At 36.5% G+C, this 72,089-nt stretch overlaps 1 protein-coding gene and 1 pseudogene across 1 annotated transcript; both read left to right on the top strand.

Annotated features, from left to right (window-relative positions):
- Window positions 1–47,953: 47,953 nt before the first annotated feature.
- On the top strand, window positions 47,954–48,916 carry LOC119505204 (olfactory receptor 2A12-like). The gene has a single exon (XM_037797851.1). The coding sequence runs from the start codon at window positions 47,954–47,956 to the stop codon at window positions 48,914–48,916; it is 963 nt and encodes a 320-aa protein (XP_037653779.1).
- A 4,382-nt stretch (window positions 48,917–53,298) lies between these two features.
- LOC119505782 lies at window positions 53,299–53,713 on the top strand (annotated as a pseudogene).
- The last annotated feature ends 18,376 nt before the right edge of the window (window positions 53,714–72,089 follow it).

Below are 72,089 nucleotides of genomic sequence, written 5' to 3'. Positions count from 1 at the left end.
AAAACAATGGCTAACCGTATATATGATGAGCTTCTAATATACAGAATATATAAATTTTCAATAAATTATGTAGGATTTTGAATTTGCATTTGGGTGGTGGGCAGGTATGACACAAATGGGAAACAGAAGCAATAAATCCTAAAACAGGATAATTTATTACCTACAGGTACTAGAAGGGATAGGGGTGCTAATGAATGACAGGAAGCAAGTGTGGCTTAGGGGCTTAACCAGCAGCTGGGGAGCATACAAATAGGCAGAGAAGGAGTCATGGGCTTGTGCCATTATTGTGGTTCAAGGGGGTGGTCAGTAAGTTTTGAAAGGTAGTCAAAAATTGGTTTGATGAAAGCAAATGCCAATAAAATAGAAAAGGGAATACAGGGTAAGAGGGGCATGGTTGTAGTTAGCTCATCATTTGGGGCAGCTGTGGATCTTGAGTGAGGTATGTTGGTGGTTTTGGGCATGTAGTAGTAATGGTTTGGGAGAGGTGACTGATATACACTGAGGCCTGGGCATCCAAGAAAGTAAACAACTAGAGCCAATGCCCAGAAGCCTTGATAAGTGGATGCCATTGCAGCCAAAATATAATGGAAGCTCAGGACAATAAAAATAAAAGAATAAAAAACTGCTACAACTCAAAGAGAAAAAACAAATAACCCAATTTTTAAAATGGGCAAATGACTTGAATTCCTTCCAAGAAGGCATAGAAATAACCAATAAGCTCATGAAGATTTTAAACAACATTGGTCATCAGGAATTAAGATAACATTATGAGACACAATTTCACTCTTCCTAGGTGGGCTATAATAAAACAAAAACAACAAAAAAGGTAAGAGATGTTGGCAAGGATGTGGGGATGTAAGAACATATTGTTAGAGGGGTTGTGAAGTGGTACACATACAGTGGAAAATATTTGCCAGTTCTTAGAAACTTGGACATAGAATCATCATATGACCTGAAAATCCCGTAACTTGATTATACCCACAATAATGAAAGCAGGAACACAAAAAGATACTAGTACATCAAAGTGCAAAGTAGTATTAGCCACAATTGCTAAAAGTGAAAGCAATCTAAATGACCTTCTATAGATGAATGAAGAAATAAAATGTGATACATACACACAATGGAAAAATATCCAACCATAAAAAGTATGAAATTCTGATACATGCTACATCATGAATGAATATTGAAGACGTGGAATGAATTAAGCCAGAAACATAAAGACCTCAGTTATATGATAAACAGAATAAGCAAATTTGTAGAGAAAGACAGCAGATTACAACTAGTGGCCAGGAAATGAGAGGAATGGAGAAATATTGCTTATTGAGCGCTGAGTTTCTGCTTGAGAGAATAAAAAATGTTGTTTAATGGATATTGGTGATGGTAATATAAGATTGTGAAAGCAATTGATACTGTTTAACTGTACAATTGAAAATGGCTGAAATGATAAATTTTGAATTGTACATAAGTTACTCCAATAAAGTTTTATAAGTCAAATCTGGTGATATATTAAGAAATTAGTGCATCATTACCAAGTGGAGTGTATGACAAAAATACAAAGTTGGTCTAATATCTAAAAATTAAAAAATAAATTACCATATACATGCAATAAAGGGGAAACCTGATGTGAACAACACAGTATATTAAGAAAAAGTGGTTGGGGTAAATCAAGTCTTTCAATATTTAAGAAAGATAAAAACTCAGCAAATTAATAAAGGAAGAAATTTTATCAATTTGGTAAGGTCTTGAACAAAAACAAAAATAAACTACTTAACTTCAAGACTAATAGTGAAAAACTGAATGATTCTTCTTATGATTAGACACAGGCAAGGATGTCCAATCTGAGCATTTACTGGATGTAAATATCTGAAGTATAATAAAGTAAGGAAAAGAAAACAGAAAAAAACCTCACAAGAGAGAGCATATTGATTGTTTAAAAAGATGGAAAATCTCCTCAATTGCAAATGACATACTTGTGTTCATACACAACTGTAACAATCAGGGAAAAATTAGGAACATATATGGAAGACCTTTGCACTCCAAATTACAGAATACTCCCTGGGACACTTCTTATCAAAATTTTTTATGCCTTGTGACATTTGATGTTCACTGGTCATCAGATTATATTGATTGATTGATTCTGAAGGTTGATTTTTCTCTCTTGTCTAGGATTTAAGTGTTGTATGGTGTGGTCTCTGAATACATCTCAGTAGAACTGCATTAAAAATAGATCATAAAAATGATAGCAATAAATAGTACACACTTACATTATAGTAAGAATAAAATGAGATCCTGTTTGTATCCTTCACATGAGGAAGTGAATTTGTATATATGATAAAAAAATTAAATTTATCTAGAAATGGGGTATATCAGAAATGTAAATAAAATATAGAAATAGAAATAAAATGATTTAAATTTAAAAATTGCACGTTTGGATAGAAACTTGTGAAAAGTTTCATAAGAATGGCCAGTAAACACATGAAAATGTGCTTACTGTCATTATTCATTAGATAAATGTAAAGAGAGACACAATGAGCTATGCTATGCACCCATTAGAAGAGTGAAAAATTAGTGATTGACAATATGTATTAGGGGGTATATAGAGAGTGGTATACTTATCACTACTGACAGGAATATAAAATGATTCAATAATTTTTGAATAATTTTAACATTTTATTATAATGTTAAATGTGCATTCACCATATAACCCATCAATTTCACTTCTAGGTATTTACATAAGGAAAAAAACACAAGTAAATACAAAGATTTGTACATTGACATTCATAGCAGTTTAACTTTTATTACCCTCAAAATATAAACAAATATATATATACACACACAGGTGAATGGATTTTTTTTGTTTACTTATTTAGTGGAATACAATTCAGCAAAAAAGGAAACAGATTTATAACATATATATCATGAATGAATCTATAACACATGATAGGAAAATGAAGCTCAACTCAAAGAATTTATGCCTGCTCTCTCTCTCTCTCTCTCTCTCTCTCTCTATATATATATATATATATATACACACACATATATATGTGTGTGTGTGTATATATATATATACACATATACATATACATATACATATACATATATGTGTGTGTGTGTGTGTGTGAAAACTAAAGCTAATCTATAATTAGGAAATGGGATTAGTAACTTCCTGGTTTTCCTGGAGTAACTGAATTGATTCCATGCTACACTAGAAACATTTTGAGGGTAGATAAGAGAGTTATAATTTTTATTATGGTAGTAGATGTATGTGTATACATTTGTCAAAGTCATTGAACTATATAGACACCTACACTGAAAAAATTAGAAGAATTCAAGAAACCAAGCACAAGAGGTTGAATCTATCATCAAAAAACTCCAAAGAAGGAAAAGTTCAAGCCCAGATTGCTTCACGTACAAATTCTAACAATATTCCAGGAAGAATTTATCCCAATCCTGTTCAAACTTTTCAAAAAAACTGAAAAGGAGGAAAAGCTACCTAAATAATTTTATGAAGCCAACATCACCCTAATACCAAAGCCAGACAATGATACTAAAAGAAAGGAAAATTACAGACCAATCTCTCTAATGAATATCAGTGCAGAAATACTGAATAAAATATTTGCAAATTGAATCCAGAAGCAAATAGAAAGAATTATACACCATGGCCAACTGGGTTTTATTCCAGTTATGAAAGGGTGCTTCAACACAAGAAACTCAATTAATGCAATACACCATATCAACAAATTGAAGGAGAAAAATTCATGATTACCTTTATTGATGCAGAAAAGACATTTGACAAAGTTCAGCATACTTTCTTGGTGAAAACTTGTCAAAAGCTAGAAACAGAATAAAACTTCCTAAATATGATAATGTATATGAAAAATCCACACCTAGTATCATAAACAATGGTGAAAGACTGAAAGCATTACCTCTAAGATCTTGAAGAATACAAGGATGCTTTCTGTTACCATTGTTTTTTAACATTGTGGTGGAAGTGCTAGATAATGCAATTAAGCATGAAAAAATATAAAAGTCATCCAAATTGGAAAGGAAGAAGTAAAACACTCACTGTTTGCAGATGACATGATCCTATATGTAGAAATTCCAAAAAATATATGACAAAGTGCCCAGAGCTAAAAAACAATTTCAGCAAAGTGGAGGATACAAGAGCAATACAAAAAATCAGCAGTTTCTGCACAGTACTAATAAGAAATCTGAGGAGGAAATCTAGAAAAAAATTGCATTTACAGTAGCTACCAAAAGAACAAAATATCTAGGAAAAAATTAACCAAGGAGAAAAAGGATCTATACACAGAAAACTACAAATACTGCTATATCAGGAAAGACAAAAATAAATGGAAGGATATACCATGTTCATGAATTGGAAGACTAAATATAGTTATGATGTCAATTCTACTCAAAAGGATGAAAAGATTCATTGCTATACCAAACAAAATACCAACAATTTACTTTTCAGAAACAGAAAAACCAATAATCAAATTTATTTTGAAGGGTAAGTTGTCCTGAATAGGTAAAAACTCCTTGAGAATGAAAAATGAATTTGGAGGTTTCACACAACCTGACTTAAGGCATAATGTGATTCTGTGGTGGTGAAAACAGCATGGTACTGGCATAAAGATAGATATATCAACCAATGGAATCAAATTGAGAGTGCAGAAATAGACCCTAAAATCTACAGAATATTGAATTTTTACAAGGTGGCAAAGTCAACTCCACTGGAACTGAACAGCCTCATAAAAAAAATCCTCAACAAAATACTTGCAATGAATCCAGCAGCACATTAAAATAATTATGCACTAATTAGAAGTAAAAAGATTGATATAATCATCAAAAATCTCCAAAGAAAGAAAACTTCAGGACCAGGTGGCTTCACATGTGAACCCTACCAAGCCTTCAAGAAATAATTAGTACCAACCCTGCTCAAACTTTTTAAAAAATTGGAGAAAAGGGAAAGTTACCTACCTCATTCTGTGACACCATCACCCTAATACCAAAGCCAAACAAAGACATTACAAGAAAAGAAAATTAGAAACCGGTTTTATAAAGAGTATAGATGAAAAATTCCTCATGAACTCTTGCAAATTGAATCCAGCAGCGCATTAAAAGAATTATAGCAAATTGTTGGAAGATGGAAGATTAGGAGAGGCAGAGCAAAATTCTCCTCCATGCAAAAGTCTAAATAAAAGGCAGAAAATGCTCCAGAACAGATGTTCCAGTGTTACCCCAGCCTGGCAGGGACTTCTATACTACATAGTGGTGACTTAGCTGCATAGGCAGAGAGACTGCATTTGAAAGGATTGGGTGAGTGTGTTTAGACCAAAACACCACTGGGGACAGGTGGCTGCCATTGGTGGATGAGCATGGGAGGGAGCAGAGTTTCACAATAAATATGCTCTTCTCAGCAGTTGGCTGGGGAGGTAACCATTAACTGGCCATTGTTGTGTGCTCCTGTGCTGGGGACTGGTAGCTGGAGCTGGTTGATGAGTGTGGAAGGGTACAACTTTCTATGCCCTGGGCACCCATCTCAGCAGATGGTTGGAGAGATAACCCTTCACAGACCTGCTGCCAAGAGCTCCTATAAGGGACCTCAGAATTCAGCAGAGTTGTGGAGACCACGTTCACTCTTTTCCCATGGAAACCCATGGTGATCATAGCCAAGACACAAGGGTGCAGCAAGGAAGTGCCAGAATCCCCTCCCCAATCTGAAAGACATGTGGACACACAGCAGAGAGGGACCGCAGTGAGTTTGAGCTGAATGGTGAGATGCACATCTCTACAGCCTCAGAGTGGTCCACTCACAGACCAGGGAAGTGCCAAGACCACTGTGCCCTGCAGTGGACTCCCTGGAAACTGAACAGGGCCCACCCACCTCCCTCAGAACTGACATCCCCAAGTGCACATGGAGAACTGGTGTGCTGACTGGATATCCATCCATGTCAGACCAAGAGGTGAAGTTGGAAAAGAGCTGACTTGAGAGTAAGAGGTAGCTCAGAGCCATATGCTTGTAAGACAGGGAAAGGGTAATCCACCAAGCTGTAGCTCTGCCAAATTATAGATAAGTGTTCAAGTAATCCAGAATATCCCAAAATTAACTTATTAAGATAAGCAAATATTGTTAGGCCAACAGCAGAAAATAAAAAAGCAGATGAAGAGTCAATAAGATATGGACAACACAAACAACAAAATTAAGAAGACAGTGGAGACCCAGAACTTGGAGTAAGTAATCAAAGATGTACACACAATTATCCAAGAAAACTTCATTGATTTGGCTAAGGATATAAAGGACATCAAGGCTCTAGAAGAGCAAAAAGAAGAATTTGAAAGAGCAAATATAAATGGCAGATCCTGTGGAAAGAAAAGAAAATTTTGATCAGATTAAAAATACACTAGAGACACACAACAGATATGAAGACACAGAAGAAGGAGTAAGTGAACTAGAAGATAGTGTAATTCAATGTGAATGCACAAAAGAGCAAATGATGAAAAAATCTAAAAATTTGAAATGGATCTCTGAAATCATGGGCAAAATGAAGCACACAAATATAAGAATCATTGGTCTCCCAGAAGCTGAAGAGAAGAATAAAGGTCTAGGAAGAGTATTTAGTATTTGAAGACTTAATTGGGGAAAATTTTCCAAACCTTCTAAATGACATAAAATTGCTAATCAAAGATGCCCAATGAATTCCAGTTGGAATAAATAGAAATAAAACCACTCCAAGACATACACTAATCAGATTATCAAATGCTGAAGAGAAGGAGAAACCACTGAAGGTGGCAAGAGAAAAGCCATTCAACATGTACAAGGGAAACAATATAACACTAAGTACTAATGACTCAGCAGGCAACATGGTGGCAAGTAGAAAGTTGTATGACATATTCAGGATTCTGAAAAAGAAAAATTCCAACCAAGAATCATTTATCCAGCAATGGTCTCCCTCAAAATTGAGAGAGAGTTTAAAATTTCAAAGACCAAAAATACTGAGAGAATTTGTTGATAAGAGACCTTCCTTGCAAGAAATACTAAAGGGAGCTCTACTGGATGAAAAGAAAGAAAGGTGTGAATAAGTTCACAGAACTGAAGAGTTTTAGTAAGGCTACCTTAAAGGAAATAAAGAGAGAGAGAGGAAAATACATCTGACAAATAAAAACTAGAAGATAAGATGACTGATTCAAGAACTGCCTTTACAATAATAATATTGAATGATAATGGATTAAACTCCCCAAGTGAAAGATATAGATTGACAGTATGGATTAAAAATCATGAACCAAAAATCCAATGTTAACAAGAGACTCATCTTCGACCCAGTGACACAAAGAAATAGAAAGTGGAAGGATGGAAAAAATCTTCCACACAATCAACAGCCAAAAGAAAGCAGGGGTGGTAATAATAATATCAGACAAAATAGACTTTAAATGCAAAGAAGCCATCAGAGATAAAGAAGTACACAATATAATAATAAAGGGGAAAATTCACTAAGAAATAATAATCAAAAAGATTTATGTACCAATCAAGGTGCTACAAAGTACATGAGACAAATATGGTGCCCACTTAGATAGACTGACTAAATAAAGAAGATAGAAGACCCAAGTAAACAAAATCATAAATGAAGGTGGGGCATTACTGTGGAACTGAAAGAAATTAAAAAGAAGTCATGAGATAACATGAACAATTGTACACCAAAAAACCCAGAAAATATAGAGGAAATGGATGATTTCCTGGAAACAATGAATACCTAGAATGACCTGAGAAGAAGTAGAAGACATCAACAAACCAATCACAAGTAAAAGACACAATCAGTCATCAAAAATCTTCCTACAAATGAAAGCCCAGGACCAAAAATTTACACAGAGGAATTTTAGAAAATATTCCAAATAGAACTAACACCATTCCTGATTGATCACTTTCAAAAAATTGAAGAAAATGGAATACTACCTAACTCATTTTATGAAGCTGTTCCATTTTGCCAATGCTGCCTATTATGCAAAATATCAGAAATGGATTGGATTCTAAAAAGGGGGTTTATTGGGTTACAAAGTTACAGTATTAAGGCCATAAAAGCATCCAAGCTATTGTGTCAACAAGTATACCTTCACTGAAGGAAGGCCATTGTCATCTGGAAAACCTCTGTTTACTGGGAAGTTACTTGGCTGGTGTCTCCTCATCTCACGTTGTGTTCCAAAATGCTCTTGGGGTGTTTTTCTTCTCTTAGCTGCAGCTCACATTCAAAATGTCACTCAGAGCTGCTCCAGCATCTTGGATGTGTGACTCTTTTTAAAGTACTCCAGTGATCCAATTAAGACCTACCTGAATGGGTGGGGCAACACCTCCATGGAAAGCATCCAATGAAATGTCTTGCCAACAACTGATTGAATCACATCTCCATGGAAACACTGAATCAATTGGTTCAAACCTAATCAAAACTAACATGTCTGCCCCCACAAGTTTGCATTAAAGAAAATGGCTTTTTCTTGGAGACATAATGCATATAAACTGACACATTCCACCACCTGTACCCCTCAAAAACATATTTTTCCCAATACAAAATACATACATCCCATAACAATATCACAGAAACTTAAATCATTTCAGTAACAATAGTTAAGTACAAGATCACATCAAAATCAGTCACAGCCATGGTCTCTCCTAAGGCATAATTCCCCTCTGGCTATGGATCTGTGAAACTTAGAACCAGTTATCTACTTCCAATATACAAAGGAGGGAGAGTCATAGGATAAACATTCCCATTGCCATAAGGAGAAACTGAAAGGAAAACAGGGTTCAAGGGATCAATACAGTTCCTAAAACCTGTAGGGCAATCTCCATTAGATTTCAAAGTCTGAGAGTCATTTTTAGAACAATATTTTATCCTTGGGGATTGAGAGAGTGGGATTTCATCCCTTTCCAAGGGCCTTCATAGCAGACCATTTATCTTCAAATGCTGGGGTGAGTGCTCCAACATACCAACACATTGGGGAGACCACCTTCTTCTCAACCCCAGCCTCCTTAAGCATTGGGGTGCCACCTGGACTCTACCTCTCTGGGGCTAAGGCTCTCCCATCTCTGAAAAATGGGGTGGGGGCTAGGCTCTCCCCAGTCCCTGTGGAATGTGCTCCAATCTCTCTGAGGCCTGGGATGGCAGCACTCTTCCTGATCAGGGAGCCAGAAGGCCCACCCTCTGCCTTCAGGGAAAACTCACCCTTTCCACATGCATAGGGTGCTTGTTCTCCCTGCCTGAGACCTCTTGACTCAACACATCAATCTTGATAGCTCTGCCTTAGAAGAAATTTTTCCTTCAATTTTTCCTTTTCCATCTCCTCCAGTCCAGACTGGCAGTGGCTCTGTTTATCCAGATTTTGCTAGAATCTCATTGGCTTAGCATGAAGATTACAGGGTAAACCCCTTCAGAAAATAGGACTTTCCACAAATCCTTTCTGGATAACTCCATCTCCAATCCTGGCTTGTACTGAACTGACAGTTGGGCCCCATGTTTGGTTAAATCCTCACATGGGGCTACAGCTTCTATGGCCTCACCTTTTGGAAACCAGAATTTTCCAATCAGTTTCTGTTTTCTTTGTAACCAAGAGTTCATTTCTCATGTTATCTCTGCCAACTCACATTTTACTATAAGTTGCAAGGAGAAGCCAGTTGGCACTTTCAATATTTAGTGTCAAAATTTCTTCAGCTATGTACCCCACTCATCATTTTCAAATTCTGCCTCTCATCCAGCACCAGGACTCAATTTTTCCAAATTCTCTGCCACTTTAAAACAAGGAGCACCTTTACTTCAAGTTGGCAATGACACATTCATCATTTCTGCTCAAGGTCTCATCAGAAATATCTTTAGAGTCTATATTTCTACAAACAGTCTCTTCAAAGCAATCTAGGACTTTTCTATCAAACTCCTCGTAATTCTTCCAGAATCTTCCCCTTATCAATTTAAAAAGGTATTCCAATATGTTTGGTATTTGCAAACTCAGCAGCACCTCACTTGTCTGGTACCAAAATCAATTCCAGTTTGCTAATGCTGCCTGTTATACAAAATACCAAAAATGGACTGGCTTTTATAAAGGGAATTTTTTGTTACAAAATTACACTCTCAAGGCCATAAAAGTGCCCAACCTATGGCATTAATGAGTATACCTTCACTGAAGAAAGGCCAACGGCTTCTGGAAGACCTCTGCTAACTGGGAAGTATGTGGCTGGAACCTTCTGATCCCAGGTTGTGTTCCAAAATGGTGTTCTACAAAATGCTGCTTTTGTGGTGTTTTGTTCTCTCTTAGCTGCAGCTCCTATTCAAAATATCACTCTCAGTTGCTCTCCAAAACATTACCCACAGCTGCTCCAGCATCTGGGCTCTGTGGCTCTTTTTAAAGTACTCCAGTGATCCAATTAAGACCCTCCCTGAATGGGTGGGACAACATTTCTGTGGAAAGTAGCCAATGAAACTTCTCACCCAAAATTGATTAAGTCACATCTGCATGGAAATGTTGAATCAATATGTTCAAACCTAATCAACACTAATATATCTACACCCACAAGATTGCATTAAAGAATATGGCTTTTTCTTGAGGACATAATACATACATATTGGCACAGAAGCTCACATCACTCAAAGACCAAAACCAGATAAAGATGCTAGAATAAAGGAAAATTACAGGCCAATATCCCTAACGAATATAGATGCAAAAATTCTCAACAAAATACTTGCCAAATGAATCCAAAGGTGCATTAAAAGAATAATGTCATGTCCAAGTTGGGGTTCATTCCAGACATGCAAGGTGGTTTAGCATAGAAACATTAATCAATATAATGCAAACATCAAGGATTTGAAAGGGAAAAATCAAATGATAATCTCAATAGATGCAGAAAAAATTATTTGACAAAATTCAGCATTTTTTTTTTTATAAAATTACTTCAAAAGGTAGGCATTGAAGGAAACTTCTTCAATATGATAAAGGACATATATGAAGATTCCACAGACAGCATAGTACTCAATGTTGAGAGACTGAAAGCCTTCCCCCTAAGATCAGGAATGACACGATGATGTCTGATGTCACCACTATTATTCAACATTTGTTAGAAGTTCTTGCCAGAGCAGTCTGGCAAGAAAAACAAATAAATGGCATCCAAATTGGAAAGAAAGAAGTAAAGATATCATTATTTGCAGATGATATGATCTAACATTTGGGAAATCCTGATTAATCAATGAGAAAGCTACTTGAGTTAATAAATTCAGCAAAGTGACAGGATACAAGATGAATGTGAAAAAGTCAGTAATGTTTCTATACCCAAGTAATGACCTAACTGAAGAGGCCGTCAAGAAAAGTCCACTCCCAATAGCAAATAAAAAAATCAATAACCTATGAAAAAACTTAATCAAGGGCATAAAAGACCTCTCAACACAAAATTAGATAGCTTTACTAAAAGACATCAAGAAAGGACCTAAAAGGGTGGAAAGATTCTGTGTTCATGGATAGGAAGGCTAAACATCATTAATATGCTATTTCTACCCAAACTGATCTACAGATTAAATGCAATTCCAATTAAAATTTGAATAACCTACTTTGTAGACTTGGAAAAGCTAGTTATCAAATTCATTTGGAAGGAAAATTGACCTAGAATTGCTAAAAACACTCTAGAATATAAGAACAAAGTGGAAAGACTTACAATTCCTGATTTTAAATTCTAGTATAAAGCCACACCATTCAAAACAGCATGGTACTGGCACAAAGATAGATGTATTGATCAATGGAATCAAATTGAGAGTTCCTATCCACAGATCTATGGTCAACTGATTATTGATAATGTCACCAAGCCCACTGAACTGTGACTGAAATGTCACGTAAACAAATGGGACTGAAAGAGCTGGCTATCCATATCCAATATACTGAAAGAGGATTCTTATCTCACACACTATACAAAAATTAACTCAAAGTTTATCAAATACCTCAATATAAGAGATGTTAATACAAAACTCTTATTAGATAATGTAGAGATACATGTTCAAGACCTAGTGTTAGTAGCTAGCTTCTTAGACCTTACAACCAAAACACAAGCTACAGAAGAAAAAAGCAGGTAAATGGGAACTCCTCAAAATCAAAAGCTTCTGCACTGCGAAAGAGTTTGTCCAAAAGGTAAACAGGAAGCCAACACAATGAAAGAAACTATTTGGAAACCATATACCTGATAGGGAACTGATATCTTGAATATATATAAGAAATCCTACAACTCAGTGACAATAGACATGCAACCCAATTTTAAAATTGGCATAAGATATGAAAAGACTTTTCTCCAAAGAGGAAATACAGATGGCTAAAAAGCACATGAAAGTATGTTCATCTTCACTTGCTATAAGGAAATGCAAATCAAAGCAATATCATCTCACAGTAAGAATGACTGCCATTAAACAGATAGGAAACTACAAATGCTTGTAAATCAAAGTGGAAAAATTGGAACTCTTATTCACTGCTGGTGGGAATGTATAATGGTACAGCTGATGTGGAAGACAGGTTGGTGGTCCTCAGAAAACTAGATATTGAGTTAATTTACAATCCAGCAATTTCATTTCTTGGTGTATACCTAGAAGATCTGAAAGCAGAGACATAAACAGACATTTGCCCACTAATATTCACAGTGGCATTGTTCACAATTGCCAAGAGATGGAAACAATACAAGTGTCCTTCAACAGACAAGTGGATAAACAAAATGTGGTATATACATACGGTGGAATACTATGCAAAAGTAAGAAAAGAGATCCCATAACATATGACAACATGGATAACCTTGAAGACAATGCTGAGTGAAATAAATCAGATACAAAAGGAGAGATATTGTATGTTACCACAAACATGAACTCTCTGAACCATGTAAAATCGCTGTCTTGTAATGTAGAATATAGGGGACATAGAGATAGACAGAAGCTATTCATGGGGGAATGATAACTTGATATTTACAGACTAGATAATTAGAGTGAACTTAAAGGTAAGGGAATGGACAGGGTGGATGATGGTTTTTTAATGGGATTATAAGTGTCAGTGCTACATTGAAGGCAGACATCATTGAAAGTGTTTGTTTAAAAGCCTGTTACAACAGAAATATTACAAATAAAAATAAGTGCATGATATACTTCTAAGGTATGTGTGCCGGTTTGAATGTATTGTGTCCCCCAAATGCCATTAGCATTGTGGTCTTGTGGGACAGATGTTTTGGTGCTGGTTAGATTTGCTTGGAATGTGCCCCACCCAGCTGTGGGTGGTGACTTGGGTGGGATACTCCTATGGAGGTGTGACCCCACCCATTCAGGGTGGGCCTTGATCAGTGGAGCCATATAAAACATGCTGACTCAAAGAGACGGGACGCAGTGCAGCTGTGAGTGATGTTATTTGAAGAGGAGCAAGCTTGCTAGAGAGGAATGTCCTGGGAGAAGCCATTTTGAAACCAGAACTTTGGAGCAGACGCCAGCCATGTGCCTTCCCAGCTAACAGAGGTTTTCCGGACGCTATTTGCCATCCTCCAGTGAAGGTACCCAATTATTGATGTGTTACCTTGGACACTTTATGGCCTTAAGACTGTAACTGTATAGCCAAATAAACCCCCTTTTTATAAAAGCCAATCCATCTCTGGTGTTTTGCATTCTGCAGCATTAGCAAACTAGGACAGATTTTGGTACCAGAGAAGTGGGGTGCTTTGCTGCTGAGTTTGCAAATACCAAACATGTTGGAATGGCTTTTTAAATGGATAATGGGGAGTTTCTGGAAGAATTGGGAGGAGCTTGATAGAAAAGGCCAAAACTGCTTTAAAGAGACTGTTTGTGGAAATATGGACTCTAAAGATACTTCTGATGAGGTCTTGAACAGAAATGATGAATGTGTTGTTGCAAACTGGAAGAAAGGCGAACCTTGTTTTAAAGTGGCAGAGAATTTGGCAAAATTGAGTCCTGGTGTCAGAAGGAAGGAAGAATTTAAAAGCGACAACCTGGAATACTTAGCTGAGGAGATCTCCAGACTACGTGTGGAGGACGTAACCTGGCTTCTCCTTGCAGCTTATAGTAAAATGCGAGCGGAAAGAGATAAACTTAGAACTGAACTCTTGGGTTCAAAGAGACCAGAAGCTGAAAATTATGAGCCTCCAGGGGGTGGAATCCCAGAAGCTACAACCCAACATGAGGATGTAACCAAACATGGAACCCAGCCGCCATTTCAGTACAAGCCAAGATTGGAAAAGGAGTTAAGCAGAAAGGATTTGTGGAAAGTCCTATTGTCTGATGGCTTTGACCCCTGCGTGCTTCATGCAAAGCCAACAGAATTTTTGCAAGATCTTTATAGACAGAGCCATTGCCAGTCTGGACTGGAGGAGACAGACAAGGAACAAACTGAAGGAAAAATTTCTTCAAAGACAGAGCCATGGAGGTTGAGGTCTGGAGTCAGGAGGTCTCGGGCTGGGAGAGCGGAGCAGCCCACATGCATGGAAAGGTTGAGTTTGCCCTGGAGGTCGAGGGCGGGCTTTCCGCCTTGATGCTCTGGAAGAGTTTTGCCACCTCAGGTCCCAAAGAGGTTGGAGCACATTCCCAGGGAATTGGGGAGAGCCTGGCTGCCACCACACTGTTCTGAATGGGTTGAGCGTGTACCCCGGAGATGGAAGGGAATCCGGGAGCTGCCCCGATCTTTGAGGAGGGTGGGGCCGAGAAGGTGGTCTCCCCAATGTGTGGGTATGTTGGAGCACTCACCTAAGCATTTGGAGAGGAAAGGGCTGCCAAAAAGGCCCTTAGGAAGGGTTAGGCTTCCACTCTCTCAAGCCCCAAGGATGCGACATTGTTCTGTTAATGACTCTCAGACTTTGAAATCTAATGGAGTTTGTCCTGCAGGTTTTAGGAACTGTTTTGGTCCTGTTAAACCTGTTTTCCTTACTGTTTCTCCTTATGGCAATGGAAATGTTTATCCTATCAACGTCCCTCCTTTGTATATTGGAAACATATAACTTGTTCTAAGTCCGTAGATCCAAGCTAAAGGAAAAGTATGCCTTAGGACTGACCATGCCTATATTTGATTTTGATGGGATTTTGTACTTGACTATTGTTACGGAGATGATGTAAGTTTCTGTGATATTGTGATGAAATGAATGTATTTTGTATTTGGAAAGATAATGTCATTTTGGGGTCCAGGGGGTGGAATGTGCCGGTTTGAATGTATTGTGTCCCCCAAATGCCATTAGCATTGTGGTCTTGTGGGACAGATGTTTTGGTGCTGGTTAGATTTGCTTGGAATGTGCCCCACCCAGCTGTGGGTGGTGACTTGGGTGGGATATTCCTATGGAGGTGTGACCCCACCCATTCAGGGTGGGCCTTGATCAGTGGAGCCATATAAAACATGCTGACTCAAAGAGACGGGACGCAGTGCAGCTGTGAGTGATGTTATTTGAAGAGGAGCAAGCTTGCTAGAGAGGAATGTCCTGGGAGAAGCCATTTTGAAACCAGAACTTTGGAGCAGACGCCAGCCATGTGCCTTCCCAGCTAACAGAGGTTTTCCGGATGCTATTTGCCATCCTCCAGTGAAGGTACCCAATTATTGATGTGTTACCTTGGACACTTTATGGCCTTAAGACTATAACTGTATAGCCAAATAAACCCCCTTTTTATAAAAGCCAATCCATCTCTGGTGTTTTGCATTCTGCAGCATTAGCAAACTAGAACAGTATGACACTGGTACAAGGAGTTTACAACAAAGTGTTATATAGTAAAACTACCTAGTACATATTATAGACTATATTTAAAAGGAATACCTTGCTGGCACTACATTAACAGTAGGGATGAATAATTAGTGGCTGATAAGAACTCTGGGATATTTTGTGTTATGATAATTATTTAAAATTGAGAGTGGTGATTGTGCAACTAAATGAAGATAATGTGACACACTGATTGTTTATCTTTGATGGAATATATGCTATGTGAAATTAGGAACCTTGTACTTAATAAGTCAAGACCTTGACCTGGAACCTTCAACTTGTGAAACTTAGAGCTGCAAAGGGGATGCTAAACCTTCCTATAATTATGCCTGAGGCACCTCTAGAAAACCTCTTTTGTTGCTAAAATGTGGCCTTTCTCTCTCTAATCCCAGCACAGCAAATAAATTCATTAAATCCACCCCCCATACTCATCATGATGGCCATGGAAGTGAATGTCCCCAGTGATGTGAGCTACAACTCCCAGGATGAGCCTGGTCCTGGCACTGATGATTGGAAATGCCTTCTTGGAGAAAAAGGTGAAAGGAAAGGTAACAAAATAAGGAAACAGTGGCTAAGAAATTTCAAATATAGTTGAGAAGCTCTCCTGGAGTTTACTCTTATGCAAACTTGAGATGATATCCCAAATGGCCACCGTATGTCAAACCCTAACCAAAATACCTAGGTCCCAATCTTAAGTTCTATAAAAGTTTTACTTATTAAGTTTATCTCTCAGAAACTTAAATCCACCAGAGTGTTCCTATGCCAAAGAAGTCCAAACATCCAGAGAAAACAGCCTCTTTAAGAAAAAATAATCAGAAGCAGCTGCCTTCCCCATTATGTCAACACCCCATTTCAAGATGAACAAGTTAGGATGATCACTGCATAGTCACCCCTGAAGATCAAGAAAGTGATTAAATGAGAGGGAATGGTAGCACCAAACAAGATAGGATTTAACAAAGTTACACAAATTCTCTCTCTCTCTCATATATATATATAAAGAATATTAGAATACCTAGAATGAAATAACTGAAATGGAAGAATTTTAACCAATATTCTTTGAAATTTACTCTTTAGCTATTTGTTAAACTGTACTTTGAAAGTAATCACCTTTTGGCATATATCTAATATTTCATAATAAGAAATAACTGAAACTGTGAAAATTTAACCCATAACATTCTTTGAATTTGCCTCTATAACTACTTGCTAAATTGTGTTTTGAAAGCTGTCACCTTTCTGCACATATGCCATGTGTACAAATAAAGAAATAACTGAAATTGTGGGACTGTATCCTATAACATTCTTTGTAACTTGCTCTTGAACTACTTGTTAAATCATACTTTGAAAGCTAACACTGTTATTTATATATGTGAAGTTTCACATTAAAATGTGTACTAAAAAAAGAATTATGATCCACAACAAATGTGTTTGATTCCAGGTATGCAGTGTACTTCAACACAAGAAAATCAATTAAAATAATACACGTCATAAATCAAAGGGTAAAAACCACATGATCATCACTTTTGATGCCATAAGGCATTTGATAAAATTCAACACCCTTTCTTGATGAAAACACTTCAAATAATAGTGAAATAAGATTCAGAGAATGTGAGACATTTTAATTCAATATGTCTGAGGAGCAGAAAGAGGAAAGAATGAATGAAAGTGAATAACATTGGATCAACCAGTGGGACAGACACAATCTAACATATCAATGCTGCATTCTGAGATTACCAGAAGGGGAAAAAAGGGGCAGAGAGAACATTCCATGAAACAATGGTGGAAAACTTTCCAAGTTTAACAAAAGATGTGAATATACATTTGCCTAACAGACAACAAAATCCAAACAGGATCAACCCAATGCCATGGCTTATTATAATCAAATTTTGGAATGCCAAAGATAAAGGGAGAATTCTTAAAGCCACAATAGCGAAGGAATGTGTCACATACAAGGGAGCCTCAACAAGAATAAGTGTCAATTTCTCAAAAGAAACCATAGAGAAAAGAAAGCAGTAGGAAAAAATATTTAAAGTACTGGATGAGAAATAATTCTCCCCTAAGAGTACTATACTTGGTATGATAGTGTTCTGGTTTGCTAATGCTGCCAGGATGCAAAATGCCAGAAATGGATCAGCTTTTATAAAAGTGGGTTTATTTGGTTACAAAGTTACAGTCTTAAGGCCATAAAATGTCCAAGGTAAACCTTCAACAATTGGGTACCTTCACTGGAGGATGGCCAATGGCATCCAGAGTACCTCTGTTAGCTGGGAAGACACATGGCTGATGACTGCTCCAGAGTTCTGGTTTCAAAATGACTTTCTCCCAGGATGTTCCTCTCTAGGCTGCAGCTCCTCTAAATGTCACTTTTATTTGCTCTTGGGGTATTTGTCTCTCTTAGCTTCTCCACAGCAAAAGTCTTCTTTCAATGGTCATCTCCAAAATGTTGCTTTGTAAGCTGCAGCTACTCTCTCAGCCCCTGTGCATTCTTCAAAGGGTCCCTCTTGGCTGTAGCAAGCTTGTTCCTTCTGCCTGAACTTTTATAGCACTCTAGTAAACTAATCAAGACCTACACTGGAATGAGCAGGGCCATATATCCATGGAAATTATACAATCAGAATTATCACCTACAGTTGGGTGGGTCACATCTTCATGGAAACACTCAATCAAAGAATTACAATGTAATCAACACCAATACATCTGCCCACATGGGTTGCATTAAAGAATGTGGCTTTCTCTGGGGGATACACACACACACACACACACACTCACATATATATATATGTGTGTGTGTGTGTGTATATATATATATATATGTGTGTGTGTATATATATATATATATATATATATATATATATACACTAGTACAGGTAGTCTTTCAAAAGTGAGAGAGAGATTAAGATGTTCCTGCATAAACAAAACCTGGGTGTGTTTTATCACCACTAGCTCTGTCCTACAAGCAATTCAGATGGAAGTTTTTCAGACTGAAAGTAGGGGACATTAGAGAGTAGATCAAAATCACATAAGGAAATAAAGAAGTCTGCTAAGGGAATCAACATGTGCAAATATGATTACCAGGACTCCTGGATTCAAGGTTTGTAAATACACTTTTTCCTTCCTACATGATCTAAAAAGAAAAATGAACTAAATATAATGATAAAGAAGTTACTGTGGACTCACAATACATAAGCATATAATTTGTGACAAGAACTATATGCAGGTTGTGGGACAGGGGTACAGGGATATTGTTTATATATACTGTTTAAGGTAAGTTTCTATCTAAGCTAATAAAAGTGTTATAAATTTAGGGTATTAATTTAAGTATCATGATAACTACAAAGAAAATATTGGAGAATATGCAAGCTTCCAGACAAAGAAGTTATAATACAATTAGAGAAGTTCAGGGAGGATGGTAGGGGGAGTTAAATGCACAGGGGATGTGTGGTTTCTGTTTTGAGAGTTGAGAAAGATTTGATAATGGAAGGTGGCAAAGATTCAAAAATAGTGTAAATATGAGAGATCCCATTGGAAGCTGTGCTTAGGAGTGGTGGAAATGGGAAATTTTATGTTGTTCTTATGTTCCCACAATTTTTGAGATAGAATCAGCAAATAAAAATCAATGGCAGCTAATATTAAGAAATGTACATGAGAGTACTAAGCATTCAAGGAGCATGACATATAAAACATTCACTCAATATAGTGCCCTGAATATTTCTTCATCAACACATTTCTTTTAATATGGTTTTGTTCACACACCATACATTCCATCCTAAGTAAACAAACATTGGTTCCCTGTATAGTCACATATTTATGTATTCAGTACAATCACCACTATCTTTATAAGGACATCACCATTTCTTCCACAAAGAAGGGGGAAGAGTCAAAGGGGGCATAGAGACTAAAGAAAAAAAAAAAGAGAAAGAGACGGAGAAAAACAAACATAAAAAAACAAAACTAGACAGCTGGAGAGCAACAAAAGGAAAGACAGCATTAACTTAAGTAGACTCAGACAACATTGCCAGTGCCAGTGCCAGGAGTCTCATACCCTTCCCCTATTCTCTTCCCCTCCATAAGCATTTAGCTTTGTTATATTGCCTTTGTTATATTAAAGGAAGCATAATACAAAGTTTCTGTAAATTATAGTCTCTAGTTTTCATTGACTGTATTTTTCACCCAATCCCACCCTACTTTTAACACCTTGCAATGTTGACATTCATTTGTTCTACCTCATGTAAAAACATATTTGTACCTTTTATTACAATTGTTGAGCACCCTGGGTTTCACTCAGTTACACAGTCCCAGTCTTTGTACTTCATCTTTTTTCTGGTGTCCCACATGGTCCTAACCTTCCTCTTTCAACCATACTGACAGTCATCTTTGTTCAGTGTACTTACACTGTTGTGCTACTGTCTCCCAATATTGTTTTCCAAACCTCTCACTCATGTCTTTTCCTTTCTGTCTGCAGTGCTTCCTTTCATGTTTCCTGTGGAGCAGGTATCTTGTTCACAAAGTGTGTCATTGTCTGTCAGAAAATATTTTAAGCTCTCCCTCATTTTTGAAGGACAGTTTTGCTGGATATAGGATTCTTGGTTGGTAGTTTTTCTCTTTCAGTATCATAAATATGTAACCCCACATCCTTCTTGCTTCCATAGTTTCTAGTGGGAAATCTGCCCACAGACTTGTCAAGTTTCCTTTGTATGTGATGGATTGCTTTTCTCTTGCTGCTTTCAGGATTCTCTCTTTGTCTTTGACATTTGATAATTGGGTTATTAAGTGTCTTGGCATAGTTCTATTCAGATCTATTCTGTGTGGGGTATGCTGCACTTCTTGGATCCATAATTTTATGTCTGTCATAGAGATGGGAAATTTTCATTTTTTCCTCTGTTATTGCTTCTGCCCCTTTTCTCTCCTCTTCTTCTGGGACACCAATGACACATGCATTCCTTATTTTCATTTTGTTCTTAAGTTTCCAGAGACATTGCTCACATTTTTCCATTCTTTTCTCTAGCTCTTCTTTTGTATGTAGGCTTTCAGGTGCCTTGTTCTCCATTTCCTGATTGTTTTCTTCTGCCTCTTGAGCTCTGCTGTTGTATGTTTTTGTTGTGTCAATCATCTCATGGGTTGTGTCTTTCCTTTCCACAGATTTGGCTAGTTAGTTTTTTTTTTTTTTTGAACTTTCAATTTCTACCTTATGTACACCCAGTGTTTTCATTATATGGTTCATCTCTTCTGCCATAGCTTCCCTAAACTTTTTGAATTGACTTATTATTCATTGTTTCAATTCCTGTATCTCAGTGAAGTGTGCATGCATTTCTTTGACTGGGTCATAACTTCATTTTTCTTAGTGTAGATTGTAGTTTTCTGATGTCTAGGCATGGTTTGCTTGGTTACCCCAGTCAGGTTTTCCCAGACCGGAATGGGCTCAGGTCCCAGATGGAAGAAATAATCATTATCCAATTTCTCTGAGTGTGTGTCTTTGAAAATTTGTACATCGTCTGATGCCTCGGGTCACTGTGCTTTTCTGCCCAGCAGGTGGTGTCTGTCAGCCTGTAACTCCAGGCTGGTGTAAGGAGGTGTGGCTCATCACTGTTTTTCCCCAGGCTCTGGGGTCTAGTTCTGAATGGAAGGTGGGTAGTAGAGCTTGGCCCCACCCCTCTTCCCTAAGGGAAGCTAACCCCCTAGGGAGAGTTCATCAGCATTTGACTAGACTCTGCCTGTGCTATCTCTACCCTTGTCTGGGTCAGAGTCCTGGGAACTGAAAATGGCTGAGGCTTTCTCCACTGAGGTGAAACAGGGACAGAAAGCCCCTTCAGGGTCAGTTCATGTCCACCCTCTGGCTCTCCAAGGTCAGACATCAAGGTCTCTCTTTGTTGGGGATTTGTAGCTTGTAGCCAGCAGTCCTTGCATGTTAATTAAAAACCCAGTTGGAGCTCAGCTAAGCTATATTTGCTTGCTGAGAGAGAGCTTCTCTCTAGCAGTATGAGGCTTTGCAGCTTGGGATGTGGGGGGAGGGAGCTCCCAGCTTGGATTTGCAGTTTTTACTTACAGATTTATGCTGTGATCTTGGGCATTCCTCCTAAATCAAGTTGGTGTATGATGAGTGATGGTCACATTTGTTCCCCTGCAGTTATTCCAGATTATTTACTAGTTGTTCCTGTTTGTTTATTAGTTGTTCCAGCTTGCACTCCTCTCTATTCCACCATCTTAGATCCTCTCCTGGATCATTCATTTTTAATAGACAATCAAATCTATTTTAGATTGCACTCCTCTCTACACCACCATCTTAGATCCTCTTCTAGATCATTTGTTTTTAATACTCAGAAACTGATAAAATTCCCATAGTTTTCTAGTACTCCTTCACTGCAATTTTTCACTACAATTTGATATCTTAGTTTATGGATTTCAAAATCTCTATAATGATATTTCTAAGAATGTGTTTTTAATTGATGTTCCCTTCCTGAGATAGGCTATGTAATTCAAGAAGCTACAGATATTCTAACCTGAATAATTTCTTAGGTATTTTTCTTTTAATTTTAAATCACCAAACTCATTTTGTTCCAATATTAGGATGATCATTTATTTCTTGCATATTTTCTATATAATTGTGTTTTAATGTATAATAACCAAAATGATCTTCAAGTCTCTTCTAATTATCCTGTTATATTTTCATCCTAAATATTATGTATATACACATAAATAATTTCCATTCCTATTACAGCATTCTTAATTCTGTGATTTATTTTCTGATAGTAAAATATTGAGGCAAAATCATACTTTATATCTTTGAGTATATTAACTAGATATTTTAAAATATTTCACCATTCCCTTATTTATCTCAGTGCCTTTGGAGGAATTCAAAAGTCTTGGTATACCCTATTTCATATTCAAAATCTGGATTTCTCCCAATGCTTTGTAGTGTCCATCAGTTTATTTAAAATTGTTAATGAGCAATCTAAAATAGATTTGATTCTCCAAACCATGGAGCATAATGGCTAGTGGGTCAGTTTATCGAGATTTTGGAGTAAAGCTGTCTTAAATTTCTTTTTGTTCCCTCATTACCAGGTAACAGGACTGCTTTCTCTCAGGCTTTAATCCATAAAAGTTGCCCATGGATTCTTTGCACAATTTTCTCACTATTTCAATAGAAATCATCCTCAGATATTTTAAGCATGAATATGGCAGCTGACTGAAGGCTGACTGCAGCATGATGAGGCTAAACAAAATCTAAATCAAAATACCAGGTCCCAGCATTACATGCTCTTTTCCTCTGCCAAAGGCTTCATTGTCTTAGATTTCAAGCTATTGAAAAACATCAATCTCAATTTCTGCTTTCATATATACTATCATTTAAGGTTTTTTCTGTTTATAGGCACCAATTATCATATGTTTTCTTCTAAAATGTTTAAAGATAAATTCATGTATTCTTTCTCAGTGTTTTTATCACTGATAACAATACATTTGAATTTCTTTCTTACATTTTTAATTTTTATTTTGAAATAGTTTTAAACTTAGTGAAAATTTGGCGAAGACCTCACTGCAAGGAATTGTACAAAAACCCACTTACCTTTCACTCATATAAAGGTAAAAATGTTAACATTTTACATTCTTTGCTCTGCATTTCCAAACCTCTCTCTTTTTGCCTTTTTTCCTGAAATTTTTCTTCTGAAATCTCTAAGTATGTGGACCCAGGACCCAGGGTTCCACCACCTTCTCCATTTTGTGATACATGCAGCTACCTATATGATCACTGAACAAGCCCCTCCTCCCCAGTGGGGAAAACTTTAAAACTTCCCTCCCATAATCACCATTAGCAAACAAATCTCTGGAGAAATTGTTTTGACCAAATCTTGTGAGAAAGTCCGTTGTCACAAATGTTTATAATCCCCCCTTGATACTCCTCTCTCATTTTCATATGGTTCACTTTCCACAGCTGGCTGCAACCATGAATTCATAATCTACTGTCAGTAAGTTCCAATTAAACCCATGTCCACTTCCATGCCAGGTGTGTTCTTTTAGTCTTAGGGCTAAGTTGGTTTGAAACAATTGGCATGCCATTCAGGAGGACCAAACAGACAACAACTGTAATGGACCTGAGGCTTAGGAAGGGAGTCCAGAGTGGCCTCCTTCATCCTTATGGGGAGGGGTCACCCAGTTGTTTGACTTGCTGTAGTTGGCTGGCCACTTTGTGTGGTACAGTCAGCTACAGCAGTCTGTCTCAACAAAGAAGTCTGCAAGCCTGTGGGGGTAATGCTGGGGTTCTCTGCTTCCTTGATGTGGACAGGTCACCCACTTGCTTGACTACACTGCAGTTGGCTAGCCATTGTGTGCAGTATGGCTAACTGCAGCACATTGTCTCAAGAAAGACAGAAACCCACAGGTTAAAACATAATTGCTCTGGGTAGTAGGGCTCAAGGCCTTTAGTTTTGTAATTACTGTAAACAAACCTGGACATTAAAAAGAAATCACTCCTGGAATTTCTGTAAGGCAGCAGAAGGCTTCAAAAGGGCTTCCTCTGGTAAAAGCAAAATCTTTTTCCAATTGTCTGGGTCACAGCTTTTAGTAGTATATATATATATATAATTAAAAGAAGGGTATAGAAATTTTCTAAATCTCACCACCCTGATTTAAAAATTTAAATTCAAGTCCAGCAAGCCTAGCCTCTGTCTTTCTCCCACCTATCTCTTTCTCCATAGCCTAAGCACAAAAAGCAGCTGTGAGGGAATTTATAAGTGCAGAAAGATAGGTGAGGTGTAGTCTAAAATTCTTTTTTCTTTACTGAGACTTGAGACTAAAAATGGCATGCATAGAAAAAAATGTCACATTGCAAACCATTATAGGAGAATTTTGCCCCTAGTATAAAGTGATTAGATCTTGCAAATGCTTTCTTTTCTTGCATTTTCAATCTCCTAAGGAGGCAAACAGTGAACTTTTAGTGTGCCTCCCTAAGACTGTGTACATAGCCCAACCATCTGCCTGTCTCCTGGCTAAATATTTGGCTAAGTGAAAAAGTCCTGCCAGCGTAACTCTATTTCACTACATTAATAATGTTCTTTCAGGCCACAACTCATTTAAATACACTGCCATGGGCTGCTGCACCTGCCCCCATTGAAATGCTAATGGTGAGACCAATGCAAACATTGAGAATCCAAGTTAAGGGGCCACCTGTTTTACAGTTCCAATGGGGAAATGGTAATAACTTATTGTTTCCTGTACTTCAGACCACACAAAACAGAGAAAGTTAGGTCTTTTTGCCTTGTTGCTGGCCTATGCAGCTGCATTGTTTAGGGATCCAAAGTCCCTGAGGAATAAGAGTTACCCAAAATATTGTGATAAGACCTAAAATTCTGTTAAAATCTTTACCATTAGTCCAGGGCCTCCTCTTCCCATGGGAACTTTATACATGAATATAAGTACCCTACGTATGGCCAGATTAACAATTGATGAAAGGGTAGGAAACTCAAAATTTGCAGAGTGAGAATACCTGGTATTGAAACCTCACCATAATTTTCCTCTGTCTGGTACCTTGTTATCAACAAATGGATCTCTAGAATGTAATTACCCCTTATTGTTCCCCATAAACATCATTCTCACCTATAGCAAACACATTTCTACAGTGGGCTTCAGTGTTAACTCATGACCACAGTCAAACCCATTGTTGAGTTTGTCATATTAATGTGCCACTGGCCTTCCTTTGACCCCTACAATTTGGACTACATGGAGCACCCTGCTGCCCTGGCAGTATTCAACACTTCATAAAATCTGGATCTCTGTGTGAAGGATTTCTGGTGTTCTGTTGTCTTTTATCCTGCAATATATGTCCTATGATCAATATAGTCTGCTGCCTGGGGGTGGATCTTGAGGACCCAGGGCCTGGGATCCCACCCCTTCTCCATTATGAGATACACGTAGCAAACTACAGGACCACACAACAGAACACCCAAGGGGAATACATTAAAACTTCCCTCCCTGTAATGGTTAAATTCATGTGTCAAAGTGGCCAGGTGATAGTTCCCAAGTGTCTGCTCAAGCAATCACTGTCATAACCATTACTTCAAGGACATTTATGGCTGGCTAATTAGGTTGGTTTATTAAATCAGCAATCAATTGACTGCATCTGTGACTGGTTATATCAATGAAGGGAGTGTCTTCTGCAATGAGAATTCAATCAGCTGGATTTAAAAAAAATCAGTTGAATACTTTTATGGAGAAGAGGGAAAACCTTCACTTCTTCAGACAGACAGCCTCTCCTGGGGAGCTGATCAAAGACCTTCATTGGAGTTGTCAGTTTGCCGCATGCCCTACAGAATGTGGACTCATACAAACTGCCCTATGGAATTTGGACACATGCATTTGATCTTATGAATTTGGACTCATGCATCTCCACAATTGCATGAAACACTTTTATAAAATCTCATATTTAAAGATATTTCCTGTTGATTCTCTTTCCCTAAGGAACCCTAATACCATCCACTAATCACTGTTAGTAACCAAGTCTTGTGAGAAATTTTAACCAAATCTCATGAGAAACTATGTGGTCATAAACATTTCTATGACCCCCAACTTGGCCTTCCTCTCTCATTTTTGGGTGATTCACTTTTCATGAACAGCTGCAGCCATGAAATAATGATCTCCTGTCAGTTAAGTCCCCCCAAAAACCCATGTCCAATTCTGTGTCAGGTGTGTTCTGTGGTTTGGGGGCTAAGCTGGATTGGACCAATGTTACCAAACTGATGACTTGTCACTGCCAAATTTATTAGTCTTTGTCCCCAAACCAAGAGCACTCTCCTGAGGGGATGGAAGTGTAGGGAGGTATAAAATTTAGTTAGACCTCTAGAGCAACTAGTAAACAGATGGGAACTCTGTGGGAAAACTGGGGGACATCTGTGACTAGACACATACTGTACACAAGCCTGGAATTGATGGAAGGGTCAAAATAATGACATGGAAATGTAAACAAGGACCCAAAACTGTGGAGCTGGCATTACTCTCCCACAGGCATGGCAGGATGAGTTGGCACACTCCTCTGATGGAAAAAATCCTCTACTAGGAGAAAGGGAAGTAGCTCAATCAAGCTCCAGTTGTGGTATAAATTAAATTTAAAGTGCTGAATACAGGCCATGAGCACAGATAAATCTGTAGTTAGCAGGAAAGGAAACTAGAGTCTTTCCCAGCAGAGAAGAGTCGGGGAAGGTGGGAAACTAAATAAATAAAAAGAGAGGCTTTTGATGTCAGATAAGCTCAGAATACTGAGAAAGGGTGGTGCACAAGGAAAATGGGTACATAGAGCCTGAAATCAACTCTGGCTCTTGAGTGGCAAAACTTGGGGGCTGAGGAGGGGCACTGGAAAGGGGATTTCTTTTTACATTTGTTTTCATTTTTTTCTTTTTAAAAACTATTCTAAGTAGCATATTAAAGAATGTCTCAGGCATTTTTGATTGTTATCCCTGGCCTAGACAAGGATGGAGTTAAGACAGGTCTAAAAGAAAAATTTAAGGAGTGAAGTGAACAAGTTAAATCCCAAGAAGGGCTTATATTCCCCAAAATAAATGGAATCCAGAACTCAGGGTCTGGAGAAAAAAACAGAAGCAGCTTAAGCTTGGCTTCTAATTCCACATCTGCACAAAAACACCCATGGCAGGGGCAGGATACAATGAGAATTAAAGGCACCACACTTTTATGCTCTTCAGGAACAGTGGGCTAGCATGCACCACCTGCTGGTTAGATAGGAAAAGCATAGAGTCTAGAGGTCTCAAGGAAACCCTGGCAATCTGCTGGGTCTCACCCTCAGGGAAACATGATACTGATTACCCTCTAATCTTGAGATCTGCATTGGTCTGGTCTGGGAAAATGAGATTGAAGTCAACCATATCTGGGTATACACAACTCAAAAAAAGGAATTTCTTATAGGCAGAGCAAGAAACAGAATATCAGGAGCTGAGAAATTCTGATCAGTTAATGAGCAACTATATCTGAGGTCTAGGATAAGTTCAATTGAGCGCCAAAGAACAGATAGAGAACAAAGCAACAGACAAAACCCTAGGTGAAAGAGTGAAAATTACCTCTAGAATAAACTAATCAAGGAAACTAGATGCATAGACACCAACAAAAAATTATGAGTCACACTAGGAAAAATGAAGTTATGACCCAGTCAAAGGAACAAACTATCACTTCAAATGAGATTCAGGAGCTGAAACAACTAGTGAAAGATGCTTAAACATGATAAATCAATCAAAAATCAAAATAATGAGTTGAGGAAAAATATGGCAAAAGATATGAAGGATATAAAGAAGATATTAGTAGAACATAAGGAAGAACTTTCAAGTTTGAAAAAACAAATGGAGAACTTATGGGAATGAAAGGCACATTAAAAGAGATAAAAAAGATTGAGACTTAGAACACCAGTTTTGAAGAGGTGGAAGAAAGGATTAGTGAACTAGAGGACATGAGAGGTGAAATCCTACACACAAAAGAAAAGATAGAGAAAATAATGGAAAAATATGAGCAGAGTCACAGGGAATTCAATGGCAATATGAAGCACTAGTATAAATGTGTCATGTTGTCCCAGAAGGAGAAAGAAGGGAGAAGGGGCAGAAAGAATAATGAAGGAAATAATCACAGAATATTTCCCATCTATTATGAAATATATAAAATTAAAGATCCAAGAAATTCAGCATACCTCAAGCAGAATATTCCCAAATAGCCTTACTCAAAGACACTAATCAGATTGTCAAGTATCAAAGAGAAAAAAGGATTCTGAAAGCAGCAAGAGAAATGTCTTCCATCACTTAAAAGGAAAGCTCAATAGTCTATGTGTGGATTTATTAGCAGAAACCATGGAGGCCTGAAGGCAGTGGTAATATACATTAAATAATGAAAAAGAATACTGTTTACCAAGGATTCTATATCTGGCAAAATTTTCCTTCAGAAATGAGAGAAAATGCAAAATATTTACAGACAAACAAACACAGAGAGTTTGTGAACAAGCGATCTGGTCTACAAGAAATATTGAAGGCAGATAGGAAAAGACAGGAAAGAAAGGTTTGGAGTTGAGTGTAGAAATGAAGAATATCATTAAGTGTAAAGAGACAGAGAGATGGAGAGAAAGAAAGATATGACATATAAATTTCAAAAGACAAAAATGGCAGACAAAAGTACTGCCTGTAGAATAATAACATTAAGTGTTAATGGATTAAACTGTCCAGTCAAAAGACATAGACTGGCAGAATGGATTAAAAAACTGGACTGATCTATATGCTGTCTACAAGAAACTCATTTTAGACCCAAGAATAAAAATATCTTGAAAGTGAAAGGTTGGATAAAATATTTCATGGGAACAACAACCAGAAAACAGTGGGGATAACTCTACTAATATCAAGAAATTAATAGAAACAAAGAAGGAGACTATGTAGTAATAAAAGGGACAATTCACCAAGAATAGATAACAACCATAAATAGTTATGTACCAAGCTGGAGTGTCCCAAAATTCATGAGGAACATACTAACAACACTGAAGGGATAAGTAGACATCACTGCAATAATAGTTGGAAAGTTTGGTCCAACATTCTTATCATTGGATAGAATAGCTGGACAGAGGATCAATAAGGAAAAAGTGATTTTGAATAGTACAATGAATAACCTAGATTTAAAAGATATTTACAGATGATTATACTCTACAATAGCAGACTACAAATTTCTCTCAAGTGTTCATGGATCATTTTCCAGGATAGACAACATGTTGGGTCACAGAAGAAGCCTTGATAAATTTTAAAAGTTTGAAGTTATACAAAACACTTTCTCTGATCATAATAGAATGATGTTCAAAACCAATCACAGGCAATAGGCTGGGAAATCCCCAAATATATGGAGGGTAAACAACACACTCTTAAACAAACAATGGGTCAGGGAAGAAGTTACAAGGGAAATTAATAAATATATTGAGGTAAATGAGAATGATAACACAATATATCAAAACTTACTGGATACAGCAGTGTGGTGCTGAGAAAGATATGTATTTCCATAAGCTCATATATTAAGAAAGAAGAAAGAGCAAAAAATGAGGGCATAACTATTCATATGATAGAAACTAGTAAGTTTCAAATGCCAAACTTACCCCAATGAAAAAAGAAAGAAACAACAAAGATTAGAACAGAAATAAATGAAATTGAGAACATGAAAGTAATAGAGACAATCAATAAAACCAGATATTGGTTCTTTGAGAGAATCAATAAAATCAAAGCACACATAGTTAGGCTTACCAAAAAAGAGAACGAAATGAAGGTATGAAAATAAATAAAATCAGACATGGGAGAAGGAACATAACTACTGATCCTGCAGAAAAAAAAAAGGGTAATGAAAAAACACTCTTAGCAAATGTATGTTAACAAACTAGAAAACTTAGACAAAGTGGGCATGGACAATTCCCAGGAAAGCATGAACCATCAACATTGACCCAAGAATAAATAGATGAACAGAAAAAAACAATCAAAAGTAAAGAGATTGAATCCATCATCAAGAAGCACCAGAGAAAAGACATATGAAATCTACCAAGCATTCAAGAAATAAGTAATACCAATCCTGCTCAAAATCTTCAAAAACATTTAAGAGGAGGGAAATCTACCTAACTCATTCTATGAAGCCAACATCACACTATTTTCAAAGCCAGACAAAGATATTACTAGAAAAGAAAATCAGAGACCAGTCTCCTTAATGAAGATAGGTGAAAAATCATCAAAAATACACATAGATCTAATCCTGCAACAAGTTAGAAGAATTATACACCATGACTATGTAGGTTTTATGGTAGGAATTCAAGGCTTGTTCAACAAAATAAAATCAATTAATGTAATACACCACATCAATGAATCAAAGGGGAAATCCATATGATCATTTTGATTATTACAGAAAATCATTTGACAAAATTCAACATTCTTTCTTGATGAAGTGTTTTCATTTTGGAGAGGAGGGTGATGAATTTAATTGTAGGATTGGGCTTAGAGAAAGTCTATATTTCAGCAACAAAAGAGGTTCTCTGAAGTTGACTCCTTGGCAAAATTATGGGTTGGTTTGGCCTCCTCTTTACAACCATAAGTTTCAAAGAGCAAGCCTCAGGTTTAAGTGCTTATAAAGTTGGGGGCTCTAATTTCATGTACCATATGTTCTGTCCATGATAATCAATCAATACCATACATTATCATCACTTTGTTGTACAATCCACATCACTCTCCATTTTAAACAGTTCTCATGAGCCAAAATATTTTCAGCCCTTAATTATTTATTCCTAGTGTTTGATACTGTAAGGTATTCCTATTAATTATAACTTCTAGTATGCCATAGTCCCTACTATGCAATAGAATTCTGCTATATACCACTGTGTTCTCAATTCTCTGAACCAGTGTCATACCTTAGAAGTATATCATGCAAGTATCTATCTATATTTGTAGTGCTGATCTGTGGGATACATGCCTTTAAAAAAACCCCTTCAATCCTGTTTGCCTTCAATGCAACATTGATAATAAAAATTCCATTAATAATCATCATCCCTATCCATTCCCATACCTTTAAACGCACCCTCATTAGTATATCTGAACATAATAGATTACAATTCCCCTTTCATTAGCTTCCGTCTATCACTAGATCACCTCCCCCTAATGTGGGACAGGACATGGATTCTGGGAATGAGCCTGACCCTGGCATTGAGTGATAGAGAGTGCCTTTTTACCAAAAAGGGAAAAGAAAGACAATAAAATAAGGTTTCATTAGCTAAGAGGTTTCAAATAGAGCTGAGAGGTTGCCCCGTAGGTTACTTCCATGTGAGCTTCAGTTAGATATACCAAATGGCCAGAGAATGATCATCCCAAGTCAAAAATAGTCCCCCCAAACCCAAAGAATACCCTGGTCTCTATCTCAGATGTTATAAAAATTTCACTTAGTAAGTTTATTCTTCAGAAACTTAAATCATCCAGAGAGCTCATATGCCAACTAAGTCCCAAATCCCAGAGGCAATAGACTATTCAAGAACATCAACCAGATATGTCCCCTTTCCCATAATGTTGACACCCTTTTTAACATGAACAACTTAGTGTGGCCACTGCCTAGACATCCCTGAAGATATGAAAAGTGATTAAACTAGAGGAATTGACAGCAACCGACGAGAGAATTTAACAAAGGTTTATGAATACTGAATCTCAATATAATTTTATTTTTCTTATTTGCTAGGGTATTAGAAGAGCTAGAAGTAAAGAACTGAAATGGTGGAACTATAACCCATAACCGTCTTCAAAATTCTACATAGCTACTTGTTAAATTGTGATTTGAAGGTTATCACCTTTGTCATATATATTTCACAATAAGGAAATAACTGAAACAGTGGAACTGTAACCTATAATATTCTTTGAAATTTTCTCTCTAATTACTTGTTAATTTTCACTTGGAAAGTTATCAATTCTAGGTATATATATTATATTCCACACTAAAAAAATTGATAAAAAATAAAAAAATTATATCATAAAGGTGAACCACCCAATTAAACAGTGGGAAAAAGACATGGACAGACACTTTTCTTAACAGGAAATGCAAATGGCTCAAAAAATGAAAAGATGTTCAACCTCACTGGCTATTAGGGAAATGTAAATCAAAACCACAATGTACTATCATCTCACACTTATTAGAAAGGTCATTATGAAAAAAGGAAAACTACAAGTGCTGGAGAGGATATAGAGTAAGAAACACACTTATTCACTGTTGGTGGGAATGTATAATGGTGCAACCAATCTAGAAGGCAGTGTGGTGGTTCCTCAGGAAGTGAAGAATCAAATTGCCTTATGTTCCAGCAATTCCATTACTAGGTATATATTCAGAGGAACTGAAGGCAGGGTCATGAAAGGATATTTGCACAACAAAGTTTATAACAGAATTATCATGATTGCCAAGAATGTAAATAGCCCAAACGTCCATGAAAGGATGAGTGGATAAACAAACTGTGGTATATACATAGAGCAGAATTTCATACAGATGTAAGGCAGAGTAAATTCATCAAGTATGCAAACACATGGAGAGAGAATCTTGAGGACATTATGTTGAGTGGAATTAGCCAGAAACAAAAGGACAAATAATTTATGGTCTCCCTAATATAAGCTACATTTAATGTGAAAACCTTGAGAGTTAAAATTGAGGGCACAGGTTATCTGGAGATAGAAAGGTGGTCTAGATTGGGCATTTGATGTTGAAGAAATAAATAATGTTTAACAAGATTGATTGTAAAGATTGAGAAACAGTAGAATACTACCTGATGGTAGCAAAATATTGTAAGTAAACTGAACAAAGTTTAGTATGAGTATGGTTGAAATTGGAAGGCTAACAGAATGTATGACACCAGAATGAAGGATAGAAAATAAGGACCTGGCATTCATAATTTAGTAAAACCTAGAATGGACAATGATGGTGATTAAGTGTACAAACATAAGAATGCTTGTACAGGAAGGAGAACAAATGAATGTCAACATTTCAAACTTTCAAAAATGGGATGATTTATGCAAAAATGAATTCAATGCAAAATGGAGTCAATAATTAACAGTGGCATTGCAATATACTTCCAAGAAATGTACCAAAGGCAATATACAAATCTCAATATCAAAAGTGGGATATCAGGGAGGCATATGGTATTCTTGGTGTTAATGTTGTTTCTACTTTTTATTTTATTTTATTTTATTTTTATATTCTTTATTTTGTAGCTATTCTTTCTGTTCAGAACAAATGGAAATGTCCTCATATAGATTGTGTGGGTGAATGCATAACTTTGCGATTCTACCAAGAACCATTGATTGTTTACTTAGGATAAATTGTATGGTGTGTGAATAAAACTGTTTAAAAAATAAACAAAGATACAAGTGCTGGAGAAAATGTGGAGAGATGGATGCACCTATACATTGTTAGTAGGGAAGTAGAATGGCAAAGCCCACCTGGAGGCAGTGTGGTAGTTCCATAGGATGCTAAGTATAGGGTCACCATATGATCCTGGAACCCCATTTTTGGTTATAAACTTGGAAGGACTGAAAGTAGGGTCATGAATGGTCATTTGCACATTGGTGATTATGGTGGCAGTAGTGACAATTTGCAATGGATGGATGTGACTTAAGGGAATGATTGATGAAGAGAAGGACAAACTTTGGTGTACATAACAGTGGAATATTGAGGGGCTGCAGGAAGGAATGAAATTTTGGGGTATGTGACTAGGTGAATAAAATTTGGGGACAGTATATTAAGTTAAATAAGCCAGAAAAACAGATGTTTATTTGGGGCAAAATTTATATTTTCTGTAGCACACTAATTTAACTTGTATGGTCTGTTTAATCAAACACCCTAGTGACATGGAAACTTGAATAAAAGTGAGATCTTGTTGGTTTTTACAGGTTAGTGTGATGCACCAATACATCCCAGGGTAATTTGTGCAGAGAACAGAAAAGTATTTGCAGGGCTCTCTTGAGGCACTTGGGGAAATACTAAACTTCCCCACCTGGGGAATTCCTGATATTCTCACAAGCATTAAGGACAACAAATTCAATAGGCCAAGCCCTTGATCTTGGGTCTTGCCCTATGAAACTTATTCCTGCAAAGGAGAAGCTAAGCCTACTTAAAAATATGCCTAAGAGTCACCCTCAGTGGGCCTTTTATGTTGATTAGATATGGGCTCTCTCTGTGCAAACTCTGCAGGTAAACTCACTGCCCTGCCTTATATGGACCATGACTCCCAGAGTTGTGGGTCTCCCTGGCAATGTGGGACATGACTTTCAGTGATGAGCTTGGTCCTGGTATCATGGGATTTAGAAAACCTTCTTGGACCAAGAGGGAGAAGAGTAAAAAACAATAAAGTTACAGTAAGAGAAAGATTTAAAATAAATTTGAGATGTCAATCTGTAGGTTATTCTTATGTGGTATATATATATTCCTTTTTAATTTTAAGGCATTAGAATAGCTGGAAGTAAATACCTGTAACTAATGAACTGTAGTCCAGTAGCCTTGATCCTTGAAGATGACTGCTTAACTATACACCTTTCACAGAGTAATTGTGTAGTTGTGAAAACCTTGCAACTGGCACTCCATTTACCCAGTGTATGGATAGATGAGTAAGAAAATTAAGGCAACAAATAAATAAATAATAAAGGGAGATAATGGATATGGGATGTTTTTGGTGTTATTTTTTATTTTTATTTTTATCCTTATTTTTATTTTGGGGGTAACGTAAATGTTCAAAAATTGTTGATGAATACACACTATATAATGACACTGTGAACCACTGATAGTACACTTTGTATGATTCTCTGGTATGTGAGTGTCTCTCAATAAAATTGCATAAAAATGTTATGACCACAGATGTACACAGATCAGCCTGTCAATGAAAGCATTTTAAATATGTACATTTCAAATTCTTGTATTTATTTGTAAATGTATATGTATTATAAACATGTTTCAAATAAAATAACAGAAACAACACTAAAAAGCACCCTCCTACATAAAAAACACCTATCAAATTTATTTTAGTTTAACACTGTTACATCACTACCATTTGTTTAAGTTTCACCTACATTCATGTTTCTCCAGTTGTTCCAGTTATGTCCTTTACAACAGAAGGACTCACTTCAAAATGGACATTGCATTTATTTGTCATGCCTTTTTAGAATCCTGCAATGAGGAATGATTTTGGTCTTCTTGATTTTCCAGGACTTAACTTTTGTGAAGGATGTGCCTCAGGGTGGGTTTCTCTAATATTTCCACATGGTTGGACATAGAGATATTGTGTTCTTCCCTGTATTTCATATGGGGCAGGGCACATAGTGTCCTGTTACTAGGGAAGGCAACTTGATCCTTTGTCTAAGGTATTGGCTCCCAGATTTCTTCATCATGTTATCTTTCCTTTTTTTGTAATGAATAAATATTTTCTGAGGAAATATTCAAGACTGAAACTATGCTGTTACTTCTTAAATTTCACCCCTAGTTATAACATGCACTGATAATTTTTTTTGACTGAGACAATTATCATAAGGTTTGCAAAATATAATTTTCTAACTCAGTCATGCCTCTACATTAGATAGTGTGCATTCTATTGTAAGAAAGTACTTCCCCCTTTCCATCATTTATTATTTATGTATATCAGTGTGAATGCTAATATTTCTATTTTATTGCTATCCTTAGTTATTTTTATGCTTATATTACCCATGACTAGGTCATTGGGCTCCCACTGAAGCTGTTCCTGCATCTTTTTATTGTCTCACAATCCTTGAGCACCTTCTTAATTTGTGATGTAATGAGCTCCAGGCTCAGCTTTTATTTCACTACCTTGATTTGCCATTTCTTCAGGAAAGTCTGCTTTTTTAATGATATGATGGTAAATTTGTTTTTGCTGCAGATATGTTGCTTGAATAGCATTTCTTATTTTTTAAGGCCACTTTCCCTGCCTGAATTCTGGTTTTGGAAAAAAAAAAACAATATCTTCCTTCCACAGTTCCTCTCCTTGATCCAACTTTGAATCTACTTCTTATTTGCAGACCTCATGTTTGTGGACTTGTGAGATGTCCCAGAGCCGTGGGTGCTTCCTTGGTGGGTCCTGTGGAGACAAAGCTTGGCTTCCCTGAGGGTGAGACCTCAAAGATTCACAGAATTTCCTGTAAAGACTCTGGATTCTGTGCTTTCCCTATCCAGCCCAGCAGGTGGCACTTGTCAGCCTGCAGCTCCCCACTCATCTAAAAAGGTGTGGTCTCTTTAATTCTCATTAGACCCTGTCCTGGCCAGGGGCAGAGGGTGTCAGAAGTCAAGCTTAAGTTTTATTTATTTGTTTGTTTTCCCCCAGGCCCTGGAGTCTGAATTCTCTGAGGGAGGGCAGCCTCTTGAGCTGGTCCCACCCCCCTTTTCTTAGAGAAATTACATACCCCTAGGGAGTTATCTTCTTTATTTGAATTCCTCCTTTGTCTTTCTGGTTCTGTTAACTCCACCCTTCCCTGGGTGAGCACAGAATTGAAGATGCCTGTGGCTTTCTCTAATGAGCTGCTTAGAATGAAAGAAAAAAATGGAAAAAGAGCAAAAACCCTTTTTCAGAGCCAGTCCCCAGCCCCTCTGTTTTGCTGCTGTACTGAAGTTGGTACCCAGTTCTCTGTGCCCCTTTTCTTGGGACCCAGCTGTCTTCCAGTATTCTGAGCTCAGCCATCACCAAAAGTCTCTGTCTCCACTTATTTTTGTATTTTTCCCATGAGATCTGCCTCCTCCCTGCTGGAAGGAACCTGTTTCCCTTTCTGCTCCACATGATAATCTGTTTCTAGCTTGTATCCAGTAGTCCAAATTTTTAATTAAAACTGCAAGTGGAGATTAGTTGAGTTACTTTACCCATAATCCATTTCATTTTTTTCCAAACAGCAGTGTTTCAGCTTGTCCTGCCCTGTTCAAAGGGGAAGGGGTGCCAGCTCTGGGCTTGTGGAGTTTAACTTACAATTCTGTGCTACAATCTCAGCCAATCCACCCATTCCAGGCTGATGTATGATGTGTGTCTATTCACAGATGTCTCCCAACAGTTGTTCCAGATTATTTACTAGTTGTTCCTGGATATTTGCTAGTTGTTCTAGAGGACTAATTAAATTCCACACCTCTCTATGCTGCCATCTTGCTCCAACCTCTACACTATATTCTTAGTTGGTTGCACCATAACATTAGTGTTTTTCTTTTTTCAGTCTCCTAATCAACACTTTATATTGTGAGGCATTTCAGATGTTTCCAAGGTGTTTAGTATATACATGTATGTATATAAATAGATATAAATGTATAAACAGATATATATATGTAGATAGGTAGATAGCTGAGATATATATATTTAGATAGATATGTAGATATCAATGTGTAAAATTTTAACACACTCTTTAATATTAGTCTGGAATAATGTGTGGAATTTGTCTCTACATTTTTTTGTGACAGATGCTTTTTCCTGGCTTGCAATATTCAATTTGAGTTTCTCTATAATGTTTGAGAAAAAGAAATTCTCAGCAGTAATATTATAAAATTTTCTGTCTTTTTCCTTGTTGTTCATGTTGTGTTTCTTATATGAGAATCTACAAGAATATATGACACTTAGCTTAAAATCATAAGAACATTTCCATTGTTAGTTTCTTAAGCTGTTATGGTTTTGTCTTAATTATATTAACTGTGTATAGTGAGAGATGAGAATGAAATTTATTTGCATCCCATGTGAATATCCAACTTCCCAAGCACTATTAACTGAAATTTATATATTATTTAAACTATCAAACACTACCTCTGTCATATACATAATTTCTGATTGAGTGAATGTATCACTGATGTATTAGTTTATTTAATTGTGTACCCACACAATATATATGCAAATTAATTTTTGTAAATTATATTTGGAAAAATAATTGAAATTTAAAAATATATATTTTGTCTATAACTTGAAATGCTTCAAAGAAATCACATGGAACTAGTTGATTCTAGGATATGGAACTTTGAAATTGGATATTCTATTTTTCTAAAGGTAGCTATTAGGGAAATGCATCTATGAACAATGCTATGTCACTATTACTTTATAAGCTAGAATAACCTGTATATCAACTAAAGTGGTAAATTAAAATCATTGGTGCTCTTTATGATTTATTTATTTTTAACTGAAGGAAATTTGCACTTTCCAATGAAGGTACATTGATGAAATTAAAAGGAATATAGTTTATCCAACATGACCAAATATAATTCAAGCTTTAGGCAGTAACCTCAAGAAATTAATAAATTTTAATGGATAGTTGACCACTTTGTTGAACAAAGCTTTAAAACTGTAAAATGAGCACTATGCAGCAGATACTCTGCATATATATTGTTAATTGCAAAGGAAGAATATGTTTTATATTCCAAATCACATTTAGATGTCAATGAGTAATTGTAAAAATAGCCTCAATATCAATAAACCAGAATACCAGAAGTATTCCGTGTCTGTCTCCATTCTCACAACCCTTCTCCCATCTTATAAGTAATCATAATTAATGACTGGATTTGCAGAGGCCTAGCATGTGTATCCCCAATTTAATTATAAAACCTCATTTGCCCTTTTATTCAAAATACCCCATTATCCTCCTGAGAAGGACCTCTCTGCAGTACCATTTTGAAGAAAGATTAATAGAGTCATGATTGATTAATAGCAGATGGGTCACATGGGATACTTTGACCATTACAGTGTAAGCAAAATTAGTGAGTGCATATCTAAGAGCTAATATATTTATACTTCTTTATGATGTCTTCTAATTCTGTCATGAATACTGGTAATAACCCTTATTTAGGTTATTCTAAAAGACTGCACATAAAACATAGCCTCTCTGGGGCAAAGCTTTAGCTGACATGCAATGGATATGTGCCATGAGTGGAATCATTGCAGTTCTTGGTACTGACTGAAGGTTTGTTACTAAAACTTAAACTAGTTTTAGCCCTGCTAATTCACTTTCACATAGGATTCCCAAGCAGTTGTGCTAACTTATTCACAGAAATGAGCAACATATTCACAGGTCCTTGACTCCACCCCCCTCCTCCAAACAACTACTACATTCATATATATATATTGAATATTTCCAATCTACTGAAATAGAGGCAGTACTGGGTTGCTACTCATAATATTCTCATTCAATTCCATTAGTGAAGAGTACACTGCTATATTAAAAAATGTGCCTCAGCTTCTAAAATTTTTCAACATATTGTATTTCATCTGTTTAACACTTGTTGAGAAGTAGGAGTCCCACTTTTTAGGTTGTTTTCCACGTGTTAAAATTGTGAAATAAATAATTTCTAAATATCTTTGAGGTAATATACATGAGGGGTAAAAAAACACGACTGCTCTCTCATCACATGGTTATCCATAATCATATATTCTGAAGGAGAATTTGCATGTTCAATTCATCAGAGGAAAACTTGGGAATTGTTACAACTGAGGAGAAAGGTGCAATCTGCAGAGGTGAAGGATAGGAAAGAGACCTCTAAGGATCAGTAATAAAGCATAACTTTGTTAAGGAAAAAATAAAACAGTTGGAAATCTGGTTTGTTCCAGTAACATATATTTTCAGTCAAAAATATCAATTTAATCACTAAATATTATATTGGATATTTAATAACATTCTCTGCTGAAAGGATACACCAACTTTATATGTGATAGAATAAGTCATGCATAATAGAACAAAATCTTTAAGGAAATATAACTTGCCTAAAATATTTTTCAAAAAACTGGAAATACTGATGAATACAAAAATTTAAGTAATCAGAGCTTTGATAATTCATTTATTAAAACAAATTTTAAGACAGAAATAAGGTTTCCTTATGATTTCAAATGCTTCAATAAGAGCACACTAAAATAATTGTTGTTAGGGTAGTTTCTGATAGATTATATTTCAGAAAAATATAGAAAAGAAGTTAGGGAGGATATCTAGATAGAATTTTAGCCTTTCATTAAATATTGGGATTTGTTCCTGACAAACAAATGTGGGGTGGGGTACTGTTCTCAGAAACAGTGAGCAGATGAGAATTTGAAACAGAATAATAACAAGAGAAACCTGGCCTCAAACTGTCAGCAGGAGAATGGAATCTATTAGATTCTTTGTAAAAAGATGACTTTTATGGATACTGTTCAGTAGAGGAAAGGAAAGACTTCCCAAAATTTTTCTGTACAACTGAAATCAGTGTGGAGAGACATCATTTATCTGGCCTCATGTGTATATAAATAATTCACAGAAGAACGTCTGAAATATTAATTCTCTTGTTACATAGAGAGTATGTAAGCCAGATTTGGAACAGGAGATATCAGTAGACATTGTACTACATTTGTGCATGAAGAGAATCAGGGATAATGGTACAGTGTTCAAATGAATGCATAGCATTATCATGCTTTAAATAACCATTTTCTATTTAAGAAAATAAAATAATCACTGGATGTAACCAGGAAGAATTAGAAATGACATTAATAGAAAAGGTAACTTTATGGGACATGATTTAATTTTAAATCCTTTTTTGTACTTAGATACTATAATTCCATGAACATTGAAATATATGTATATACATATAAGTAGATTGAGAGATTGAGGGAAAATATTAAAAATGCAATATGCGTATTCACTTTTTTCAAAATGCTTTGTTTCATACATTTTCTCTACACTGACACTTCAGTTAAAATCCACACAGTGATACTAATGTTTGCACTTTCTTTGTGGTTAGGGGTGAAGTTTTTCATTTGATTTTAGCATGATTTTTTTCATTTTATACTTTAGCTACAGGGAGACTGTAGCTAATCAGCCCATGGAAAACCTCACAGTCTCCAGTTCATCGACATGTATAACTTAATCTCCCAGGCATTCCAAATCTTGCAAAGTCTACTAATCTCAGTGATTAATCTCAGAGTCATGACTGGAAATCTTCCAACTGTTACTGTCTTTGTAACTGACACATATCTACACTCTCCAATATACTTCTTTATAGTGAATTTATCTCTCATAGATCTTTCCTGTATTTAATTAATATCTCCAAATTGATTGTCAATTCTGTCAATTTTCCAGCAGGGAGAAAATTTATTTCTCTCCTAGAATGTGCCACTCAGATTTTCCTGTTTCTCTTAATTGGGTTATTGGATTTGGCCTTCCTTGTGGTGATGTCTCATGACTCTATGCGTCATAGTCCAGTGCCTGCACTATTGTCTCACCGTCATCCCAAAACTGTAAACTCAGGCAGCTGTAGGTTCCTGGACAAGTGAACTCATCCATCAGCTATCGATACAGAAATTATATTTAGGTTTCCCTTCGCAGAGTCTAAGGCATCTGCCAATATTTCTGAAGTATCTCAAATTCAAGGAAATCCTCTTCAGTTGTTGCTTTTCATACCATGGTTGGGCACTAATTCTTTAGTAAGGCTAAGAGCTAACAATGAGCTGGTTCTCAAATACTAAGCAGTTAAGGTAAGACCTTGTTCCAGAAGCATAATGCCAATGCATTTGAATTTAGACAACATAAACTCTAAAGCTATAATCTTGGAAATGCAAATAGAATGGGTCAAATTTTAATGGATTAAATAGAATATATAGCAGTAGCCCTGTTCCGCTTCCATACAGGTAATCACCATTCTGACTTTAAATCCTGCATTAATTTATGACTCTTAACCACAGTGGTGAACAACTACAAAAATCTGTTTCTTATTAAAATGCATGCTCATTGCATATTGGCTATACAAATCTTTATTTTTAATAGAGGATTCTGAGGTAGTTTTTATTATTCTCAATATTTTTTTCTTCCTCTCAATAAGAGATCAGTGTTTTAGTACCTCATTTACATAAAGCTTGACTTTGTAGAAGGCATAGGCAACATAAATGACAAAGGAAGGGGAGAGTGTGGATTTAAGAGAGAGATTATTCTTGCCATAATCTATTTTCTATTTTGACCCTTGATTTTATGATGCTCCTTCAATTTCATTTCCAGTGTGAAGAACTGAACTGAAAACATAATTTACATGATCACATTGTTTGATATATTAATACATGTGATTTATCTGGGTGCTATATAATGAATATGTCATAATCATAAGATCTGCATCACTCTTTGAACCAATATTCTCCAGATGAACAATTCATGCTGTTACAAAACAAATGATGGTTAAGAGACAATTTCAAATGTTAAATACATCAATGGTTTTAAATGTAACATAATATGAAAATTTCATCAATATGATTGCAGGTTTCAAAGAACATCTATTTTTTAACAAACCACTACATATTGAGATTTGATGTAGTATTACAGACTATAGATGATTATCTGACCATGCTAATGAAATACTTTGTTCTGCTAACAGGGAGAATTTATCCCCACTACTGTCCTTCAGTGATGATACAGAAAGAGGTTGTTATACAACAGCTGTCCACTTTCAGGTGGTACCTACATATAATGAAAAAAATGTGTTGCATTTTTAGATGCTACTGTGTTGTTACTGTAATGTAATAAATTATTAAATTGTTTCAAAATGCTGTTTTTCACCTTAAATTTTTGTTTTGTGTGTCTTAAAATCTATAATATTAAAGTTGAGGTTGTGCAAATGCTGGCCATGCTTGACATGAAATAATTTGTTTTTATTTTTATAAAATTTTAATATTAACTATGCAAGTGTGTTTATTAAAAGGACACAAAACTAAAAAATAATTGTGTGTAAATCGGGCTCAAGATTTTGCACACTATGAATATTAATATTCTTAGTTTCCCATCTATTTAAGTCTTTGTTGACATACTGGAGGGAAAGGAAGGACCTTGTGGGGCCCCTATGGAGACCAGGTTGCCAAAAGCTGTAAAGAAGGCTGTACAACTAAAACAGTGGACAAACATTCTGATCAAACATATGCACAGACAGGAAGTGCCCTTTTAGGGAAGTCCTACTATGATACCCTAGACTGATCACCTGATACAGGTAACACAGACAGGGGTTATTTTGTCCCCATCAGTCATTGAAACCTGAATTTAATTATCCAAGAAGATGCTTAATCCTACCTGTGTCTTGTAAGTAATATGGAATATTGGACATCTATTGGCTGTCCGTCAATTGTGTGTCTCAAATCTTTGGTCATTTTTAGATGCAACACTTTAGAAAACCCAAGCAGGAAACAAATATATTCTTGAAGTTTGGATAGAAAGGCCTAAGTTGAATTCATGGGAATGGCTATACCAAACCCGGAGAACATGTGAATGGCAGTCAGTTTTACACTGGATGTGATGACAGGCCAAATGTAGTCTATCTGCTCAGATTGTTGTGGCCCATTGGATCAGGAATAAGTTGCTGGGCATGGTCTAGTGGGTGGGACAGATTTTCCATTCTGTTCCAGATCTTCTGATGACAACGACAGTTCATGCATGCAGGCCTACATTGAGGTCATATCTGAATCACGTGGATGTTCTCTTATGGATCCAGATGATAAATTGTACATCCACTTGTACATTGACTTGCTCAAGGATGGATGGCAATTCTGTCTGTGCATTTAGCTGAGAAGCAAGGTCTGTTTGTCAGTTATATTCCACTCATCGGTATAGGTTCCTTTATATTGAGTACTCATGTGAGTAACCAAAAGTTTATTAAAGAGAAGAATATATTTTCCTGCATGTGTCTCATCCCCGTAGGGGACCTTGCTTTTTATGCAAGTCAGAGTCTTGCCAGTGGCCTGGAAATATGGACAGGCCCACAAGTCAATGAAAACATAGCTGGGTAGATCCACAGTATTTCTTTTGCTCCAAGTGCAGCAATTCCTCATGGGGATTTCAGGTGAAGTCTAACATGGATGCACATAGATAATTTATTACTACCAATTATACATTAAGTCATAGAGGCCATACAGTGGTGATTTGTAGGGACCCAAAAGGACCCACCAATATTTGAGCTTGGGCAAGTATTCCAAAACCTGAAATAATTGTTTTGTCTCCCCCTATCATTCTGCCAAGGTTGCTTGGGATCATGGTCACCAGTGACCAGTAACTAAAGGATCTAAGAAAGTCTAATCACCCCTCCTTTCCCCATCGAACACTAACCTTAGCAGACAACCTTCATTACCCTTGGATGCAATCATTATGGGTTCCCTGTGATTAGTGGTATTTATAAAGAACACAAGTTTTCAACAATATTACCTATGGAACTAGTAAACAGTTAGAATTGACTTGATTTTAAGGGTGGAGAGAGCATCTGAGAGTTCATAAATGCCATAAATTTACAAGAAAGTATCATAAATACCTCACTATTCTATTTTCTTTTTCTTTTTCTTAAGGGTTATTTCTGGCTATCTTTGGGTTGGAAATGCATGCCTGAGGAGTTGTCCTTTAATGCATTTTTGCATTTATTCAGTAGCCATACTCAGACTCATTTAGAGTCTATATCTTCTGACAAGCCTTTGAGGGTTTCACCCATACTTTTGTTTTAATTACACATCTCAAGAATATGGTTAGCTGTTTTCTCAACTATTCACCTGAATGATTATTATAAAATTTCAAATAAAAAGAGTAAATGAAATGCATCCATTTAAATAAGTATAACAAAATATCCACACCCACAAACATTCCTAGGTGAAAAAGATAGGTAGATAGATATAGGTATATGAAAGATAAAATGGTAGATGACATCAATATATACCCCAACTGTAAAGGTTATGTTCATATGTCAATGTGGGCAATTATGGTATCCAATTGCTTGGTCAAACAGTGGCCTGATTTTTACTGTGAGGACTTTTTTGGATTCAATTCATCAGTAAATGTTTGCACCTCTAGCACCTACAGTCACTAAACTATGACCAAATCAAAGGGTCTTTGTTTGACATAACACTATACTGTAATATAATTACTATAAATGTGTGCATTTATGAGGTGTATTTCCCACTTAGTAAAATTCATGAGCATTTTGTTCTAAATTGTGATTACTATATTTTCATTCCCTATAGCCATGGCTGGAGCACATCAGATGCTCAAAATCCCTGTGTTGAAAGGGAATGGATAAAAGAAAATGCAATGTATGTCTTAATTTGCAAATTGTTGATACATTCCTCCAATATGATATACAAATTTGTAAAAACAGTAAAATGGTCATTTATAGGGGCACAGCTTCAACTTCAATGTCTATCAAATTATCCAAGTTCTGTGAAGGCCACTGCAGTCTCTGGGATAAATTATTTTGGGGCATCTGTTTACATACACTGAAATAACTTTTGAGGTCACTCTAATTATCTCTGTCATTGCACTTATCTTTATCCATATTCTGGTCTATACTGGTCACTGATGAATGGATTTTCTTGGAAAACATATTTTTCACAAGAAGAGTTATCCACACTTACAGTATGTAATGACTTAATTATAGAAAACACACCCACTACTTCATGGGCAGCAATTCCAAAAGAAGTAAGGGCATGGTGTAAAATTTTGAATTGCAAATGCATGAAAGTCATCATTTGAAGTACAGAACTGTGCTCTAGTACTATTCCAAGGACAGAAATTTGTGAACAAAACACACTGAAGTCATTTCATCAGTATGGACTTTCTTGTCAAAAGGGTAATAATTTATGTACACATAGGTACATTTTGGTAAAACTCACTTTAATATTATCAGAATGAATATTATGTCTTCTAATTGGGTGAAGTAAAGTATGAGCAGAAAAATGTGAATAATACAGTTGAATTAAACTTATTTTCCAAAATTTCATTTTAGAAAATTTGTATTTAATAAACAAATATGATGCTACTAATACAGTATTTTAAAAGCTACCAATTTGAGTTGTTTCTATTATAGAAGTAATAGAGTTAACAAATATCAACATAAGTAGGACATGTTAGATTGTGTAAATGAACTGGTTGCCATTAGCAATATAAGGAACTTAAATTATTTTTGTTTTTCTTTCTTCCATGAAGTTAACTACCTCCCCTGAGGTCCAACTCAAAACTTTTCCACTCTTAATAGATTTCACTCAACTCATTGAACTATCCACTTTGGATTTAAAACTTCAGGCAAATGATGTTTATTTACTTGTGTTATCCTTCATTTCAATTGCTCTACCTGTAATATTAAGGTTAGGACAATTAAGGAAAGGAATAAGAATAATGATGAAAATTTTAAACTATAGTTAATTATTAAAATAAGGGGAACAGATTTTTCTTATTTTTGGCCATAGCTGTGTCATTCTTTTCAACATAATTTCATGGAGTTCAGGACCACAGTTCCCAGATAACTGTGTTAAGTATTTGAGTTCTCTTGATTGCCAAGTGTGGCTTTTATGCTTTCTAGTTGGAGATTTGGAAGTTTGACTTTTCCAAGAAAATCCATTCATCAGTGACTGGTACAGACCAGAATATGGATAAAGATATTTCCTAGTGTCAACTGGGCAAGTATGTAAATGTTCTTCTCTAGTTAAGCTTTCTTACTTGCTTCCTCAATCACTGCATCTACATTTTCTGCTCCTCAAACTCTCTTGCTTTCTATTCCTTTGCCTTGTAAATCATGTAGCATGTTCACTTTGTGCTTTGGGTGTGCAAACAGGAAATCAAGCAGTATGTAGAATCAGTTCTTCATATGTTTGTGGAGCATGATGTGGAAAAATATTTTACATCTATGTCAGTGTACAGATGACACAAAAAGTGAAATGTCAGGCAGGATTAAGGAAGGAGTAGAAAAGGAAAAAGAGAAAATTCAGGGTACAGGGAGTTTAATTGACTTTATGCAAACATAAAGTCAATGCTTTCATTTTTGTTCCTCAGTGTTTTTATAATCTCATAAATATTACTTTGTTTTATTTTTATTGTGTTTACTTACTGTTGCTTTGTAAATAATTGCAGATTTTAGCATATGTGTAGCATGTAAGTTATTCTGCAATTTATATAACCAGTTTTTTTATCCCAATTGAATTCAGGCTGGTAAATTTAACTCAAGAATTTTGTTATATCAAACATAAAATGGATCACCCCATATATTCTCCAAATATGAGACATAATCCTGTAAAGGCAATTTCATAATACACTTAAAATTCAAAAAATGCCTGGTTTTGAAACAACTGGATATTATTCTGCAGAAGAATTACTAGAAGTTTAAAAGTTTGTTTGGTGGATTACTTATGTTCTAAGTAATTTTGAGGTGGTGGAAAATAGTCAAAATACTTAAATTTGAGGTATTATTCCATTTTTATGATATGAATAGTTTTGTTCCTTAAGTACCAGGAAGGGAAAAAATGAATCTTTTCACTTGCTTAAATGTTAAACATAATATAACCTTTGATTTTCAGTGTATTTCAAGGGAAAGTAAGTTATTTTCAATCAAATTTTTCTCTCCCTGTAGTGTTGAGCAAGACAGCCTATCTTTTTGAGCCAATAAAAATATGGAGGAGATTCTGAAATATTTTGAAATAATGCATAGAAGTTGGTATAATTCACAGCTTTGAATCCAAAATTTATTGAATACTTTTTCAAAAACAGGTAAATGTATAACGCATACCTTAATTTTTAGAAGTATGTAGTACTTCTCCAATGTATTATTTAAGTCAATTAATTGTCCAATGAAAGTTTACCAATAGCTTTTCAATGCAATAATCATTTGATATCAAGTTTGTAGTTCATGTGAAATGAAATTCATTTAAACTCACAGTTTTCATACAAAACTATTTTTGTTTACCCTTCTCCTAACTTAAATCAGCAAATTTCAATGGCCAGAATGAAACAAGAAAATTCCAGCACTATCACTGAGCTCATCCTGATGGGATTTTCCAATCTCCCTCAGGCTGAGATCCCCCTCTTCTTCCTCTTCTCACTGGCCTACCTGGTGAATCTTTTTGGAAACACAGCAGTCATCTCCTTAGTGGTTCTTGATTTCTTTCTCCAGACACCCATGTATTACTTCCTCTGTCATCTGGCATTTATCAACATGTTTTTTAGCACACTTGTGGTTCCCAAGATGCTCCTTAACTTCTTGTCAACCAGAAAAGTTATCTCTTATAACTTCTGCCTTGCCCAAACCTATGTTACATCATTCCTTGAGGCAACTGAGTGCTTTATGCTTGCAGTGATGGCTGTTGATCGCTATGTGGCCATTTGTTACCCACTTAGATATCTGCTCATCATGAACTCTTCTGTGTGTCTGGCCCTGGCTCTGGGCACCTGGACCATCAGCATTTTTGCAACAGTAGTGCCTCTTTACTTCATAATTGTTCCACTCTGTGGTCCTTATATTATTGACTATATTTTCTGTGAATTTCCTGTCATTCTTCACATGTTCTGTGGTGATACCTCCCTGCAGGAGACAGTAAAGATGGTAGTAGGTGCCGGGATAGTGTTATTCCCTTTTATACTCATTATCTTCTCATACATTCACATTCTGGTTGCTGTAATGAGAATAGACTCAAAGGAGGGCATTAGAAAATCTTTTTCCACCTGTACTCCCCACTTGATTGTTGTGACCATATATTATGGAACAGGATTGGTCAGGTTCATGAGACACAAGTCCCTCTACTCAGCAGAGGGTGACAAAATTATTTCCTTGTTCTATGCAGTCATCATCCCCATGATGAATCCCTTCATTTACAGCCTGAGGAACAAGGAAGTGAAGGGTGCCATGCAAAGAGTCATGGTGAGATACCAAAAAGACAACAAATCACATAGTAGAATCTTCAAAGATTAAAGAAAATGCTTCTTACATTAGGTTTACATCAAAATCATGTGATCCTAAGATCTAAGGACTAGAATTTATGATTCAGTGTACTTTAAGATGAAGATGACCATCACATTTAAATAAAAAATTCCCCAAATATTTCTCATTTAAGTTTCTATTCTCAATAAATAAACTTTTATGGATATAGATATTAGTGATAAAATATTGCCAGGGCAGCTCAATCATATTTTTATAACTCCTCCATACTAATATCATTGTCATATCCTATAGCCATTACCTATATATACCAATATATTAATATCTATTTCTTAATTCTTTTTAAAGCCCTCAAATATTGTTGGTGACCTTCCCTTGTCTACCAATCAGCTCTGACTTATAGGTGATGTCAATTTAAAGATGTTGCATTTAGTTTTTTCCAGGGGCAAGAAGACAGAAAGGCAATGGAAAATCTGTAATATATGCATTTTTCAGAAATAAAATATCTTTGATTTTGCTAGTGAGCATGTTGTGAAGATGTAGAATCCAATTCTCATTTTTTAATTTATTTTATTTTTCCTTTTGTGGTGAATAATTTTTGTAAGTGGATAAAATTTTCTTCAATTTAAGGACACCCCTCAGAGTTATTTAAACTTCAAATATATCCTTATAGAAGGTAAGTTATGTGAATGAATATTAACCATCATTTTGTGTAATAAACTCTATACTTATTTAAATATATTAGTTACAATATATTTGTAGCTGTGGTTTATCAAGGAGCTCTTACAGAAATGAGTTTAATATTTATGAATTTGAATGCAAGCTACAGATTTAATTCCAGGTTAAACCACAGAGTATATGTATTTCTTTGAGCAAAGTAATTTCACCTTACTGTACTTCAACTTTTCCATCTGAAAAAAATCCAAAAAATTAATACAAGTTGTTGAGATGCTGGAACACATGTAATACAATTGGAACATAATAGAGGCTTAATAAACAATATATGCTATCATTTTCCAAAGCTATTTCTTTGAAAATAAATAATTTTGTGATAGATTTTACAATTTATAGACAGAAAAGAAATAGGTGGCAATTCCACTAAATAGACAACTTTTCAAAACTCTCTTTGTTAATATTGATTGGTTTTAATTTGCCTATGGAAGCAGAAATTCCTCTTTCCAGGGTCATGTGGTATACTCTTAGAATAATTAAAAGATCTACACTCATAATTAGGAAATTTGATAACCCAGTTACTACTTGTGTTTGGATGGATGATTATAGCTCATTTCTATTTTTGAGACTTGTGATATTATTTGAAAAAGATGCAATGCTAGCAATCCAAGGAAAACAACATGTTCCTCTGTCTCATAATTTTATTGTATTATGATTTTGTTTCATAATAGAAGAAAGAAACAATGTAACTAAACCTGTTAGTGTAGAATGATGCAAAGGAGGCCTTATTTATAATATGCCTGCAGTTCCTAGACCGCAATTGTAATTTTGTTCAACCATGCAAGATTGACTTTCTACAACAGAGGTTGTGTGTCAGTATTTCAGTGGCTGTCTTATGGCTTTTTGTAATGTTACGCTATCATTGTGATCCAAAATGTTGTCATATTGCAAATACAATTTTATAAATGGCACCACTTTCTGCTTTCTTTGTCACTGCTGTAGCCATCTAAACATCCTGAAAGTGGTTTGTAGGGGAACAGCATTTCATGTGTTATAAGAAGGCATGAAACAAATTTTAAGGCAACCATAAATATGTAAACATTTTGGACTTCTTTATATACCATGAACCTGAGGACTAGACTCCCTTAGTTACTGCCTGTTAATCTTCTGTGGTTGTAACAAGGCCCTGTTGCAAGACAAACAGACAGAAAAATGCAATATTGTGTGATATTGTAGTCACAATGAAGTGAATCAAAAGACAACATATATCCTTTAAAAACAGGGTTTCAAATATTGTATAAAATTCACAATGTATTCATGAAAATGAATTTTAAATTGCCTCAGGTAAATTACTTATAAATGAAGAACTATGGCTAAATGTAAATTAATATTAAACCTGATTAAATTCACTGCTTTAGAGAGGGATTCCAGGCCTCCACTCTCCTCCCTTTTTCTCTTATGTTCAACATTATCAACTTCTAAATGACAATTTCTCAAGAGTAAAACTGTGTCAATTTTTCATAAAGCCTCATTATTTGTTACAGTTCCAGTCTTACATAGGAAGCTCAAAATGTTTTGGTTTCATGTATTGAATTATATAATCTATTAAAAAATCTTTGGGAAACAAATGACTCTGATTAAAGTTTGCAACTCAATTGAATATATGTCTGATTATTTCATTCTCACTTTTGTTTGCACAATTTTTTTGCCCCATACCAGAAATAAAGGTTGACTGGTTGTTGACAATATGTGGATGCATCCTAAATGATCTTGCAAACATATTATTAGAAACCATAGGAAAGATTGCAAATGCCCACAGAAGTATAATTAAGTAAAGATAAAATTGAGAGAAATCAATTCCCCTATGGATTATGACCAACTTTCTGCTAATGTAAATACAGCATAGTCCTCCCAGCCATCTAATGAGATCATAGCAGTGAAGAAGTTTCTTCATTTTGTATTAACAAACTCTCACATGTAGAAATAGAGATAACAATTTTAGAGGTTTAAATTTGATGCTGGGCCTTTAAATACAGTTTGACTCTTTGAGATGGGTTAAATGGTTAAATAAATTACATAAATAGTAGGCCTCATTAGTTGTTGCTCTCTAATTTAGAATGTCACCAAACTTGTGGGAACACATGTATGTATGCTCTTGTTTGTGTTTATGTGTGTATTTATGTGTGCATGATTGTGTGTGAACATTATATATGAGAGAAATTATCGTAATTAATAAATCTTTTTTGTAGACTCTAAATAAAGTTCAAATTTAATACATTACTGAGTACTTGGAAGCAACATATATTTTGGTTTCTTTCAACTTTGCAGTCCAAATTAGAAGTAGTTTCTAGGTCTCAGGAAGAAATAATGATTACTCACTACAACATGTGTGTTATATGTCTTCCTTTCTTTCTGTACTCACCCTTTCTTTCAGTTTCATTTGGAAATAGCATTGTCAGAACTATTTTTGCTCTTCTGGAACATCTTTCCTCTTGAATGTTTTTCCTTATTGAATTTGTTTCTCTTATTTAGTGTAACAACTTGTAAATAAAATATGATCTAATTTCATCAGCATTTCCTAGACTTGAGGATATCCAAAAGGTATATGTAGGGTCTTGCAGTCAAAAATGATTGTTAAATCACATACACTAGGATGCTGTGGCCCCATAGAGTCATTTAACAAATAGCAAAACAATTAAAGCATTGGAGTAACTGGGTCAGAGTCCATGCTGACCCCTCCCTCAACTGGATGTCATTGTGTGGTGCCACCCTGCATTCCAAATATGGGTCCCTGGATCTGTTCCAGAGGGAGCAGAGTAACCCCTATGCATATACTGGGGTTCCTATATGTCAGTAGCAATCTATACAGTGGCAGCTTAAAAGACTGCAAAGGAAGATCTTCTAAGTCTCCCCCCCACCAAAAGCTGCCATTCAGGCAAAAGATGCTAATGGAAAACAATTAAGTCAAAGTGGCCTGGAACAAGGGAGTACCTGCTTTAAGTCACACAATAGAGCATCCAAGAGGAAGAAAAAGTCTATTTCATAAATATTAGAGAGGATTTTGAAATTACTGTAAAAGAAGGAATTCCTAAGGTAGCATAGCCCCAGACAGGACACAGACTCAGAGAGGATAAAGTGAACCCTGACCTTCCCAATTGCCATGGGTTAATCTACTTTAAAGGAGGACTAATCTCTAAAGGATGGCACTAGTCAAAGCCATTTTGCAAAGATTAGGAAAGTGATTTCTGACATTAGTTTCTTTTACTTAGCTCCTGGTACTCAAGGAAATCTTAATCATATCAATAACTGGATAAGAACTTAAAGAATATATAAGCCAGGAGCAAAACCCTAGAGATAACACTTTGAAAATACTAAAAATTATAATGTGGTGTTAGCATTAGCAGGCACTGGGGTGGTCAGTGCTCTCAGGCTTTGTTTGTTCCAGGCCTCATTTCTCCTTGGAGGGGCAGGGAGGCTTCAGAGTTGATTAGGATCTGCTGCTGTCAGAGCTCTGGCTTGAAGTTGCCAGGACTTCCCTCAAACTTTTGTGCTGAGGTAAGTCAGATGTTGACCTCAAACCCTAGACTGAACTCAGCAGTTCAGCCCATGGAAAGTTCTGTATTCAGACAAAAGAAAGGATTTGCCAGGAAGCAACATCTATTATCATGGGCTTGGCAACAAGAAAGAGCAGTGAAAATCCTGCAATCTGAAAAGCAGACTGAAATGTAACGAAGAACCTGAAGATGGGTAATGGAGAGAGGTATAACATTCCAGTTCCCCAATCTAGAAATGTTGGTAAGAACAAACAACAGCTTAATAGAAGATCAAGGACCAGAATTCCCAGATGAAGTTTGGTCATAAGAAAAAAGAAACAGTACATGGTTATTACACATCAACAACTACATGGTAGTCCACACACATTCGGCTGGAAAAAAGTACACTTTCCAAATATTCAAAATTGGAACTCAAGCTTACAAAGATCGAGCTTACTTTCTGTCTCAAACTAGTCAGGATTATTCTGGAGCCAAATTTAGTGAGCCACGATCACCTACTGTTCTTCCTATACCACCAAGACATTGCATTCCTGATTCCTTTAATCCTCCTAATAAGGAAATATTGATGTTTCAATTTAAAATCTTACTTAAATGACAGGTATAAATTAGGAAAGTGCTAAATTTAAGCATCACATTTAAAACTAGTTGTCAGTTGGTCTGGAACAAATTCATTATGGAATTAATCTATTTGTGTAAAACTGCTAATTTAGGAAAATTGATTAGAATTCATCTTAATTGTTTTGTGTTCTGGGCACATACAATGTAAATTTCAGCTAAGTTACCTAGTTTGTTAGCATAAAGTTGCTCATCGTGTCCTCTCATTATCTCCTTTATCTCTTCAGGGTCAGTAGTCTTGTCCCTCCCCTCCATTTCTGATTTTCATTGTTTGCATCCTTTATTTTTTTATCTTTGACAGCCTAGCTAAGGGTCCATTGATTTTGTTGATTTTCTCAAAAACTTTCTGGCTTTGAAGATTCTCTCTATTGTTTTCATGTTTTCAATTTCATTTATTACTGTTCCAATCTTTATTACTGATTTTCTTCTGTTTGCTTTGGGTTAAGTTTGTTGTTCTTTGTCTAGATCTTCTAGGTGAGCTGATAATTCTTCAATTTTTGCTCTTTTATCTTTTTTTATTATAGGTGTTTAAGGCAATAAAGTTTCCTCTGATCACTGCCTTTGCTACATTCTTTAAGTTTTGATATGTTGTGATTTCACTTTATTTGTTCTGGGATATTTACTGATTTCTCTTCTAATTTCTTCCTTGACCCACTGTTTGAGTGTATTGTTTAGCCTCCAAATATTTGTGAATTTTCCAGCCTTCTGCCTGTTATTGATTCCCAAATTAATTACATTAGATATGAAAGGTAGTTTGCATAATTTTGGTATTTTTCAATTTATTGGGACTTGCTTTGTGAACAAACCTGTGGTCTATCCTTTAGACTGATCTGTGACATGAAAAAAATGTATATCCTGCTGCTTTGGTGTGCAATGTTCTGTAAATGACTGTTAAGTCTAGTTCATTTATCACTTTATCCTAAGTCTCTGTTTTCTTATTGATCATCTTTCTAGATATACTATCTATTAATGGCAGAGGCATACTGAAATGTTCAATTATTACTGAAGAGATAGCTACTCCTCCCTTCAATGTTGTCAGTGTTGGCCTCATGTATTTTGAGCAATGTAGCTAACTGCATAAAATGTAAGACTCTTATGTTTTGTTGATGAATTGTCCCTTTTATTAACTAGTGTTCTTTTCTTAATAACTAGTGCCTCTTTCAATTAATTTACATTTTAAGTGCAATGTGTATGATATTAGTATAGCTACCCCTGCTCTTTCCTGGATACTTTTTGGTGAAATATAATTTTCCAGCCTTTCACTTTCAACCTTTTTTGGTCTTTGGGTTTAAAGGGTGTCTCTGTAGATAGTGTATAGATGAATCCTGATTTTTAATCCATTCTGACAGTCTATGTCTTTAATTGGAGAATTTACCCTATTAACATTTAATATTATCACTGTAAAGGCAGTAATTTACCATTTTGTCTTTTGGATTTTATATGTCATATCATTTTTTCCTCTCCTTTTTTATCTTTACTGAGAATATTTTCTACACTTTTCTGCAAAACTCTCTCTCATGTCTTTTCCTATCTGCCTGTTGTGCTTCAATTAGAATTTCTTGTAGAGTCAGTCTCTTGTTTACAAACTCTCTCACTGTCTGTCTGAAAATATTGTAAACTCTTCCTTATTTTGAAGGACAGTTTTGCTGGATGTAGAATTTATGGTTGGCAGTTTTTCTCTTGCAGTGACTTAAAAATATCATCCCACTGCCTTGTCACCTCTGTGGTTTCTGCTGGTCAATCCACACATAGTCTTATCAAGCTTCCCTGGTATATGATATATCAATTTTATCTTGCTGTTATCAGAATTCTCTCTTTGTCTCTGAAATTTGACAATCTGTTTTATGGCTTTAAGTAGTTCTATTCAGATAGTTTTTGTTTGGTGTATGCTGTGCTTCTTGGATATGTAATTGTATATCTTTTCTGAGAGTTGGAATATTTTCAGTAATTATTTCTTCCTTTACTCTTTCTGCCACTTTTCCCTTATCTTCTTCTTTTGGTACACCCATAACACATATATTTGTGTACTCCATGTTGTCATTAAGTTCCTGGAGACCCTCTTCATATTTTTCCATTCTTTTCCTGTTTTTTTGTAGGATTTCCATTGTCATGTCCTCTGGTTGAATAATTGCTTTTCTGCTTCTTAAAATCTGCTGTTTTAAGTCTTCATTGCATCTTCCATCTCTTCTATTGTGCCTTTCATTCCCATAAATTCTGCCAATTTATTTTTGAAGCATCCAAATTCTTCTGTATACCCTTCATCTTTGACCTGTCTTCTTTACATCCTTCATCCCTTTTGCCACATTTTCCTTCAACTCATTGATTTGATTTAGAAGATTTGTTTGAATATCTTTAGTTTTGTTTCAGCTCCAGTCTGTCATTTGGAGTGTTAATCTCTTCCTTTGATTGAGCCATATCTTCATGCTTCCTGGTATAACTCATGATGTTTCACTGGCATCTAGGCACCTGATTCATTGAATTTTTTTTATTCTGAAGGTCACTTTCTCTCTTAACTAGGGTTTTCTTGTTGTCTGGCTTTGTTCTCAATTTTCTTTGTCATTGAGTTCAACTTATTCTAGCTATCTAGCAGAGCTTCTGTTTAACAGATCAGAATTTATCCAGCCTTGTTATTCTGTTTCTTGCCCTGCATATATGGGAGCTTTTTTTGAGGAGTGTCTCCACAGATATGAACCCCACCCCATTCAGATTTTCCCAAAAAGATAGTCCCACTACTCAGTAGAAGGTATCAAGGATTCCTGAGGATAATATCCAGCAGGATGCTGGTTTTTCCTCTGAAGCCTCTTGATTCTGTACTTTTTCAATCTTTCCCAGCAGGTGGCACTTTCCAGCCTGCAGCTCCCCAACATTGTAAAGTGGCATTATTCTCAGCAGATCTTATCTGCTGGGGCATGGCTGAGAGGGAGGCTGAGGCAGAGGTTGGGCTTAAACTGTTTCTGTTTCCCAGGCCCTAAGGCCAGAATCCTCTAAATAACAGGCAACACTTTTTCTGGGCCCTGCTCCCCTTTCTTGTGGAATAAATGCCCTTCAAGGAGTTAAGTCCTTCACCTGACTAGTTACTTTGCCTCTCAGATATTCCTTAACCCCACCCTTGCCTAAGGCAAAGCTGACAACTAAAAAGCCTGCTGCTTTCTTTATTCTAAAAAGTAAAAACTGAATCCTTTTCAAAGCTCATCCCCAAACCCCAGTTTTGCCATTTCTTGGTGTATAGCTCTATTCTAGCATACTGCACTCAGCCAACTCCAAATGCCTCTGTTTTATTTTTTTGTCTTTTTTTCTTCTGCCCCACCTCCTCTCTGCCTGAGAGACTACCAGATTCCTTTCATGATTTTTCCACTTTTCTGTGCCCAGAGCTTGCATTCATCAGTCTGAATTTGTTAATTAAATCTGCAATTGGGGTTTGGTTGAGCTACCTTTCATGGTTCCTATGAAAGACTTCTTTTTCCCATGGAGAAGTGATTCTAGAGGAGCCTGCTCTAATAGTGGGGAACGGGCACCAGTCTCAGAAATTGGGAGACTTTACTTACAGTTCTGCACTATGATCTTGGCCCCTCTGCCCAGTCCAGACTGGAGAACAAAGAATGCCTGGCCATGGAAGTCCCCCAAACAATTTTACAGACAGTTTCTGGATATTTACTAGCTGTTTTAGAGGATGACATACATTTCACACCTCCCTATGCCATCATCTTGCCTCTGCCTACTTTCTACCTCTTGATAACCTATGCTGTCAAATTTAATTCTCAGCATTAGCTCCAAATAGTTTATACTAGTGAAATGATGCAATATTTGTCCTTTTTATTTTGGCTTATTTCACTCAACAGTATGTCTGCAACTTTCATTCACCTCATTGCATGCTTCACTACCTCATTCCTTTCTGCAGCTGCACAATATTCCATCATGTGTCATATGCATACACCTCAGTTAACCTTCTGCTCATCCACTGATGGTCCCTTTGGCCAGCTGTATCCATTGGCAATCATGAATAATACTGTCATAAACATTGGCATTCAAATATCTATTTGTGTCCCTGTTTTAGGTCTTCTGAACATATACCTAGTAATGGGATTGTGGGATCATATGGCATCCCTATAGTTACCTTAGTCTGTAGTCACCACACTGTCTTCCATAAGGGCTTCTCCGTTCGGTTTCCCTGTCAACAGTGAATGGGTATAGCTCATTCTCCAGCTTCTCCAGCACTTGGATTTTTCTATTTATTTTTAATCTGTTTTATACAAACACCATACAATCTATCCTAAGTATATAATCAATAATTCCTGGTATAATCACAGAATTATACATTCACCATCACAATCTATATAAAAGCATTTCCATTTCTCCACAAAGAAAGATGAAAAAAAGAAAAAAAATTGGAAAAGAAAGGAAAAGAGAAAGAAAAGTATCCAATACTCCTCCCTTTTATCCAACCTTATTGATATTTAGATATGTTATATTGCCTTTTCTACAATTAATGGAAGAATATCACAGTGTTACTGTTAACTATAAACACTGGTTTGCATTTGTTTTTATTTCATACACCATCTAATTTTCAATGCAATTTTATTGAGATATATGTGAATAGTCACATACCATACAATTGTCCAAAGTGTACAATCAGTTGTTTACAGTATCATCATATAGTTGTGCATTCATCAGAAATTTGAACATTTTCATTGCTCCAAAAAATAAGAAAAAATTAAAGTAAAAATGGATATCCAAAACATCCCATACCCCTCCTCCCCTCCATTGTTCATTTACTTTTCTAAATACAGATTTATTGAGATATATTCATACACCCCCCAATCATCTACAGTGGACAGTTATTCACAGTACCATCATACAGTTCTTCATTCATCACCAGAATCAATTTTTGAACATTTTCCATATTCCACAAAAATAAAAATAAAAGCAAAAAAGAACACCCAAAACTTTCCATCCCCTCCATCCCACCCTATTCTTTATCTAATTTTTGTCCCCACTTTTCCACTCATCTGTTTATAACTGGATGTGCCAGTTTGAATATATTATGTCCCCCATAACACCATTGACTTTGATCTAATCTTGTGTGGGTGGACATTTTAGAGTTGATTAGATTGTAATTCTTTGAGTTTTTCCATGGAGATGTGGCCAAGTCAACTGTGGGTGATAGCTCTGATTGGATGGTGTCCATGGAGGTGTGGCCCCTCCTATTTGGTGTGGGCCTTGATTAGTTTACTGGAACAGTATATAAGCTCTGAGAGTAGGAGAGAGCTTGCTACAGCCAAAAGGGACACTTTGAAGAATGAACATGAGCTAAGAGAGGAGCTGCAGATGAAAGACAGTTGAAGATGGCCATTGAAAGTAGACTCTTGCTCCAGAGAAGCTAAGAGAGGACAAATGCCCCAAGAGCAATGAACAGTGACATTTTAAAGAGGAACTATGGCCTAGAGAGGAATGTCCTGGGAGAAAGCCATTTTGAAACAAGAACTTGGAGCAGATGCCAGCCATGTGCCTTCCCAGCTAACAGAGGTTTTCTGGACACCATTGGACATCCTTCAATGAGGGTACTCAATTAAGGTATTACCTTGGACACCTTATGGTCTTAAAAATGTAACTGTGTAACCAAATAAACCCACTTTATAAAAGCCAATCAATTTCTGATGTTTTGCAGTCTGGATGCATCAGTAAACCAGAACACTGGATAAAGGGAGTGTGAGTCACAAGGTTTTCACAATCACACAGTCACACTTTGCAAGCTACATAGTTATACCATCATTTCAAGAATCAAGGTCACTTGGTTGCAGTGTGGCAGCTTCAGATATTTCCCTGTAGCCATTCCAACACAGTAAAAACTAAGAAGAGATATCTCTATAACACATAAGAATACTCTCCAGTGTGAACTCTTGACTCCATTTGAAATCTCTCAGCCTCTGAAACCTTAATTGTTTCATCTTTCTTACCCTTTTGGTCAAGAAGATTTTCTCAATCCCATGATGCTGGGTCCAGACTCACCCCCAGTAGTAATTTCCCACAATGCCATGGGGATTTACACCCCTGGGAGTCATGCCCCACATAAGAAGGAGGGCAGTGAGTTTACCTGCTGAGTAGGCTTAGAGAGAGAGGGGGCCACATATGAGCAACAAGGAGGCTCTCTCAGGGAAATTTTTGGGCACCATTATAAGTAGGCTTAGCCTCTCCTTAGCAGCAATAAGTCTCACAAGTGGAATCCCCCAGATTGAGGGATCAGTGTATGAAATTGGCAGTCCTCAATATTTGTGAGAATATCAATAACCCAGGTGGGAAAGGCCAATATTTCTGCATTTTCCCCCAGTTCCTCAGGGGATCTTGCAAATACACTTTTAATCTATGCCAAAATCACTTTGAGATGTATCAGGATTTCACCGCAGCCTGTATGAACTCACCAAATCCCATTTGCCTTTCAAACTCCAGGCTTGGAGCAAACAGTGTCTCAGAATTTAGAGATAACCATCACAACTCAGGAATAGACATGACTGCTGCCAGACCATATAATCTAAGGAAAATTACAACAAGCGTTCCCCTGATAAGCTGTGCTCTAACATTCAATTCTCAGAGTTTACAAATTATAGTAAGTCCGTATTAGTGAGGTATTATGTTTATCTTTTCCTGTCTGGCATACTTCACTCAAAATTCTGTACTTGAGATCCATTCACCTAGTTGTATGTCCCTGTAGCCATTCCAACACAGTAAAAACTAAGAAGAGCTTCTTCTAGGAAGAGCTTCATTCCTTTTTACAGTGGCTCAATATTCTATTGTATGCATATACCACAGCTCAACATTCTGTTCTCCAGTCATGGTACCCTTAGGCCTCCATCCATTGAAAATCATGAATATTGCCACCATAAACACCAGGGTGCAAAATCCACCACTGTCTCTGCTCTCAGATCTTCCAAGTATTTATCCCATAATGAGGTTGCAGGACCTTATGGCACCCACATACCTAGCTTCTTTTGGAGCCACAACACTGTCCTCCAGATAGGCTACACCATTCTACTTCCCCACCAACAGTGAATACATACATCCCTATCTCTAAGTTCTCTCCAACACTTGTATCCTAAAATTTTTCCCTGCAATTTTATAGGGATATATTCACATACCATACAGTCATTCACAGTATACAATCATTTATAGTATCATCACATTATTGTGCATTCATTACCACAATCAATGCTTAAATAGATTCACTACTCAAAATAACTAAAACAAAAAATAATTAAAAAGATAAAAGAAAAAATAAAAATAAAATAAATACAACAATAAAGTCAGACAACAACAATAGTACCAAGAATCCCATACCTCTCCCTTACACCTCCCTCTCAGAGACATTTAGCTTTGGTATATTGTCTTTCTTACATTTATTGGGATCATATTACAATGTTGCTGTTAACCACAGACTCCTGTTGCATTGATTATATTTTCCCCAATACCATCCCTTTTTCAGCACATTGTGAGTTTAACATTCTTTTGTTCTCCCACATGTAAAAACATTTTTACATTTGTACATTTAGTCACTGTTCTGGTTTCTTAATGTTGCCAGAATGCAAAACACCAGAAATGGATTGGCTTTTATAAAATGGGGTTTACTTGGTTACACAGTTACAATCTTAAGGCCATAAAGTGTCTATCAACAAAGGGTACCTTCACTGGAGATAGGCCACTGGCATCTGGAAAACCTCTGTTAGTTGGAAAGGCACATGGCTGGCATCTGCTTACTCCTAGGTTGCATTTCAAAATGGCATTCTCCAAAATGTCTGCATCAGCTTCCAAAGGCCATCTTCAAAAGTCTGTCTCAGTTCCAGCTATTTGGGTGTAAGGAATAGGAAAAACCTTCCTATCACTAGTTCTTTAAGATATTCCTTACATTTTCTTCTAAAAGACTTATGACTTTAATGCTAATATTTAGGTCCTTGATCCATTTTGGGTGAATTTTCATATAAGGTGTGAAATAGGAGCCCTCTTTATTCTTTTGGGTATGAATATCCAGTTCTCCAAACATCATTTATTGAAGAGGTTGCTCTGTCCCAGTTGTGCATTCTTGACTGCCTTATCAAAGAGCAACTGTCTGTACATGAGAGGGTCTTTTTCTGAACACTCAGTTCAATTCTATTGGTCAATTCTATTGGTCAGTATATCCATCTTTATGCCAGTACCATGCTCTTTTGACAATTGCTCTTTTGACAATTGCTGCTTTGTAGTATGCTTCAAAGACACATAGTGTGAGCCATGCTCTTTCTCATGATATTTTTGGCTGTTTGGCTACTTGGTGCATGTTGCCTTTCCAAAGTTTATTCATAAATACTTGATTCTTTTGTTTTGCTATTGTTAAGTGGAATCTTTATTGTTTTCCCCTTCCTGTTGCTCATTACTTGTGTATAGGAACACTACTGATTTTTGCTTATCTTGTAGCCTGTCATTTTGCTGTATTCACTGATTACCTCTAGTAGCTTTGCTGTAGATTTTTCTGAATTTTCTACATAGGATTAAGTCATCTGCAAACAGTGAAAGTTTTACTTCTTCCTGTCCAATTTAGATGACTTTCTTTCTTTTCCTTGTTAGAAATTCCAGCACAATGTTGAACAATGTTGACAGTGGGCATCCTTGTCTTTTTCCTGATATTTTTCAGTCTTTCCCCATTGAGTATGATGTTAGCTGTGGCTTTTCATATGTTTCTTTATCATATTGAGAAAGTTCCCTTCTATTCCTATCTTTGAAGTGTTTTCATCAAGAAAGGATGTTGAATTTTCTCAAATGTTTTTTTCTGCATAAATTAAGATGATCATGTCATTCTTCTGCTTTGATTTATTGATGTGGTATATTACATTAATTTAATCTTATGTTGAACCAACCTTGCATACTTGGAATAAATCCCACATGACCATGGTGGTTAATACTTTTAATGTGCTGCTGGATTCAATTTGCATGCATTTTCTTGAAGATTTCTGTATCTATATCATTTAAGAGATTGGTCCTTAATTTTCTCTTTTTGAAGTATCTTTGGTATTAGGGTGATGTTGGCTTCATAGAATGAGTTAGGTAGTTTTCCCTATTCCTCAATTTTTTGAAGAGTTTAAGGGTCATATGAATTCTTGAATGCTTGGTGGAATTCTCATCTGAAGCCATCTGGTCTTAGTTTTTTCTTTTTTGGAAGCTTTCTAATGACAGACTCAATCACTTTGTGAATGGTTTGTTGAGGTTGTCTGTTTCTTCTCAGGGCAATGTAGGCTGTTCATGCTTTTCTAGGAAGTTGTCCGTTTCATCCAAGATGTCTTATTAGCATGTATATGCTAATGGTATATTTTCATTATCTCCTTTATGTCTGTGGGGTCAGTAGTTATGTTCCCTTTCACATTTCTGATTATATTTATTTATATCCATTCTCTGTTTTTTTGTTTGTTTGTTTTTTAGCTTAGCTAAGGGTCTATCAATTTTATTGTTTTTCTGAAAGAACCAACTTCTGGCTTTTTTGATTCTCTCTACTATTTTCCTGTTCTCAAATTCATTTATTTCTGCTCTAATCTTTGTTGTTTCTTAAATTCTGTTAGCTTTGCAGCTAGTTTGCTGTTCTTTCTCTAGTTTCTCCAGGTGAACTGTTAATTCCTCAATTTTTGCTCTTCTTCTCTTTATATATAGGTGTTTATGGTGATAAATTTCCCTCTCAGCACTGCCTTTGCTGCATCCCATAATTTTTGATGTGTTTTCCTTTCATTGTCATTTCCCTCTAGGTATTTACTAGTTTCTCTTGCAGTTTCTTCCTTCATACACTGGTTGTCTAAGAGTGTGTTGTTTGGCCTCCAATTATTTGTGAATTTTCCAAACTTCTCTCTGTTATGGGATTTCCAACTTCATTCCATTATGATCTGAGAAAGTGTTTTGTATAATTTCAATATTTTACAATGTGTTGAGACTTGCTTTTTGACCCAATATGTGGTCTACCCTAGAGAATCTTCCATGAGCAGTGTTCTTCTGTTGTAGCATTCTATACATGTCTGTCAAGTCTAGTTCATTTATCATAAAATTCAATATCTCTGTTTCCTTACTGATCCTCTGTTTAGATATTCTACCCTTTGAAGAGGGTGGTGTATTGAAGTTTCCCCCTATTATTGTAGAAGTATCTATTTCTCCCTCTGTGTTGTCAGTGTGATCTTCATGTATTTTAGGGCACTCTGGCTCAGTGCTAAATATTTATGATTATTATATTTTGTTGATGAATTGACTCTTTTATTAATATACAGTGTCTTTCTTTGTCTCTTTTAGTTGTTTTGCATTTGATGCCTAATTTGTCTGATATTAATATAGCTACTTCTGTTTTTCCTTGGTTGTTGTGTGCCTGGAATAACTTTTTCCAGACATTCACTTTCAGCCTATTTCTCTCCTTGTGTCTGAAGTGACAGTATAAAGATGGGACCTGTTGTTAATCTATTCTGCCAGTCTGTCTTTTTTATTAGGTGTTTAATTCATTAACATTTTGTGCTATTACTGTAAGGGCAGTAGTTTCTTCTACCACTTTGTCTTTTGGGTTTTATATGTCATAACTTCTTTTTTTCTCTCTCTCCTTTTACCCTTTCTGATAGTGTTCATTTCTACATTCTATTCCAAATCTTGATCCTGAGCTTTCCTATCATCCTTAGCATTCTCTTTAGTATTTTTTTTTACTTTTTTTATAGTACATTTGTTACCATTTATGAAAGAATGTTGAAATACTACAAACTGTAGTATATAGTTTGCAATAGGTATATATTTCTTCCTTACATGTCCCTCTATTGTTAACTTCTAGTTGTATTGTCATACATTTGTTCTGGTTCATGGAAGAGTTTTCTAATATTTGTACACTTAATCATGGATATTGCCCACCATAGGATTCAGTTTTATACATTCCCATCTTTTGACCTCCAACTTTCCTTCTGGTGACATATTTGACTCTGAGCTTCCCATTTCCACCTCATTCACATACCATTTGGCACTGTTAGTTATTCTCACATCTTGCTACCTACACCTCTGTTTATTTCCAAACATTTAAGTTCATCCTAGTTGAACATTCTGCTCATACTAAGCAACCACTCCCCATTCTTAAGCCTCATCCTATATCTTGGTACCTAATATTTCATGTCTATGAGTTTACATATCATAATTAGTTCTTATCAGTGAGACCCTGCAATATTTGTCTGTATGTGTCTGGCTTATTTCACTCAGTATATTGCCTTTGAGGTTTTGACATCAACCTATTTTTAAGATGGTTTTGTTCACACCCCATACATTCCATCCTAGGTAAACAATCGATGGTCCTCTGTATGGTCACATATTTATGTGTTCACCACCTTCACCACTATCTCTATAAGGACATCTACATTTCTTCCACAAGGCAGGAGGGAGCATCAAAGAAGGTAGAGAGGGAAAAGAAGGAGGAAAAAAATGACAGATAGGAAGTAGCAAAAGGAAAAGTAATCTTAATTCAAAGTCGGGTAAAGAGTCAGACAACACCACCAATGTCAAGTGTCTATCATGCTTCCCCTATCCCCCCTTGTTATCTGCATTTACCTTGGTATATCACCTTTGTTACATTAAAGGAAGCATAATACAATGATTTCTGTTAGTTACAGTCTCTAGTTTAAATTGATTGCATCCCTCCCCCAGTGCCTCCCCATTTTTAACACCATGGAAGGTTTACATTTGCTTGTTCTCCCTCATAAAAGAACATATTTGTACATTTTATCACAATTGTTGAACACTCTAGATTTCACCAAGTTACACAGTCCCATTCTTTATCTTTCCTCCTTTCTTCTGGTGTCTCACATGCTCCCAACCTTCCTCTCTCAACCATATACATAGCTATCTTTGTTCAGTGTACTTGCATTGCTGTGCTACCATCTCCCAAAATTGTATTCTGAACCACACACTCCCATCTTCTCCTATCACTCTGCAGTGCTCTCTTTAGTAGTTCCTGTAGGGCAGGTGTCTTGTTCTCAAAGTCTGTCATTGTCTGTTTGTCAGAAAATATTTTGAGCTCTCCCTCATATTTGAAGGACAGCTTTGCTGGATATAGGATTCTTGATTGGAGGTTTTTCTCTTTCAGTGTCTTAAATATATCACACCACTTCCTTCTTGCCTTCATGGTTTCTGCTGAGAGATCCACATATAGTCTTATTAAGCTTCCTTTGTATGTGATGGATTGCTTTTCTCTTGCTGCTTTCAGGATTCTCTTTTTGTCTTTGACATTTGATAATCTGATTATTAAGTGTCTTGGCATAGGCCTATTCAGATCTATTCTGTTTGGAGTATGCTGCACTTCTTGGATCTGTAATTTTATGTCTTTCATAAGAGATGGGAAATTTTCATTGATTATTTCCTCTATTATTGCCTCTACCCCTTTTCCCTTCTCTTCTCCTTCTGGGACACTGATCATATGTAGATTCTTGTACTTTGTTTCATCTTTAAGTTCCCGGAGACATTGCTCATTTTTTTTCATTCTTTTCTCCATCTGCTCCTTTGTATGTAGGCTTTCAGGTGTTTTGTTCTCCAGTTCTTGAGTGTTTTCTTCTGCCTCTTGATGTCTGCTGTTATATGTTTCCATTGTGTCTTTCATCTATTGTGTTGTGCCTTTCATTTCTGTAGATTCTTCTAGTTGTTTTTCTGAACTTTCAATTTCTGCTGTATATATGCCCAGTGTTTTCTTTACAGCCTCTAACTCTTTTGTGAAATATTCTCTAAAGTTTTTGAATTGATTTAGCATTAGTTGTTCAAATTCCTGTATCTCAGTTGAAGTGTAGGTTTGTTCCTTTGACTGGGTCATAGCTTTGTTTTTGTTAGTGTAGGTTGTAGTTTTCTGTTGTCTAGGCATCTGACCTCCTAGGCCACCCCAATCAGGTTTTCACAGATGAGAACAGGTTCAGGTCACAGAAGGAGGAAATATTCAGTATCTGGTTCCCCTGATGGTTTTTATTAGAGGATTAATACACCTGTGCTTTTCTGTTTGGCAGGTGCAGTCTGTCACCACCTGTGTAACGGGGTATGGCCTGTGGCTCTCCTCCCCCAGGCTTTGGGGTCTGGTTACAGAAAGGTGGGTGGTAAAGCTGGGCCCCTCCCTTTCCTTTGGGAAGCTATGCCCCCTCCAAAGAGGTCACTGCCTATCAGGATGTTCTGTGTTTCTCTGACTCTGCTGATCAAAGTGTTTTGATTTTAAAATAGCTGATTCTGTCTTTACCGCAAAGTGCTGCAGGCTGAAAGCAGCTGCAGTTTTCTCCACAGAGAGCAAAAGGGACAGAAAATCTCCCAGGTTCACCTGTCAGCCTCTGGGCTTCTCATCCTGAGACAGATATGTCCCCCAACTCTCCCAAGGTCAGTTGTCCCCAAAAGCCTCTGTCTGCTTGTTGAAGATTCACTGTCTGTATTTAGCAGTTAACATTAAAATCCCAGTTGGAGCTGGGCTGTGGTACACTAGCATGTTCGGAGAGTGCTGTTCTCTAGCACCACGTGGCTTCTGTGAGGGAGGGGCTCTCAGCTCTCGGCTCTCAGCCTGGGTCCGCAGTTTTACTTACAGATTTTATGCTGCAATCTCAGGCATTCCTCCCAATTCAGGTTGGTGGATGATGAGTGGACAGTCATGTTTGTCTCCCTGCAATTATTCCTGGTTATTTACTAGTTTTTTGGTGATGTATGAATTGTTCCTGGGGGGACTAACAGTCTTCCACTTCTTTCTATGCCACCATCTTTTTTACTCTCTTTAGTATTTTTCATAGCACAAGTCTCTTATTCAAAATTCTCAGTGCCTCTTTGTAAATATTTTAATCTCCCCCTCATTTTTGAAGGATAATTTTGCTGGTTATAGAATACTTGGTTGGCAGTTTTTCTCTTTCAGTATCTTATATTTTTCAAACCACTGCTTTCTTACCTCAATAGTTTCTACAGAGAAATCTGTACACAGTCTTATCAAGTTTCCCTTGTATGTGATGGATTGCCTTTCTCTTGCTGCATTCAGAATTCTCTCTTTGTCTTTGACATTGCACAATCTGATCAGTAAGTTTCTTGGAGTAGTTCTATTCAGATCTATTCAGTTTGGGTTATGCTGCACTTCTTGAATCTCTAATTTTATGTCTTTAATAAGAGTTGGGAAACTTTCAGTAATTATTTATTCTCTTATTCTTTCTACCCATTTTGCTTTCTCTTCTCCTTCTGGGACACCCATAACACATATTTATGTGCTTCATGTTGTCACTCAGTTCCCTAAGACCCTGCTCATATTTTTCCATTTTTCTCTATCTGTTCTTTTGGGTGTGTTATTTCAAGTGTCCTCTTTTCCAGTTCCCTTGTGCTTTCTGCCTCTTCAAATCTTCTGTTGTGTATCTCCATTGTATTTTTCACTGCTTCTACTCTGCTTTCTCATTCCCATAAGTTCTGTCATTTGTTTTTCCAAGCTTAAGAATTCTTCTTTATAGTTACCCCATGTCTTCCTTATATCCTCTTCTCTATTGCTACACTTTCTTTCGGCTCATTTATTTGGTTTTGGAGATTTATTTGAACATCTTTGATTATTTTTTTCATTTCCTGTATCTCAGTTGAAGTGTTAGTTTGTTTCTTTGGCTGGTCCATCCTCTTATGATTTCTAGTATGGCTCATTATTTTTGTTGTCTAGGCATCAAATTTTCTTGATTATTTTATTCTGCAGCTGATTTTTAGTCTTTTACCTAGAATTTCTTTTTGGTTCAATTTGTTCTCTATCTGTTCTTTGGCATTCAGTTCACCTTATTCTAGAACACTACTGTAGCTTCTGTTTAGTTCATCAGAATTTTTCACATCTTCTTTTTCTTGTTCTTGCTCTGCCTCTAAATAACCTTTTTGTGAGAGGGTCTCTCCAGATATGATTGACCCCAATCAGATTTTCCCAGGCTAGACAGGTCCATGTCTTAGGAGGAGGGTATGGATCCTCCCTGAGAATGAGAACTTGCAGGTTGTCAGATCCTCTTTTTAAGTCTTGAGACTCTTGCTTTGGCTATCCTGTCCAGCAGGTGGTTCTTGTCAGCCTGCAGCTCCCCACCAGTGAAAAGAGGCACCACAGCTGCCTTTAATCCTCCACAGACCTTGTCCCTGCCCAGGCCATGGTTGATTTGAGCTGGTTTCTGTTTTCCAACCCCTGGGTTCTGAGTTCTTTGAGGCAGAGCCAGCACTTGATCTGGGACCTGCCCTCTCCTTTCCTTGGGAAGTTATTCCCTTTAGGGAGTTGTCTCCCCCATTAGATTCATTACTTTGTCCCTCAGATCTGTCTTAGCTCTGCTCCTGCCTGGGTCCAATGGCCAATTACAAATAGTTAAGTCTTTCTGTAATGAGATATTTAGAATAGTTATTTAAAAAAATCCCTTTCCAAGGCCTTTCTCCAGCCCACAAATTTTGCCATTCCCTGTATAGGTTGTTTAAATACATGCCTTTTAGAGTATTATCTCTTTCACCTGAATAGTTATTCAGACATTAATTCCACCCTTGCCCAGAGCAGTGCTGAAGCAGAAGCTCTGATGGGCTATAAAAATGCAAAATGATAGTGGGGTAGCAAGAAAAGAAGAAAAAAATCATTTTCAGAGCTGTAACTTAGTTCCACAGGTTTGCAGAAATGAGTTGGTACCTGTTTCCAGTTGGTGCCCTTTTTCCTGGTGCCCTTTTTCCTGGTGCCCATCCCTTTTCCCATATCCTGAACACCTCCAGCTCCAAAAGTCTCTGTTTTCTCTTGTTAGTCTTTTCTCTCTTTTTTTGCTGTTGTTGTTGGCCCTGCCTCCTCTCTGCCAGACTGATTGTTCTTGGATACTTCTGTGCCTGCTCTTGGTTTATCTGTGCTTGGAGATTTTATTCAGCAGCCCAAGTTTGTTAATTAATTCTGCAGTTGGGGCTGGGTTGAGGCCCCCTCCTTGCTGTTAGCACAAATTGTTTCTTTTTCCTTTGGGAAACCAGCACCAAAGCAGACTGCTCTGACTGGGGGGAGGAGTACCAGCTGTCTGGCCAGGGAAACTTAAAGACTTCACTGGGATCTCATCCGTTCCACCCACTCCAGACTGTTGTATTATGCATGACTGGTCACAGACATCCCTGAATCTCACCATCTGATTTTGAACATCTTTCAGTGGTGACATAAATTTATTCTCACTCATGTAAAGACTCTCATCTGCACAATTAAACACCATCCTTGACAATTCTAGGTTTGTTAAGTTATGTGGTCCCAGGTTTGAACCTCTGTCTTTCCTTCTGGTGCTAAACATGCTTCAGACTTCCTCTTTCAACCATATTCACACTCAGGTTTGTTCATTATACTTACAATATTGTGCTATCATCACACATAACTCTGTTACCCATTTCTGAATATTTAAAATCAATCTTGTTAAACATTCTGTACACTTTAAGCAACAAATGCCTATTCTCTACCCTCTTTCTAGCTCCTTATGATCTGTATTCCCAAATTTAACCCTGACTTTGCTCACTATAGTTAGTTCATATTCCAGAGACCGTATAGTATTTCTCCTTTTGTTTCTAGCTTATTTCAGTCAACATAATGTCCTCATGTTTAATCCATATTTTTGCATGCAACATAACTTTATTCCTTCATACAGCTGCATAATATTTCATCATATATGCTTATCACTGTTTATCCATGCCTGAGTTGATGGATATTTGGGTTGTTTCCATCTATTGGCAATCATGAATAATGATGCTGCAAACATCAGTGGGAAAATGTCTGTTCCTGTCCTTGCTTTCAGTTCTTCTGAGTATATCCTATTTATGGGATTGCAGGATCATATAGCAATGCCATACTTATCTTCCTGAGGATCCACCAAAAGCTGCCTTCCAGAGTGACTGCACCATTCTACATTCCCACCAACAGTGAACAATTGTACCTATTTCTTCAAATCCTCTTCAGCACCTGTAGTTTTCTCTTTTTTTGAAAATGGCCATTCTTCTAGGTGTACGAAGATATCTCATGGTGGTTTTCATTTCCAATAGCTAGTGAATTTGGGTAACTTTTCATCTGCTTTGGAGCAATTTGATTTCCTCTTTTGAAAAGTGTCTATCCATGATATTTCTCCATTTGTATTAGGATGTTTGTCTTTTTGTTGTTGAGTGTTAGGATCACTTTATATATTTTGGCTGTTAAACTCTTATCCAATATGTGGATTCCAAATATTGTCTTCCATTGCATGAGCTGTCTTTTTACTTTCCTGACAAAGTAATTTGACTTCCAAAAGCATTCAGTTTTGAGGATATCCCATTTTATCTATTTCTTCTTTAATGGACTGCACTTTGAATGTAAGGTGTAGGAAGCCAGCACCTCTCAGTAGATCTTTGACATTTCCCTACATTTTCTTCTAAAAGATTTATGGTCTTAGCTCTAAGGTTTAGGTCTTTTATCCTCTTTAAGTTAATGTTTTATAAGGTGTGAGCTATGGGCCTTCTTTCTTTTGGGTATGGATATTCAGTTCTCAATCACCATTTGTGCTTGAGAAGAGGATGCTGTGTCCCATTTGAGGGGGTGTGGCCACCTTCTCAAAAATAAATTAGCTCTGCTTCATTTATAGGTATGAATGAAGCAGATCTGGTTAGGACTAAGGCAAATCAGTTCAAAGGGTAAAGGACAATTTTGACTGTTTTAAAAAACACTGCAACTTCTGTGTGATACTAAGGGAAGAGGTTTTTATTTGATGCAGGATGTATGTTCTACATCTCATTAAATAATTTTACTTAAATGGTCAGTTTATTCAAACACTATAATTACATGGAACTTTAAATAGGAAGTGAGATCTGGCAGGTTTGTAGAGGTTAGTGTGAAATAGAGATACATCCCAAAGTATTTTGGGCAGAGAATAAAAATATATTTGCATGGCCCCCTTGAGGAGCTAAGGAAAATGCAAAAATGTTGGACATCCCCACTAGGTTATTGCTAATATTCTTACAAACATTGGGGACTGGAAATTTGGTATGCTGGCCCCTTGATCCTGGGGCTTGCACTTATAAGACTTGTTACTGCAAAGGAGAGGCTATACTTACTTATAATTTTGCCTAGTGGTCTTCCCCAGAGAACCTCTTTGCTGCTAAGATATGGACCTCTCTCTCTAGCTAAGGCACATTGGCAGGTTAACTCACTGCCCTATCCTGTACATGGAAACTGACTCCCAGGGGATTATAAAACTCCCTGGTAATGCAGGCTATGACTCCCAGGGCTGAGCCTGGACCTGGTATCATGGGATTGAGAAAATCTTCTTGACCTAAAGGGGGAAGTGAAATGAAACAAAATAAAGTTTCAGTGGCTGAGAGATTTCAAATGGAATCAAGAGGTCACTCTGGAGGACATTCTTTTGCCCTGT

Source organism: Choloepus didactylus, chromosome 10 (genome assembly GCF_015220235.1).
Source record: "Choloepus didactylus isolate mChoDid1 chromosome 10, mChoDid1.pri, whole genome shotgun sequence".
Classification (NCBI taxonomy): Eukaryota; Metazoa; Chordata; class Mammalia; order Pilosa; family Megalonychidae; genus Choloepus; species Choloepus didactylus.
The sequence above is the reverse complement of the archived record's forward strand: the minus strand, read 5'-3'. Positions and strand labels throughout refer to the sequence as shown.

Coding starts and splice junctions, on each gene's coding strand:
- LOC119505204 (XM_037797851.1), top strand. CDS start 47,954: ATGAAACAAGAAAATTCCAGCACTATCACTGAGCTCATCCTGATGGGA.